The sequence below is a fragment of the Gopherus flavomarginatus genome, chromosome 10 (assembly GCF_025201925.1).
Source record: "Gopherus flavomarginatus isolate rGopFla2 chromosome 10, rGopFla2.mat.asm, whole genome shotgun sequence".
NCBI lineage: Eukaryota > Metazoa > Chordata > Testudines > Testudinidae > Gopherus > Gopherus flavomarginatus.
The window spans coordinates 24,420,617-24,492,705 of NC_066626.1; positions in this window are offsets into that span (position 1 = coordinate 24,420,617).

Sequence of the window (72,089 nt, forward strand, 5' to 3'; positions counted from 1 at the left end):
GGGTCTTTGGGGTCCCCAGGGAAGGTTTTTGGGGGGACCAGAGTGCCCCAAAACACTCTAATTTTTTGAGTGGTGGCAGCTTTACCAGGTCCAAGCTGGTAACTAAGCTTGGAGGTTTTCATGCTAACCCCCATATTTTGGACGCTAAGGTCCAAATCTGGAAATAGGTTATGACAATCATGGATAATACTGTTTTCGAATACCTTATATCTCTCCCTGTTTTTTTATAGTGAACTCCGCATTGGGCCAAATTCTACTATTTCATCTGTGCAATTCTCTTGATTTAGCTGGGATTTCAGAAGTATAGATGAGATTAGAAGTTAGCTCAAGGGGTGTCCAGGATACCAGAAAAATATAAAGTACCATGAAATCTACTGCAAGGAAGGGAGGAAAATCACAGCCAATACGTTCAGTTTAATACATGGAGTAAATGTTGAACCAAGGATCTTGGGTGGGATCCACAAAGGGTCTTAGGCCTTTCAGCGCTCAGTGTCACGGCACTTGTGAAACTCCAGGCACGCTGCAATGCACAAAGCTGAGCTTTGTTTTCTGGGTCCCCTGTGCAGTGAATACAGAGATGGACACCTTCCAGGATGATTCACAAAGGCAGCAAGCTAGGCAGGGAGTCACTTAAACTAGCAAATGGGAGATGCTGCCAAGAGGGGTGTGAACTAATCCCCACTCAGGGAGAGAAGCGCCTCAGTCAAGGCTGCTGTTAGGTGCCTTTCTCTGCTTAGTGAGCTATGAAAGGGAGCCCACCACCTGGAGTCAGATGGCTTAGGTGCCTCAGGCCTTTCTTGGGGGGAGTGAGTTAGGCACCTGCCTTGCTCCACACCAAAGAGCTGGAGGAGGAGGCACCACCCACCTTATGACATTTAGCCCAGTGGTTAGAGCATTTACCTGGGGTGTGGGAGACTCGGGTTCAATTCCTGCCTCAGTGGGAGAAAGGCTATGAAGAGGGGTCTCCCATCTCTCAGGAGTTTGCTGGTACTAGTGAGCTAGGAGATACGCTAATGTGGGGGCTCCGTCAGTCTCTCCTGTTGAAGCTGTTCCACTGTGGATAAATAATGAAAAAGTGATTGGAGCAGGGGGACTACAGTATGGATCTACTGCCTCTTACTGGACATCAGAGACATTTCCTGTCTCTCTGTGGGCCAATGACTGTTCCACTGTGGTTAATCATTGCACCTGCCAGAGAGAGAATAACTTTGTAATCCAATGGTGAGAGCACCCACCCGAGAGGTAGGAGAGCCTGGGGCCACTCCCCTGCTCCCGTTGTGCTTTTGTTACAACAGCTCCAAAAGGAGAGATGGAGGGAGGCTCCCATCAGACTAGCTCAGTGGTTAGAGCACTCTCCTGAGAAGTGGGAGACCCCCATTCTACTCCTCCTTACTGTCTAGTGGGTGGAGGGGATTTGAACTTGAGTCTCCTATGTTCCAGGTGAGTGCTCTAACCACTGGGCTAAAAGTTGTAAGGTAGATGGTGGTGCCATCTCCTCCTCCAGGAGCCAGATTTTGAGTAGGATCCAGTCCAGTAGGTGGCCTCTCAGCAGGCTCAGTCCCTGCATTCAACTTTGGTGGACACAAACCGCTGTCTTCCTCTGGTTCGTGAATCGCTCTGGGGCTCAGGCAAGAGATAGGACACACACGGTATTGCCAGGCTCTAGATGCCTAAGGCAGAAACATAAACACTAAGTGCAGACACTGCAGGTTTCAGTCAGAAATTTATGGATCTCAGTAGCACCTAGAACTGGGGCTTAGGAACCTAAATCTGGGGTGAAAGCACCCAAGTACCTATGTGGATCCCACCTCTTGCACCTAAGTGTACAGTGCAACAGAATAGATCTGTGTTTTTGGACATTGTCTTCCATCTTTGGAGCATCTCCTACAAATTTAGAAAGCAATGAGTTAAATGCTGGCAAAGCTGCAGCTGTGCAGCAACCATGGAGCTCACTATATATATTCAGCTGTATCTGGTACACAGCAAGGGCCAGCTCCAGGCACCAGCCGAGCACGCTGGTGCTTGGGGCGGCAGATTCCAAGGGGCGGCATTTCGCCCAAACCTTTTTTTTTTTGCACTTTGCCGCTTCCGCCGCCCCTGCAGGATTTTTCCTTTTGGTTTGCTGCTCCTGCTGCCCTGTAGGGGGCGGCAGCACGGAGGAGGGGAGCTGCTGGGAGCGGTGCCAGTTCTGCAAGCCCAGCACTGCAGCCCGTGTAGTTCCCTGCCTGCCCCCCAGAGCGGCGCAGAGCCCTCCCAGCAGGTGACGCGGCAGGAGGGGCCGCATGGTGAGCGCCTCGCTTAAGGAAGCCCTGGCCGCCCCCTTCTCTCTTTCCCCCTCACCCCCGCTAGCTGGGGTGTGCACTCCGCTGCCCGGGGTCTGCAGGGCTGGGAGTCCCCCTGCACCCGCTCTCCCGTCGCCCCGCAGGTATTTTCTTTTCTTTTTGGTTTTTTGTTTTTTCTTCCCTTTGCCGCTCCGGCCGGCCGGGCAGTTTGTTTCACGCTCCAATCCCTTCATTGCTCCGACCGGCTGGCAGGTTTCCTGGAATTCCTGCCCCCCACCCCATTTGCTGCTCCAGCCGGCAGGTAGGTTGATTTCCCGCCCCATCGCCCCCCCCCCCTCCCGCTTTGCTGCTCCAGCTGGGCGGTAGGTTGGTTTCCCGCCCCCTTTGCTGTTCTGGCCACCGCGCAAGTTTTTTTTTTTTTCACTTGGGGCAGCAAAAAAGCTAGAGCCGGCCCTGTACACAGCCTTGGACATTAGAGCCTGTTTCAAGGAGAGAGAATGTAGGCCAGGACACTGCGGTTATCTGCTACGAGCTCTCAGTGTGTTCCTTGGGATTGCTAACTTGCAATTTGGACAGACAGAAGGACTTGGTTGCAACATCTCCTCCAAACAAGTGTGTATGGTAAGGAGGTAGAGAGACTCCTGAGATTGTGTCTGGCTTTATGAAACTGAACAAAGCCAAACAAATCTTTGAATTTAAAGACACTAGTTGTTAATTTAAAGGAAGCACATAACAGAAATGCCTTCCTTTTGCTTTGCAGGGATTCCCCCCGCCCTCAAACCTTTACACTAAGCTGAGATACTCTTCCCAAGTTGTCCTTGGTGTAACACCTTTGACACCAGGGATGAATTTGAGCCATTGTTCTAATCTACACAGGGATAAAGACTAGAATTATTAACATACTCAGGGTTAGCGTACAATAATATGCAGTCCAAATCTGCATGGTTTTAAAAGTATATTCCAAGTTGGAATCCCCAGTTGTGTAGAATGCTTACTAACGAATACCAGTGTGGTGATTATTCATAATCCAGAAATTATTTGTTTGGCAGTAGCACTTAAAAACCTCAGTTAGAGATGGGGCGCACTTGTGCAAGGTACTGAACATACAGATAGCTCCTCTTGTGTTAATTTTGTTCAAAATATGTCTTCACACATTCTGGAATTCTTGCGCCCCAGTCGTGCAAACATCTAGTCACATGCATAATTATAAGCACATGAGTAGCTCCATTACAGTCAATGGGATTACCCGAGTGTTTTAAAGTTATGCATATGCATAAATCTCTGCAGGATCAGGAGCATTGTAATAGGCAGGAATTTTGCCCAAATTTTTCATTGTTCAGTCATCAACTCAGAACAAACAAGTCACATTCAGTTACTGTCTGGTCTTTATTTTAAAAGGGGATTTCTTACACATATTATTTTTATAATGGTGGGTTTCTTTTAGTTGACCAGATTGTTGCCGAATAATGTTAGGATGTGATACACAATGTTCCATTAATCTTTCATAAAAGATTGCGGCATTTGGATTCTTCTGTACTGAGCTAAAAGCCCAGACAGCTCGTTATGACAGATCACAAATATTAAGTCCTAGTGGCCACTAATGGATCAGTTTTAATCTGTTGATTTATGATACTTTGTGTATAATCAGGGTAAGTGTATCTGAAACTATTTTATTGTGTGCTATAGGGGTTAGTAACATTCAGATTTGACTAAACAAAAGTGCATTCAAAGGAGGTTCCAGATGATGAGTGGATTTTTTAATGCAGCTGATAGGGTCTATAGAACAGAATAGAACAGCCCAAAAGCTAATAACTTGTGTTCATTGCAAAACCTTAAAAGAATCTACTGGCTAGTTAATCAGAACTTGTTCCAATTTTTTTCTAAGAATTGCAGATATGATGGTATAGCTGGAATTAATTACACCTTTACATTTCTTTTTTAAATTAATGACTTAGAACAAACTTTAATAAAAATGGAAAAGCTTGATCTTGTAGCTCTGTCTCAGGGTATGTCTACAGTATGAAATCAGGTCGATTTTATAGAAGTCGATTTTTAGAAATCTATTTTATACAGTTGATTGCATATGTCCACACTAAGTGCATTAAGTTGACGGAGTGCTTCCTCACTACTGTGGCTCGCATCGACTTATGGAGCAGTGCACTGTGGGTAGTATGGCGGGGTGATCACCCCGCTCCAGCTCTGAAAGGGTAAAAGGAGTCCTGGAGAGGGCTGCAGCAGGGTAAGAGGGATTAAGAAAGGCTGGGGAAGCTGAGTGGGTAGCTGACCATAGCTGTGGTTGGCTTAATGAGGACTCAGCTGGCCCTTATAAGAGGTCTGGGGCCAGAAGCCAAGAAACAGTCTCTCTCTGGTTGTTGAGTGGGATGGGCCTGGCTGCTGGGAGCTGAGCAGGGTACTTAAAGTGGAGCAGGGATGGGGAAAGGCCAGAGGAGCTGGGGAGCTCTGGCCTGGAAAAACCCCAGGCTGCAGGCCTTGCTAAAGACCGGAGAAGGTACTGGGGTTGTAGAGGGGCAGCCCAAGGGTAGGTAGAGGCAGCAGGTCCAAACCCTCCTTGCCGATGATGAGTGGCAATTATACTGCAGTCCGCCCCAGTTTGCAGGGGCTAGATGGTGACTGGCAGTAACCAAAGACTGAGGCGAGGTGGGGATAGGGGGTTTGGGGGTTCCCCAGGGAGAGGAGAGCCAGCAAGACTGTGGGGTACTACAGGGGGCACTACCCCTAGAGAAGGTGCACTGGGGTCCAGGAGGGACACACGGGCCAGTGGCAAGGCAAGACACCGGCCCACAGAGGGTGCTCTGGAGGATGGCGAGCTAATTCCCTGGATGACCAGCAGGAGGCGCTGTAATGTGAGTCGTTGCATCGCTACAGTAGCTATCCCACAGTTCCCGCAGTCTCCACCACCCACTGTAATTCTGGGTTAAGCTCCTAATGCCTGATAGGGCAAAAACATTGTCTCAGGTGGTTTTGGGTACATGTTGTCACTCTCCCCTCCCTCTCACTCTCCCTCCGTGAAAGCAATGGCAGACAATCATTTCGCGCCAGACACCAGGCGATAAGAAGAGCACAGCATGGCGCGCTGCATGTCAGAGAGGCTTTGAAAACCAGTTTCATGACTGGCCAGGCTTCTGTGTGACAGTTGTGTGTGTTCCTCCTTGATGCAAACCTGCCCCCTTTGTTGATTTTAATTCTCTGTAAACCAACCACCCTGCCCCCTTCAAAATAAAGTAACTATTGTTTTGAAACTGTGCATTCTTTCTTTATTAATTAAAAAAAAAAGAGATAACAGACAAGGTAGCCTGGGTGGGGTGGGGGAGGAAGGAAGGACAAGGCCACATTCCTTATTGTAGCCATACTACTAATCAAAACTGTTTGAATGACAGTCTTCTGTTACTTGGGCCATCCTCTGCAGTGGAGTGGCTGGGTGCCCGGAGCCTCCTACCCTGCGTTCTTGGGCATCTGGGTGAGGAAGCTATGGAACATGGGGAGGAGGGTAGGTGGTTATACAGTGGATGCAGCGGGGGTCTGTGCTCTTGTTGACTTTCCTGCAACTCCAACAGATGCTTCATCATGTCTGTTTGCTCCCCTATTAGCCTCAGCATCGCATCCTGCCTTCGCTCTTCATGCTCACTTAATTCTTTCCTGGCCTCTGCCACTGAATGCCTCCATGCATTCAGCTACGCCCTGTCAGTGCAGGAGGACTGAATGGGCTCTGAAAACATGTCATTGTGAGTGCATTTTTTTTTGCCTTCTAATCTGCAATAACCTCAGGGATGGAGATGATAGGGGCAGCGTAGAAACATTCTACGCTCTATGATTATGGCGGGACTGCATGGTCACCTGTGCTGCTGAGTTCACCACGCTGACCAAACAGGAAATGAAATTCAAAAGTTCCCAGGGCTTTTCCTGTGTACCTGGCTAGTGCATCAGAGTTCAAAGTCCTGTCTAGAGCGGTCACAATGGAGCACTCTGGGATAGCTCCCAGAGGCCAATACCGTAGATTTGTGTTCGCACTACCCCAAATTTGACCCAGCAAAGTCGATTTTAGCGCTACTCTCCTCGCTGGGGAGGAGTACAGAAGTCGATTTTAAGAGCCCTTTAGGTCGACGGAATGGGGTTGGTTGTGTGGACGCATTCATTTTTAAATCGACTTAACGCAGCTAAATTCAACCTAACCCCATAGTGTAGACCAGGCCTTAGTAAGGGAAAGTATGTTAAGCCCTGAATGAGTTTATTTAGACATCAAAACAGAAAATGTCTATGCTCAGACATACATATCTAGGGCCTAGATCATGGCTGGTTTGTACACAGCCATGCAGGAGTGGCGGGAAGCACCAGGGTTGCTGCCAAATTGCTCCACAGAAGTGAGTAGGGAGGGGCAGAGAGTAGGCAAGAGGTCTCCACTCTGTGATCTGGCTAGATGATCTGGCTGGGTAGGCAGGGGAAGGAGTATGCTGCACCCTTTAAAGTCCGTTGCAAATTGTGCACTTTCCTTGCCCCAACTCCAGAGCCACTGAGGAGCTCCCAGTGCTCTTCTGGACCAGTTCCTTGCAATGGGCTATGCCTACCAAGCAACAGGTAGCCCTGTTTAGGGGCAGATCCTCAACTGGCACATTGAAGTCACTCCACTGAATATCTATTTTTATTTGTGTATTTACTTGAACCCCAGAATGGGAGTCATGTTGAAGAAAAGAGGCAAAGTGTAATGTTTAACAGTGCAGCTTCCCTCTTTTCTAACCCTAAACCTACATGTTAAATAGTATATTAGCACCAAATAGAAGTAGGAGAGCATCTGGCATGAACTATAAAACAGAATCTGAATGGCCTTCTTTTACAATGAACATGTTAGATTGTCAGCATTAGGTATAGACCCACTGTAGGAGTAAATTCTTGCCTGTACAAAGCCTGACTACCTAGGCTTGCCACAGAATAGCTCAGCAGCTCAACAGCTATGCCTACAGTTACGTTTCATAGCCTGTAGCAGCCTCTGTGGGTGCAGCCACTGTATGGAGAATTGAGAGGGAAGTGAACCGGTCATGTCTCACTATCCCCTCTGTGGGCATGCTTCGGAGGTTGCCACAGAGCTGTGTTCCCCAGTCCACAAAGGATAAGGATGGAAAGGGTTGGTTCTCTTCTCCTATGCATCAAAATCCACTGCATTTTGGGCTTTTGAGGCCTGCTTTGGGTCTGAGGATTTGGCTCATGGAGAGTATCAAAACCAGTCTTATAGCAAGGAGTGAAAACCTTGATGTAACCGTTCTCTTGCCTCGGCAATGGCATACTGTACGCGATGGACACCGGCACCTGCTTTGTTCTTCTGGGGGAGTGATGGGAAAGAGAAAGAGGAGGGAGAAGGAAAGAAGTGGAAAAATTGGAAGGAAAAGGGAACTTATGTGCCCGTTTGGTATTATACAAATAGTGGCACTTGTCATACAGTGCCAGTCATCAAGGGGGATGCTGTTTCACTCTTCCAGGAAAATACCAGTCTGTTTCCATTTGTAGATGCATTAATAGCAAAATTCATATACACAGTAACTAAGGGCCTGACCCATAGCACAGGGGAGCTGAGGGAAAGACTCCCCCTTTTTTCCCCCAAAGGACTTTCAACCTAGTCCAAAAAGGCCCAGTCAAAAGAATGTAAGCTCAATGGGTCCTGTAAGTATAAAATTAAAGGAAGACAGACACTTCACAGGTAGGGCCTCCATGTTCTGACATTGTGTGGAAGAAGTTTGAATCAGAAAGGATGTTCACTATTTTATTCTTATTTTATGGCACTCACAAATATGCTAGGTGTTTCCAGAACACAAGCAGAAGATGGGTCCTAGCCTCAAATAGCTTAAAATGGAAGGCCCAGATCCTGCAGTTGCCTCTGCCCAGGAGCACCCCTGCACCTATGCAGAGCCCCATTGAAGTCAGTGGGGTTCCAGGTGCATTTGCCAGGGGTTGCCCAGGATGAGGCAATTCTAGGATCATGGGTCTAAAAGGTGACCTTGGGAGACAAGTGAGCCTAGAACATATCTAGAAAGGGGGTGGGTGTGAGGAGTATCTGGTTATACAACCATGGTCATGTGGATGCTCACATAACATGCACCATGGACACTGAAACATTTTTATTTTTATTTTTTAACAAAAAGCATAAAATGTTCTATTTTTTTGCAGGCAATGCCACAGAAATAAGAACTATTTAGGAGGGATTTTATTATGGTAAGGGTAGCTGATGCAGATTGCAGGTAACAGGCTTCCTCCAGTGTTTCCGAACACTACCGATGGCTGTAAGGACAACAAATTGTTTTCAGGAGGGAGCTAGTTATAACTGGATTACCCACAAAGTTTGGCCCAGTAATAAAATGTAACAGTAGCTGCTGTGCCCTTCTCAGAAGGCAGCATCTCTGATTGTCATGAAACATTCTCCCACAGTCACAGAAAGGCACACTATTTGGAGGACACTGTGTTTAATAAACCACATGGCACATTGAAATAAACATGGTTTTGATTTTTTGTTTAATTTGCAAAAACACATAAAAGCTGAAGTGTTGGAAGGGTTCTATAGGCATCAGGAGTCCGTGTTTTTAATTTGAAAATGGCTTGTCACCCTGCGTTGGGTGTAGAAGGTAAATAAACGCTGTGTGGGTACAGGCCTAATACGAGATGGGTGTGCCTGTACATACTCAGAGGCTTAGAATGTGGTCATCATGTTGCACTCATCCTAACCCAGCTTTGGCACAAGTGCCGGGTATATGTAGCATTTTGTGTTGAAGTTGTGCCTCATTGTTTGAAACAGGCCCAAAAGTTCTTGACGTTATTACAAGAGAAGCAGAAAGCAGGAGATTGTTGGCTGTTTTGTAGCTATTTTGCTGTGCGACTGAATACTGACACTGCCAGCAACATCACTCAAATTCCTTTATTAACGATGAAAGCTGAGTCGGTCGTCTTAGTGTCGCTATTTTCTGACAACAGTTTAAGGCTACGCGGGGTCATATGGTATCGCTTAACAATAAACTTGTCTGGTTTTCAAGAATATGTTCTTTCTTACTTTTAAGGATTAGGCAAGCCTAATTATCTCTCCGTACCTCTGGGCCTTTGAAAGTGCAAGCGTTGAGTCATTTTTCTCCACATGGTAGGATGAGACTGTCTTGACCGTCTCTTTATCCATTTTTGATATTTTATGGACTCCACAGTGGCTTAATGTTCTAGTTCATAAACCCAGATTAAAAATACAGTATGGACTTGGTGATCGAAAGATGCTCTCTAGTTAGATTTTTGGAAATAGTCTCGAAACCAGTTTTTTCACCTTTTTGTAATCCTCCCTGCTTCCCTCCCTAGAGATAACCAGGGTTCATGGTCTAGAGTTTGTTAATATTAATTTCCCAAGTACCTACACCTAAATGATAGTAGAGGCAGCAATGTAGTAGAGGGAAATGTGTGAATAGGGGAGTCAAAATGCCCCCAAATCTGAGAAGGGAGGATTGGGCTCTCTCTCTCCCCTCCCCTCAGCCTCCTGGTATCATGAAAGTCCCTCTGCATGAGATCCACATGATTTGAACTCCATGAGTCTGGAGAGCAAATTAAAAGGGGCAGGGAAAAAGAGATGGGTAAGGCTCATTAAAGTCAGGAGAGCCCAAAGATTTGGTGGGAAATCTGTGCAGATCTGGGTCTATCTTTGTAGAAGGCCACAGCTTCCTCTGGTCTGCACTTAAACCACCATTTTTGAGAGGAGTTACTGCTATTTATGCTGGCCATGCTCCTTGTTCCCCAGCAATGTGACTTTCATTCAGCTTGCTCTAACTCATGGAGTTCGACTTGGATATCTTATCCTTCTGTTGATTTATCAACAGTGGGGTAGCAAGATGGCCCAATCTCTTCTTTGATCCATATTCTCAGCTGGTATAAACTGAGGCAGCTCTTTCGGTCAATGGAGCTGCAGAGATCTGGCCCAGCGCCCTTTGTTAATTTTTGACTATAGAAAAGACTGACTCCTCGTCTTAACTCCCTCTGATTTTTCTTTCATGTACTGTTGGTTTCATGGTATTTAGTAACCTTGTTTTAAGAAACGGTGGGCTCTATTTATATCCTTTTCACTAGGACACATCAATTTTATCTTTGTTTCAATTTTTCCACCTCCCTTCTAAGAAAAATATTAAAATGAAAGCCTTTTCATTCCACTAGTTCCTTATATCTAGTAAAACACACTGTAAACCATAGTTCCTTCTGATCATTTCCGGAATGTTGACTGTTTCCTTTTTGAAAAAAAAAAGAAGATTGGAAAATATTCCCCTTTTATTTAAATCACCAATGTCGGGCATAACTGGAAGCTGCATCTTATTTCCTTTGATGAAATGGTAAACTAGGGCTGTAGCCAGCACCTATAAAAGTGACATTAGTAGAGTTGTAAGAGTCTAATGGTTGGGAGTTTAAACTCCATGTGTAACATAGTAAATTTTACAATCCAGATTTTCAATGTAAAAATGGAAATGAGATACAATGAGCAGCTCCCCCGGGGTAGCAATATAAAATCTACAGTAAATTCTTGCTACATAAAAAAAGACATAGCTAGTTTCTAGCTACTGTAATAAGGAAGTTTCCTAGCTACCTTATTCTGGATCGTCTGTATATATGAGACATGATAGTTTTGGCACCCATAGTTGATAGTTAAATATTGCTTCACTGTTTCTCCATACAAATGTGGAGTCCACAAATTTTGCTGCTAAATAAGAGCCAGATTCTCCTATTTCACACCAAAAAGGGGGAGAGATGCTCCAATAATAGTAAATTCCATATTGGACCCTATCAACCAATCAAATCCATGTGAATCTGCAATTTAAGCAGAGAACCAGGATGTCCCATATAAGGAAGAGGCAATGTTGACCAGAGTGCTGTAAGCTCCACCTTTTACAGCCCTAGGAGACTCCACAAACAGCAGATTGTCTCTAACCTCTCCCATTGGAGAGATCCATGTTGTGCTAAGCACATAAGTAAAGTGAGGTTCTATGGTTTAGCAGATTATAATGGGAAACAGGCCTTGATTGGAAACTGGTATACTGGCTTTACTAGTTATACTGGAAAGCTGTATACTAGTTGCAACCTGGTGGTATTGGCTATACTTGGAATCTGGTGTACTAGTTGTGCTTAGGAAAATGAGTGAAGCTGGTGCATTGGGTTTACTGGTTATATTAGAAATCCAGTTCTACTTTGTTTCTCCTTCATTGAAAGAGCTGGTTTTGCCTGGTGTATCATTTTCCCTTTGGAACCAGTATGCCAGCAATGAAAGGCTATCGGTGAATTCTGTCTATCTAGGCACTTAGTTCAACCTCATGATTATAGTATATGAACACATTTGTGTTTGAATTGGTACAGAGGCAGAGGGGGAATGCTATTTAGACTTCTCCTGTTATAGGACTGCCTTAACTCATGGTGAGAGGCTGCCCTAACTTGAATCCCTGCTGCTATGACCCCAAATCATTGACCTTCCATGTAGCCTTGACATAATTCAGCCCCTGCGTGTGTGTTACATTAGCCTTGACAAGGTGCATGACAAGTGCAGGAATGAGTTGTGTGCATGCACAAATTTGCATGTGCATACGGTTGACTAAGTAGAGCCAAATGTCTTTGATTTTTCCCATTTCTACTTGAATGATTATAAAAAGTGCTATTTTTGAAGACTTAGCAGTCTATTATACATTAAACAGAAGGTTTTAGGAAATAGTCAATGTGGGATGTACTGGAAGGAAAAGAAATCAATCTGTGTATTTGCCTTTTAACTAGTTGGAGACAAATTGGCACACATTTTTGGCACATTAAGGAATTCTGCCTTTTTAATCTCTGCTATGCTCTTATAATATGAATTCATATCCTATTTGAGCACTAAAAATCAGTAAGTCACTGAGTTAAGTTTCTGGATTTAAGTTGTAATCACTTCAAGATCATAGTCAATCATTAGGAGGCTGGTTGCTTTGAAGAAGAGCAACAAAAGAACCCATAATGTGATTTGTAGCACATAACTGTAACCACACATTTGTGAAGGGAACTCTCAATGTAATAGAATATCTATACTCAGTAGTCTCTACAAACATATTTCTTCAGCCAGGAACTCCAGGATGATCTTGCAAACTGTACTGAAACACCTGTATCACTTACTACTGAAAAGGCTCCGCACACTGACGTATTTGTTCTCAGCATATTCTTGGATGGAGCTTTTTGTCCTATCACAATGAAGTTTAGCCGCTTCATTTCCATCTTTCTCCTCTTACTTGATATCTTGTTTAAACTACAAATTCACGATAATGGTTTTGTTTTATTATTGGCTTATTTTCAGATAACTAGGCTAAATCTTCCCCTTCTCCATATGTTTTCTTTCCAATAACCAGTGCCCTTCTTTCTCAGGCAGACATCAGGGATGCTATTTTATATCTGAGTACGGAAAATGTGCTCAGTACCGTGCAGGACATAGAATAAATATCACTCCTGCACCAAAGACGAAGCTTCCATTTAGGGTAATTCCTGGCTTTAATCACAAGGGACTTTTGTTCTATTGTAAAAGAAGTGGTTGGGTTTTGTTCTGACCTGAACGTGTTGGGAGAAGGAAAGGAAGAGTTACAGATGATCCCAATGCTCCAGGCATGGATAACTGGGAAGATAGTGTTGGCATGAACAGCAGTGTGGAAATGGAGAATTCAGAGAAGGGGAAATTGAATAGTTTAGATTTGACTGTTAAACTTGATTTGTTGGTGTGCCACCTGGTCTGGTAAAGGACACAGTTTGACATGTAGGACTGGACAGTAGGAGACAAGTTAGTGGTTCATTTGCGAGTTGTAGAGATAGTCAAAAATTTTCAGCCGAAAATGCTATTTTGTTGAAATTGAATTGTTTCATGGGAATGTGTAGAGTTTTCTTGGCGGGAAGCAAAGGCAGAAAAATACTTTGAATTCTCGTTTTCTTTTGATAATTCAGTGTTTAGTTCTTACCTTTATTAAAATTAATTAAAATAATTAATTTTATTATATATATTACTGCTCTGCCAATATAGAAATGAAGCATTTTAACCTTATAAAACTAATTAGACATTATAGAAATCGTTTCAATGGTCCCAAATCAATTTTTTTTAAATTTGGTTCCACGGGAATCATTCAGAATTTCCTGTGGAATGGAAATTCCAGTTTCTTACCCACTCTAGTCATAAGTATAGAGTGATATCAGAACCCGGGGAAGTGGCTATAGTTATTCGTGGCTAAGCTGTAAGTGAAAAGAGATGAGAACCAAGGGTAGAGGAGAAAGAGGAGGGAGAATTTACATCCCTCTAGGGCCAGAGGATTATATTTGCATGGGTAGCCCTACTGAAGTCAATGGAACTACTCCCATGGGTAAAGCTTAAGCACATGCTTGCAGGACTGGTGCCAAAATGACCTGATGGGTCTCATTCATCTCTAGTTGCTGTGAAATGACCTTGTCTGCAGCAGGGTGGATCAGTCTCTGGTCTTTCCTTCCTGCAGCATCGGTGCCCCACTTCAAGTGTCACGAATAAGCACTTAGTCTGCTTCATTTTATGTGAAGTCCAGCTGTCCCCATTCTTTGAAGTACCTTATCTAGCATTAACAGATGTTCAGTATCACTTTGCCACTGTGATGAGGATGTCCTTGATCCTCACTATGACACACTCTCCATTGCTCTCTGGAAAATGCCAGGTATCGAAGGTGTTCCATAAGGCATTTCATTTTACAGGGAAAAATCCTACTGAATATTCATCATGGCTAACCACATATAGTCCTCCTCCTCCTCCAATACAGAAGGAGCAGTGCTGGTCTCCCACCAAGCAGTACCTGGTGTACAGGGTGCGTGGAACCCAAGCCATGCCTTGGGACATAGCCGTTCGGGCCAGGGATACCAATCTCATTCCATAAAGAGGGCAGAATTCCCCTTTTTCATGATGGTTCCTGTGCTGAGATTGAAATTCCAGAGTGGATACTCACACTTCATCTACAGTGATGCACTGCTGATGTCACTGAGAGGTTTACACAAAGATCAAAGGACGAAAATGACTTTTATTGAGAACTTTGAGTTATTCTCATTGTTATTTACTAAGTCACATTCAGAAAAATCTTCTCAACTCTAGGGCCACTGCTATTTCTTCTCTGAGTTCCCGTCCTCCTCCTCCTCTTTTCACAGTTTTTCTCCCTTTTCTTTGTTTTTGTGTGTCTCCTTTTTTCATGCTGTAGGTCCTTCCCTACAGCACCATCCAATTTTCTCCTCCTGCCCCTCCCTCGGACAGTTTTGCTCCTGCTCCTACCCTGATTCTATTTGATAAAATGATCAATAATGAAATAGTTAATACTGATATGTAAAATGTCACCAATAGGCTTTGCAGTTGATATGCCAATTAGACCAAATTCAGAGCCATTGCTTTGAGCTCCCTGCAGGCTCAGGAAAACTACAAGGCCTTGATTAAACTTACTTTGTATTTGGAAGGTGAACATTCCATTCTTGAGGGCTAGAAACTTTTTATATTTTACAGAACCTGAATATACCATGCAGGCTACGTAAGTGTAGCAGGCAGGCTTCATCCTTCCCCTAGGCAAAATTTTAACAATTCCACTCTGGATAGCGCTGCCAGCCTTTTAATTACTGAGTTCAGGTAGTTGCATATGAGCTGGAGCACAAATGCATTGTGGCTTTTATAATGTTCTGGAGATCACAGATGCACTTAAATGTAAAGCTGAGGAACTGACTAGAACATTGGTCCTTCTGCATTAAATCACATGCCTTTCCCACTTGAACTGATGGGGAACTCCCTCACACAAGTCTGTAGTAGGTCTCTTATTCTTTCTAGAGGCCGGCCATTAGATGGCAACATGCCTCACAACAGACAAAGCCTGTATATCATAGTGGCACCATTATGCAAATTACGACATATCTCTAGTTGCATATTTATTAGAGACAGTGCATTGCACCTTGTGGAATGTCTCTTTGCATTTGGCTCCTAGATTTGTATTCTCTTAAGATTCAGAAATCAAAGTGTTTTGTGGTTTCACCTAGTCACTAGCTGACATCTGAGAGCATAAAACAACCAGTATAACTATGAAACAGCCGTGCCTGCTCAAGAGACATCCAAGTTTGGGGTTAAAGATCAGCAGGGAATTACACTGGCAGAGCTATCTGGAAAAGCCTGTGTAACTGTTCTCTGTTTGATATCCAACTCTGCACTGAATGATATCCAACTCACTCCTTTGCTTTAAGTTCTTCACTGTTCTAGTATTTAAATTAAATTTGCCCATAAATATTTTGGAGAGGATTGATATGCTTCAGGATATTGGTAGAGGTGATAGAGCTTTTCCTCGTTAGGACACCAGTTAGAATCCAGCTGAGGTCATGGGAAAAAATATCACTGTCTGGTTGAGCAATGTATCTAAAATGAGGTAATGTCATCAGTCTTTTTTTCAGCGGACAAATATCCACATTGCAGCGCTCTCTTCAAAACTTCTTCCCAGAGCCCTTTGGGGGAAAGTTAGATGTACTAATCCAGTGCCATAAGAACAATGTCTGTTCAATGGAAAGAACACTCCCATACCATGACATCTTTTTGGCAGGCTGAGCACGGGATCAAAGATTGGATGGGCCTGATAGCTTAAATGCTCTCGTCTAACCCTGGAAGTGGTCCCATCGTTAGAGTTAGAGATGTGTGCACTCTACTAACCCTCATGCTGTGTGTATGTTTTGTGGAGACAAACTTCAGACTCCAGTGTTGTCAGTTCAGTACTTGTCAGAAGCACTGTATTCAGTGAAATAGAAGAAACGCATTTGGGGTTTTATTTGGTTGTTTAATTTACCCTTTCGCTGCTGTAGAAAGTGTTGAAACTCAAGCTGCAAGCAATGATATAACTCCAACCTCCGAAAATGACATGATATTGTTTTACGGTAAGCCTGGTAACAAGAAAAAACATATGTTTGATTCACTGTAGTTTCATACCTGTTAGATTAATGTCCCACGGCTGAGGAACACTGCAAGGGTTTGTCTGACTTGTTTGGCAGGCAGGTTTTCCTGAGTTCTCCTGTTATGTTGCACTATTCTAATATGGCTAATGGCCACTCAATTTTTAAAGCTAGCTGGGGTTCTGTTTAAATCCTCTCTGTATTCCTTCCTCCCACCTGCTGTATTCTTGCTCTCTTCCCACTGTCTGTTCTGCATTTGGATTGTAAATTCTTCAAGGCAGGGTCCTGTCTTTTTCTGTGTTTTGGATGCCATGAAGCTTATGGAGACTCTGGTTGCATCTCCACAGTTGAGGCTGAGCTCTGTTTTGCACTTAACACAGAGTTTCAACATGAGTGTGATGTAGGAAAGACAGAATATTGTCTCAACTTGCAGCACTTACTCTTGGAGTACAGAATGAATTTTCTGAGAATTTACCAGTAAATGCACTAATTGTTTTGTTAAAATTAATTAAAAACTGGGTCCTTTGGAAAAAAGAAGTTAACATATGTCAGCTCCTTTTTGTCCCAAATGATCTTAATAATGGAATAGCAGAAACTTTAAACTTTCTATTGAGTTAAAATCCCATGCATGGGCTGTATCTGAAAAAGCTAGGTTGTAATTAAGCTAAGGTATCAGCGATTGTTGCATATAATTGTTGATGATGATGATATAGGCTACAGTTGGGTCAGGCAGCTCTAGTAACTCTTAAATTGGGCCAGTGTAATATCTGAGAATTCCACCAATTACCACGAGTCTTCTACAGCTAATGTGCATGCAGCAATTCTATTGGTTGTCATAAGTCTGTGGTATGATTGCTTTGCCCAGCTGTCACTCTCCATTTATGTGATGCAGCTGCATGCTACTTTGGACATCAATACTTTAAAGCTCCCATTGCATTGATGTCTCAACTCTACCCAACACAGAGAGAGCACTGCCAGGGGAATTGAGGCAGGAGCATCCAGGAAGCAGAGGACATTGGGACTCAAGGACTGAGCTCCCCTTATCCCTCCCCCACCACGCTTTACATAGTACCAGTCTCACTGACACAACCCTCTAAACCAGTAAATCAACAACTGCAAATGAAGGGGCAGATTCACCAGTGCACATCAACTGCTCTAGCAATGCAGAACAACTGTGAACACAGACTGACTGGCTAGTCCTCCATGACTGTAGTTGGTAGTGACACTGTGAAGGGCAAGGGAAGAATGGAAATAAACCTCAACCCCATGATATATTCTTAAAATTCAGCTTAATCTAAAGTGAGATCACAAACAGTAAAATGCCTTAATTCTAATCATATGGTTGTTGTCTGGCATCAATTATAGGGCAGAGTTAAGGTGGTTTGGGTGCCAAACTTTGCATTTCCACACCTTAATGTGCCTGGATTGCATTTTAGTGTAATCTTCACTCTGAATTTCTTAAATTTATGAACTCTTGATAATTGGAGATAATTACAGCAGCTGGTGAATGGCAGGATGTTGGTCGGTGTTTAAGGCCCCACTTTAACTGTGCAGGTGGGGTCATAAGTTTAGATACTAATCCTCTAATTTAAAAAAGAGTACATCATAAGAATTCAGTTCCATAACAATAACAGTGGATACTGGACATAAGCCATACTTTGTAGTTTAGATCCAAAGAATGTAATTCAGGCCCATCTCAAATGAGATGGGGATCTGATTTGGATTGCAGAAGCACCTAAGACCCCTAGTCTTAGACTAGAATCCTCTTCAGCTAGGAGGTGTACATACACAGAACAAAATGATGGTCCCTGCCCCAAAGACCTTAATGTGGTTTCAGTTGTTTAAACCTTGGTTTCAATTGTTCAATTTTTAAAAAAACAAATAACAGCTCCTACCCTTCCAAAGTCTCAGCATCCGAAATGTTATGGATTATATAAAAGTTTGTGATTTTTATCTTCTAAAGTAGAGTAAAGGTTCAGATTGGGGAAAAGTAGCCAAACTCTACCCACAGTCCCAGATTAGATGGATTTTATTGATAACATGGGCAACCATGAAATGTTAACTCTGTTGCTATTCGGACAGTCATCTTTAGGCTGTAGTGTCAGCTCCCCATTTTGATGAATGGGGGCAGCTCAGATGTCTCTGAACTACTATTTCATATTAAGACAACTGTTTGGCATCATGTCCACACTTTGGAAGGTTTCCTTCATACCCAGAAAACCCAGAAACTTCACACCAGCTGAAAATAGTCGTTTGCCTTACTTTTATTGGGGCAACTTACATCCATAAAATTTGTTCTTGTAATTGGTTTCCTCCTCCTAAATGAACTGCCAGTGCCTGGCTGTGTATTTTGCACTTCTAGCTACCTGATTTACTCCCACAATAAAGTAGCTAGAAGTGTAATTACTCGGCTTTATGCCTTCAATTCAACGGTGGGTGTAAAATTAAGGCAGAGATTTTATGGGTGGCAGTTGCTCCTGCAAAAGGGGAGGTGGCCCTTTTATAAACTTTGCGATCAACAATTGAAATGGTGAGCTGAAAATCGACAGGGGGACGGCTGATGCCACCATAGTAGGGCTGGCATCTTCTACCAGCCATTCCCACCTCACTGAGACTCCAGTTGGAATAACGAAAGAAAATGATCTTAAACCAAAAGATGACTATTTCCCAACATCACCCTACTTTCCTAATCTAATGAAAATAAGACAATGAATTTTCATGAAGTAATGAGAGAAAACACTTGTGACAAACGTCACTACCGCTGCCCCCCCCCCCCCAATAGATTCATAAACCTGCATTGGAACACCCATCCAAATTGGGTTTATTAATGGAAACATTGACAGGACATAAACTTTAGTGGTGCTGCCATACATCATTATAATAATAGCAGAACACATGAAAAGTTGGAATAAAGCCATGGGTGGGGTGCAGTAGTGGTAGGTTTTATAGGATGCCAGATGCCACGTGTATTGGAAACTTGGTAATAAAAGTCCATAAAAATTATCATCTTCAACTTATTTGAAAAAAATGAGTCAGAGTAAACAGGGAAATGATGTGAAAATATGTTTTATGCTCATTTTATTGAATAGGGGTTCGTATTTGGAACTAGGGTCATTCTTTTAATGGGAGCTTTTTTTCATGGGGAGAGAGGGAGTAGTTAAAAAAAAAAAGAAAAAGGAAAAAAAAGAGAACCCACAACCCACAATCCATTTATATACTTCCTACAATGCCTAGCGCTATGTCTGTGTTGGCAAATACCGTATTCTTTTTCATTCAGCAACTTTTTAAAAAGTTTTCTTTCCAGCCTTCAAAAGGTTCTGAGCTTTTATGCTTCATATAAATAGCAATTAAAAACCACATTTCCATCTCTTTTTAAAAGTGTGCTAAATGTGAATGCAGAAACAAAGGAAAATGAAAATGTGCTTTGATAAACTAGAAACTCTTTATAGCTCGTTGTTTGAACAGTCAGAGCCCTACTTGCAGCACCTTGCCTCTTCAGTGGGGAATGCTGCAAAAGTCTCTGGGTGGCTGGATGTTGCTGTTCCCCAAATGCAGTTGTTTACGATAGGTGATTCCACGGGTTGAACTTTGGTATGCTGGGAAAACTCAAAAGGCCGAGTTCTGTGCTTAGTTATTCCCATGCACCCCACTGTGGTCTGTGAGATTCTGGGCTGCTTTAACTTGTTCCATCTGGAATGGGCGCTTATGGGGGCTAATCCACTAGCTCAGGAGGAGCAGAACACAGCACGCTCTGACCATGCCTCCCTCCCATCCCTGGCATGCACCTGGAATACCCACTGCGTTACAGTGGGGGCAGGAGCAGATGGGGTGCTACAGAACCATCCCCTCTGCCTTAGGTCTCCCAGTGATTCAGGTACTCGAGAGAAATTCCTAGCTGCCTTGTTGTGACAGGTTCCATTCCTCTTATGGAGGGGCTGAGGATCTGGCCCTATGGCTTTATGTTGTTCTTATTTCTGTATTTTTCTTTTTTCATTTTAACTGTTTTCTCCCCCCTGCTCCCATAGGGAAAAAAGGGTTACATCCTTGCTTAAAGGGAATAGGTGCAAGACATTAATCTTTTTCTATGGATTAAAAGTAATTTGGTCCCCTGCAGGGCTTTATGGATGTCTGATGTTCCATATGCCATTCCTGGACTTTGTGGCACTACAGGTGTAAAAAGTCCATTCAGGTTTACCACAACAGAATGACAATAACTTGCCCCTAATGACACACAGCATGCCACCCGTTAGGTTACAGAGTGCAGATGATTCTGTGCCTATACAAAAATCATCTCAGTGTGTACTGGGTTGTCTCTTTTACATACAATGGGCCATATTCTGGTCTCAGTTAAGATGGTGCAAATCAAGAGTAACTCAGCTGACATACACACACCTATTTAGACCAGATTTTTGTCTCAGTTATGCCAGTGTAAGTTATGAACTGTGCGTGTATACAAATGCACAGCTATATATATCCCTAGTATCTTCCAAGAAATGGGGAGGTACCAGGTGCATTGGAGGGAAATGTTGAACAAAGGGCTAGGAGTGGCACACCAAGGGTGAGGAAAGTATCTCGGAGTGCTTGTAAAGAGTTAAAAAAAGAGAGGTTTCAATATTTGTGCATTCTTTCTTCTTACATCTACAATATTATGTCCTAAATACAACGCCATGGAAGAAATAAGAGCCGTGCTAAGTTCTTTTTTAAAATAAAAGTGATGAAAACTTAAACCAATGAAATGTAAAGCATGCTGGTGGCAATGACCACAACCTACTTTGCCTTGACCAAAAGAAATATAACGTTCCTTCAAGGCAATTAGCACTATGACCTCTGTTACTGAATCTTCAGATCCCTTCCTACCAAACACCTCCAACTCTGGCAAACTGCCAGTCTTCTAATGCATACATGTAAATAATATTAAGGTGATATGTACATACTGCTATAGTTATGACTAGCACCAGTAATGAGTGCAGAGCACCAAAATACGGAAGTGTCTACAGATTCTATAAATGCTGTCAACAAAGTTCCCTCGTATAAGATGAAATTCAGCAAAGCACTTAAGCACATGCACAAGTTGCATTGATTTCAATAGGGTTTACACACGCACTGAAGGATTTGAACTCCCACTCTGGAACAGACTTAGAATGGACTTTTTCAATTCACCAAACAGTCTGAAAAATTTCAGATTTGGTCTGACTTGAGGGTTTTTTATTTTCTGAACTGTCACAGAAGAATCAGTTATTCACCCAGCTCAAGGATCCTATCAGAGTACTCTCTTTTGCAAAGTACTTCTGTCATAGGGGAGGTTTGCAGAGTTTCATTCAGATGAATGAAATGTCTAGACCTGAGCCATTGTCACACCACATTAGGAGTGAAGATACTTCCCTGACCTGTTGGCAAGCTCTTTGCAGTCCAAAGCCTTGTCTCTCTCACTAACAGAAGTTGATCCAATAAAAGCTATTACCTCACCCACCTTGTCTCTCTGATATCCTGGGATCAAAACAGCTACAACAACCTACATACTTTGGTGTCATTAAATATTTAAGAGTTAAATACACCTATGGGAAAGGACTGAAGTCACTCTAGAATGATATGTTTTCCAGTTGTCTGGTTGGGCTACACAGATAGTTGTTCTGTCCCCTGCTATGGTGGCCGTCTAAATATAATAAAAACAAGCAAAAAAAAAAAAAAGGTTAAAGTGAGGACTGGCTGTTGCAGAACTCTTATTATATCTATAAACTGGCAAAGCACTAACAGAGATCTGAGATAAAGATTTGCTGTATTATAGGCAGTTAATTGTAACAAAGGTCTTCAAAATGAGGGTTTTTTCACTCATAAGTAAATAAGGTGATAAGTCAAATGCTCACTTTCCTAAATGTTCAAATTCACAACTTGTATTCAGCTCAAAATAATATTCCAAAGGCATAATATACTATCTACAATGCACACAGCATCTTTATCCTCCAAGCACTGGTCTGATGGAATTTATATTTTCAAAAGTTTCTTTTGAAGCATATCTGTATTTTTAAAAATATAAGCTGAGAGCATATAATGAAAGGTGTCGTTTGGCAGCCCTAGAGTGTACAGCCAAGGCTTTCAAGGATACAGGTACTTAGGCCAAGATTTTCTACAAGTGACAGACAAAAGTCCTTATTTAGGTGCCTAAGAGGCCTGAATTTTCAAAGGTGCTGAACTCCCACGGTTAGACCTTGGGTCAATAGATTTGGGTTTGTGGGGCTTTGGCTGAAGGGCTAAAAAAAGCCGCGTAGACATTCGGGCTCAGCCTGAAACCTCGGTTCTGAGACCCACCCCTCTCGTGTGGTTTCAGTGCCAGTTTGGGCTCCAACCCAAGCCCAAATGAATACACTGCAATTTTTAGTTCCGCAGCCTGAGCCTGTGTCACATGACTTGGGCCAGGTCTTTTATCGCAGTGTAGACGTACCTTAAAGGGGTTTGAAGCATTTTAGTGGAGGAGAAAAGGCTCTTTTTCTAAATGTGCCATTTAATAGGGCTGTCTTTTTAGAGGGAGAAGAAAAGTTATTCGAAATTTTAAAACCATTTCGCTTTTCCAGTGTGTGTTGTTAAACACCTCTTGTTCTCCCTCCTACTGCCTGGGTTTATTTCTAGGGCCTCACAGTGTGAAACAGTCTGTAGCACTGGCTAGACGAACTGGCATCATTCATGTTGTAAATGAGAATCATAGACAGAGAAGACTCGGGGGGGGGGGGGCAGAGTGAGGGCAGCCAGCTTCAGCAGTGTTACTGAGCATGCTCAGTACAAGCCAAGCAGCAAATCTGTGGGGGAAGTGACCCCGCATGTCCATTCCCCTCTCCCCCCGCATCACCTCTGATTCATAGATCTTAATTCTATGCTCCTGGAAGAGAAACCATAGTACTAATTAATAATAAGCATTTATAGGTAAACTATTAATTAAAAATAATACACATTTATTAATAATGCTTTGCCAGTAAAGTTGATGCATGCTTGTTATCCAGCAATATTCTTCCATTTTTTACCAAAAGGGCTGGCTGGAAATTGGAAGGTTGAAAGTGGCTTCAGAGCCCATGCTTCAGCCTGAGTTGTAACTTCAAAGTGCTGTCTACACAGCTATTTTTAGAGCACTTATATGAGTCTTTTGACCCAGGCTAGGAGGCTTGCTTCCATGGGCTGTGTACACATACCCTTGGTGGACCCAGTTTTGCAAACAACTTTGTGAAGTCAATGGAGCCCTGAAGGTATAGGGGTCTATGTGTGTGGAACAGCTTGCAAAATTAGGATCTGTGTGTTTCTGTGAACAGTATCACCCTAGCATTTTGAGTGTTCTTTCTGGTCTTGGATTTCATTTCTCTACATAATCTGCTAGCACTGTATTGTCCTCATAGCAATCCGATGCCATTTGTTATCGTTGACTCAGAGTTCTCGCCTCCGTAGCCCCTGCCATGTGCTATTAAACTGTAACCAAGCTTCATTTCAGATATAATGATGAAAAAGGGACAATCAGAAAAGACCAAGTTGGACATGTGTAGCCCATTCTCACAAACTCAGGTGTGCACACTCTGTCTTTAGGCTGCTGCCTGGGAAAATGAAGCCTCCTGACAAATAGCATGGAACAACAGTTTTTTGGAAATTGATTGTTGTATTGGATAACAGAGATCCCACTGTCCACTGTACTTTCTACTTCTTCCTCCTTTTCATTCCCCAGGCAAACAGTTAAAGAGGACAAGACACTGTCAAAATAATGAGACTAACTTGCAGCAAATGTAACTTTTAGTGACACGTAATCTTGCAATATCTACATCTAGTTCTATGACAATCTCTTTCCTTTAAAGGAGTGTGTCAAGTCAAATGGAGCTGTGGAATTAAACTAAAGAGGGAGGTAAGGAGAAAACCCAGGCAACACACTTATGGGTAATGGTTCGGTAATAGTGCCTGCTCAGGAAACAAGAACCATTAGGTTAGTGAAATATGCTAAAAACTTCTCTCCGAGTCATCGATGGGCCTGATCCATCCCTGCTGCAACTGCTGACCAGAACAGGGCAAATGTGACCCATTGTCTTGGCCAAACCACAGATCCAAAATGTGCCAAACTGAAGTGAGAATCCATTTTTATTTTTTATTAAGAGCTGGCTGGAGATTTTCCTTCAAAATGGAATTTTGGTGAACGGTGGGAGCAGAGAGGTAAATAATTTTTTTCTTCTTTTGCCACCAGCTCCATTTGTTAACCATGGCGGTGCTATCGTGAACCTTTTTTCTCACTTAGAGTAAAAGATTATAAAACAGTAAATTTAGAGCTTGTGGATGTTGGCAGGTTTAGAGCCGTAGACTCTGAAGTCCTTTATCAGCAGAACAGGTGGATGAAGGGAAGCAGCTATGCAAACTTCTTCACACAGTTTCTCCAGTGTGCCACCACTGTCCCAGAAGGGCTGTTCCTAGGGGTGACTGGGTAGTCAGGCATCATACCCATTCGGTATTTGGTTTCTCTGAGACTGCCGACACGTTTACAAATTAAGACCAGTCGTCTTGGTTGGTTTTGGTGATGTGGACTCTTTAGGGTGACCGTCATCAAATGTGAAAAATCAGGACAGGCGGTGGGGGGTAATAGGAGCCTATCTAAGAAAAAGACCTGAAAATTGGGACTGTCCCTATAAATTCAGGACATCTGGTCACCCTAGGACCCTTATACCCTGGATTGGAACGGGAGTGAGACATCAAGTCGTTTCATATAAGACACAGTACAGCCATCAGATATTTACCATTTGGGGGAATACACACCTGGACTGAATTTGATCCAGGGAGATTTTAAAAGGCCTTATATCCCAATACCCATCTTTTTGGACTATTCAGTCTTCAAAACAAAATCATGCCAATTATTGTATCTTGTTAGGTAACGACTTGAGCTACTTCATCAGTTTCAAACAAATTACCCCATCTGCAATCTGTTCATGCTATGGAGACTCTCTCCGCTGTATATTTTCCTGCAGAGTAACAAAAGGATTAGTCAAATGCAGGAAAATCTCTAATCAAATCATAACTTTAGAGTACTATTGTCAATTAATCTTTCCTCCAACAATAGTATCCTACACAATGTTAAGCAGCCATTGGTTGCATCACAAAAATAGCAATATCTGAATATTCTGTGCATTAACATTCCATTATAAAATATGTGTTCTGGAATGCAGTCTGAGGCAATGTATATTCTGATCCATTAGCCTTGTAGGCATAATTGAAAAAATATATCAACACCAATCTTCTCAGCCTAACCACATGAAAGTGACACCTCATGTTTCACAACTGCATTAAATATAGTAGAGCAATTGTCCTTGACTGTAGGTACAGGTACAAGTTCCTATGTGACAGTGCATTCTTTACAATTATTTCATCATAAAGGTGTTTACTAACACTCTTTTACTTGCACTGATTTTTAATAGCATTCTCTGGGGAGCAATTTCAAGTGAGAGTCTAAGAAATTGCTTTTCTTCTTGTGTGTATATTGACACTTGTGTTTGTGAGCATTTTACTATGACTTTGTATGTGATATTACTGTGGTCTAGTAGGTTATAAGAAAATTAAGAGAATAAGTGCTCGTCTCTAGAAGCTGGTAGAAAACTGAAAATCTGTTTTCATGAAAAACTTCACAAATTTGAAGCAGTTTTCATTTTAAAGTTTTAGAACTTAAACTGTTTTCCCCACTTTTTGTGTTTTTTAAAATTATATATGTTTCAAAACTATTGTAAAAATGGCCATCAGAATTTTTTGTTTGCTGAAAACATGTTTTTGGGTTTTGTTGGTAAACAAAAAATTTTAACTACCATTTCAATCCCATTATGAATAACATTTTTTTATTTTAACAAATGAAAAAGGAATGACATTTTTCATGAAAAACAAAAAATTTGGACAACACTGTCAATGTTTTGTGGGAGAACATTGCTTTTGAAAAAAGAACATTTTTCAATGAGAACTTTTCATTCAAAAAATTGTTGAGCAGGTCTGTGGTCTCCTTGAGGATACTTGCTAGAGTGTCAGCTGCTTAGTCTTTAAAAGCAACCTTTTGCTTTTTACTCTTGGAAGGGCAGCATGGTCAAGTGGGGGTACGGCACTGGCTGGAAAGCCAGGAGACATAGCTCTGTCATTGACTTGCTGTGTGAACTTAGGGAAGTCATTTAGGGAAACCAAGGCACAGAGAAACGATCTAAGGTTCATTTAAAATTAGAGATGTACGTGAGTTGCAAAGTTTGGCTACATATCCCCCAAATTCCTAGATATTTCCAAAGTTCAGACCTTGGGGATTTATTCAGCATGTTATAGAAATAGAGACAAGATGCAAAATTGGGAACCTGATCCAAACTTTCCCAACATTGGAGAGGAGTTTTGATTAATCTCTAATTAAAATATTTGCTGTTACTTAAGGAATACAACTTTTGCCATTTCCAGGGATGTGGAATATTTAGACTTACATTGTTTTGATTCAAGGGATGCTGTCTAGCTCATAAATAAAAACAAATTAACAGAATTGCACAATTAAGAGATTGAAATAACCTATTCAATTATTTTTGCAGAGCTTTTCCCTACAGTACATTTTCTAGTATCTTTCCTTCTGTTGCTCAGATTAATAATTTCAGGCCTGATTCAGAAAAGTAAAACCTTTTTATTTTTCCATTTTAACATACATTGGTTACTTGTTGCTTTTATTTTTAGGAGAAAAATGCAGGGATTTTCATAATTGGTTTTAGGGGAAAAGTCCACATGGAGAATTCTAGGGTTTTGGAAAAACAGTTACAATGTTTAATAGATAATCAAATACTTGCCCTAAAGCCTTGTGTCTCTTTAAATACCAACTCCCAGCAAGGGGAGGACAGCAATGCAGCGGCTAAATCCATTGCAGCTGGGGTTGTACTAAAAAGTGCAAAGCAAGTCTCATGCCATTCTGCAGCCTGCAGGGTGGCATTCCATAGCCAGCCTAGCTGAGCTTTCCCCGTGAAGCCCATTTTCCGAGGTTTGGCACAAAGACTAAGATTTATCTTGAGTCCATGGCCTCCATAATTAACCCCACTCTGTATGCAACTTCGTTTTTTGCACTGACTAGGGTTGCCAACTCATGCCTGAACTCAGCTCTTCCAGGTGAAATATAGTACAAGAGCTCTCAGTTTTGGGAGGACAAACTAAAAGCCATCATTGGCCCTGGAAAAAGATGTTAGCTTCTTGAAGGGCTAAAGAGAAACGTATCATGGGCCATTAGTGTTTACCAAAATCATCTTTCACAAACTGCAACATCCATGGTTCATATCTTCATCATATAAGAACTAATCATAAACTGTTGCTTAAGTATCAAGCAGAAGGACAAACACTCGAGCATTTGGGTTTCACTGTAGAATGTAGCTTGCGTGTAGCTGTCAATTACTATTAAAAATGGAAAGTTCATCTCCCCCTCCCCCTTTAAACCATCTTCATACATTCAGATTAAGTTAAATGTTATGTAAAAATTGTCACCAGAAAACAGTTACTCCAGGCACAAAGCCAGTGGTCTCAAGGTTTAAAAATACAACAAAAATACTACAAGTGGGTACAAATATTTTGTAGTAAGGCACAAAAAGCCACACTAAAGATCAATTATTAATTACTAAAGTTTCAGCTTATTATTTATTTAGTCAGTTTACATAGGGGTTGAAAAGAGAACAAAAATTAAAGATTTTTCTTTCTGATTCTCAGTGCTTTCCTTGCTGTAAAACAAAGCCCTTGGGGCCGTTAACTGAGGAAGCAGGGAGAGGGGACTAAATTCTGTCCTTGTTTACACCTGCCAAACCTCACTCAAGTCAATGGATTTGCACAGGCATAACAAGGGCAGAATTTTGACCTTTTTGTTTTACATTGCTGAGAATATATTTGGGAATCATACTGATGGAGATTGTTTCAAGTGATCATTGAGATCTGGATCCAGATTTAGGCCAAAATTCTCAAAAGTTGGAGACTAATGTTAGGCCTGTAAACCCATATGTAGCTGCCTAAATCAATGGCCTGATTTTCAAAAGTCCTGAGCATATAGCAACTCCAAGTTCAGCAGAAGTTGCTGAGCGCTCAGTGCCTTGAATAATTCGGTCTCAATTTAGGTGCTTGGCTGTAAGTCTTCAAAGTTTGGGGACAGAGTTTTGGTTTGGTCCATTATAAAAGTTAGGACTGTTTGCAAAATTTGGATGTGGATCCCAGGTCAGATTCCAAATGCCCTCCAAAATGTAGGTATGCTTTATATCAGGCTTATTGTTCTGAAGACAACTTTATTTATTGCTATAAAATTATTTAATTCTGAGATAAATCTTGCCTTGGGATGCATGTTGAAGTTAATGGGAATAGCCTATGCACATCCAAAGACCGAATTTGGCCCAGCACTTGGAATTACAGGTCCTTGATGGATCATCTCAATCATGGAAGTAGTGCCAGATGTTTCTGAGGCTGGAATTCAAAAAGCATGAGCAGCACAGCAGTTATGAAATGTAATGAAAAACATTTCTTCTCCCTTTCCAAAAATGTTAATTCCTTTTCTTGTAATGTACGAACTAATGTGATGGTTCAGTGCATTTGTGGACCAGTTAACAAGAGGATCCCACATTCTACCACTCATTTCTACATCTGAAGCTGTAATGCAGGCTGGGGAGCCAGAGAAAGGTGCAATCCCAATAGCTTTGCTAAATGTTCAATTTCACTGTCCATTATATCAGATAATGGATGAAACCCTAGAATGCAGAAAAATTCCAGAGCTCTCCCACTCCCATACTTTCCCCAGTATTACTCGTATTGGCATGAGTAAGGTTCTAGGATGGATCTTGGTAGTACAGCCAGGGCCGGTGCAACCATTTAGGCGACCTAGGTGGTCGCCTAGGGCACTGGCATTTGGGGGGGCACCATTTTCTTCTGCAGCCACCGCGGCAGCTGGATCTTCGGCCACCACTGTCGCCACAGGCATTTAGGTGGAGGGAGCTGGGCAGGGAAGCGCGGGGAGGGCCGCCTGCAGCAAGTAAGGGGGGGGTGGCACAAAGGGGAACTCCCCACCCTAGTTCACCTCTGCCTCGCCTCCTCCCCGAAGCACGCTGTGGCTGCTTCACTTCTCCTGCCTCCCAGGCTTGCGGCACCTAAGCTGATTGGCGCCGCAAGCCTGGGAGGTGGGAGAAGTGAAGTGGCCATGGCATGCTCAGGGTGGAGGCGGAGCAGGGGTGAGCTGGGATGGGGTGGAGTGCCTCAGGGTGGAGGGTAGGGGGTGGGGAGCTGCCGCAAGGGGGGTGCCTCAGGGCAGAGCAGGGGAGCTGCTGCGGGGGGGGGGTGCCTCAGGGCAGGAGCGCGGGGGGGAGGGGAGGATGCAAGGTGGAAGTTTCACCTAGGGAGCGAAACATCCTTGCACCGGCCCTGAGTACAGCACATCTCATAAACTCAATACTTATCCCAGATACAAATCTCACTTGGAAATTGCTGCTTGCCTGACTCTGCTCCAAGTGAAGTCCATAGGGCCGGTGATTTAGCAAAAGCAAAATTAAGACAACCCTGAGCACTTTTGATAATCCCACTTTACAAGATCAAAGTATGATACAAATATTCATCCTCTCAACAGCGCTGCAAGTAACCAAGCATTTTTAACCCCAAGTGGAGAGATGGAGATGGGAAGTGACGAGACTCACCCAAGGCCACACACTGAGTCTGTAGATGACCCAAATGAGAATTTGGGATTGTTGGAGTCCCATGCTCAGACCTCTATACCATGCGGTCACCCAGGAAAAGTGATGTTTCCTCCTCACGGAAAGAGGGCTGTAGGATAAGCAGCAACATGTGCTATGCTAGAAGGCATCATGGTAAAAAAGCTGCCTGACAGAGTTAATGGACTTAGTTGAACTGCCTGACATGTATTATTTACTGCATTCTGGCACAATAAAATGTCAGCAGCTTGCACACAATGAACAGGAAAAAGGTTCTGTGTCTGATTTATTCCATGAACACTAAGAAGGTTTTGTATCTGATATATTAACAGAGAGTGAAATTAATTCTGCTGAACTTTGATAGGCATTGATTAAACAGGTCACATCTAGAATACCTTGCATATGCCATTCTGAACATACTGTCGCGTATACAATATACTATAGATTTTTCTACTGAAAACATCAGTCATTTGGAAACAACTAAAGTAATTAATAAAATGTAAATGGCTACACAATATAATTCTATGAAGGTCCATGCTAGGATGAAACAATACCCTATATTGGTCTTGAGCCACAGTGAATAATACAATTATTTTTATTTTGCAAGAGGTCACAACAGAAATGTTTGAGATTTAAGCTGCCATAACTATAAATTTAGCAGAAAATAGGCATTTAATGATAGATTTCATTGCTGTGGTTTAGGTTTTATTTTGAATAGGTTTGTTTTGTCTTAAAAACACTAATGCTGAAATGTTGTCTCAAATCTTTATTTTCAAATTACTTATTATATTGCCATAAATTATAGGGTGCAGTAAAAGCCAGATTTAAAAGGAGGCATATTTTACTTTCTCATCTTTCTATAAATAGCACAACACTTTTATGAAACAAGAATAATAAAAAAAGTTCTTTTTATATGACTAAAGTTGCAAGTGCAGAATTAATGGCTTTCCTCCAAGTGGCGCAATGGACTGGTCCAAATTTAGGAGCATAATGGTAGAGGTTAACTTTAGGAAGTCCATGTAAAACTGTAATCTAAAATTCCACCACAATTACAATGTTTCTACTCAAATAATAGTTAAATCCCTGGGGCGAGTGCTAGCAAATACCTTGTAAAGATGTTTTTATGGCTTTCATTGTTTTGATGCTTTTGCATTTTCAGCATATGTTATTAGAAACGGCAAAAGACCTGAGCCGTGACCCATGACTGTGGGCTACAATCAAACATGAGCACTTGGACAAAAATAAAGGGTGGAGCACTTTGTTGATAGTGGAGAATAAGATGTGCCACGTTTACAAAATGACAAGTAAACAAAGTTCATGGGAGACTTGTTGAGCGCAATGTAGCCAAAACTGAAGCTACCAGGGTATTTTTTTAAGGGCTGCAGCTGAGCATACTCACTTGGGTGACTGACAAGAAGTCCAGGGCACTGGTAGGTGTTTTGAAATCATAAATATGCATGCACAGTCTCTTCTTTCTGATCCACTCATCCGTTCTTTTCTGATGATCAGGCAGGGTTTGGGAATGTACAAGAGTGCTTTCCCCATGTGTAGGATTCCTGTAAACTTCAATATCCCTCTAGTTCATCACAATAATAGAGCAGAAGGGAGTGAGGGGAGACAGTGTGACCTACACACATCCATCCTTCAACCAACCGAGATCTGCATGGGTAGGTTTTTTAGGCTTACCAGCCTTTGGTGATATTCCCATGAATGGTCAGAGAAGAATGTACACATTACAGCCAAAAAGGCTGTCGATTGTTACTTTAACTCATCTTCTAGAGGGACTGTTAGTGAGTGCCATTTTAGGATGTGTAACATTTTCCATTGTAAAAGGCCTTGTCTGAGTGGCATCCCTAACAGTTGCATTGTAGACCTAGCTGGAAATGTTGTCTCTGCAGAAAATTTTGACTTTTCAGTGAAAAATTGAAAACTCTTAGTGAAAAAGTTCTGAAGCTGACTCTATTTCCTATATAATGAAGGCCCAGTTAATGCTGCCAAGGTAATGCTTTTATGAGCCCATATTCCACAGTACCCAACCATCCTACACATATTATTACTGGAGGGGCAGGAATAATCTGCCCCAATAAGATGTAGGATGTACACATCAGGCCCTGCCCTGGAGTGCCCATTCTGTGGCTCTAGCTACAGAGAATCTGCAGGGCATTAACTGGATGGGTTCTGAGAGAGGTAGAAGGGAGGACCACCCCACCTTTTCACAGTTGCTTGCTGCTTTTTTCCTCGCTTATGCACATGAGGAAGAAATGACCTGAATTTGAACCACAGACCATTTAGTCCCACAAGGAAAAAGAGAGGCTGAGACCCCCCATTTCCCTTCATGACCTTTGCACTCTCATTTGAGATGAACCAGAACTATACTGGTTACTACATTGTTGTGTGTTCATTTTGCTAGCACAGAGTAGATCTTCTCTTTTTCCACCACTCTCTGACTTCTCACGTTATAGGATTTGGATTCCAGGATGACCACACCCTGCAATGTTAAGGAGCGTAACTTGAGTGGTTCCATGTGCTGTGGCTCTACTAGCCATGCCCACACCCCTTCCTTGGTGTGCACAGTGCCCCCCAAATATTTGTCTGCACTGCCATAGTTGGAGTGCTGTGAATCACAGTTTCCTATCCCTGTATCATCTCCCTCTGCCCTGCATAGTAGAAGCACAGCAGTTCTGCTGACTCCAGCGGGTTGTGCCTCAGTGCAGGCATTTATGGGTTATGGCCTAATGGGGGTGCAGGATTTGCCCATTGGTTTCAGATGAGAATTCACCCGCATTTCTGGCAAGGAAAATATTTCTCTGCATAGTTTTTATCACCTCCTGCTGCCCAGTCAATAGAGTAGTAATTCTGTGTCCTCAAGTGTGACCTACTTTGGGGGGATTGGGTGGTGGTGGGGAACCTGTTTAGATAAAAACTCTGATCAGAACCAAAACTTTCTCAAAGTTCAAGTTAGTTCCACTCCTCCCACATCTTTTTTGCACCTTATTCTTCAATTTTACCCTCCTCTGCCAGGAGAGAAAGTACTGAGATGGCATGAGAGAAGCTGCATTGGTTACCCATCCATCTTGACCCTAAATAGGAAGCATTGAAAATCATCTTTAAAAATCTGCTCTTGTGATCTTTCCAGCCCATTGCAGCAGTCAAGAAGCTCAGGTCTTTCAGATAAGCAAGTGAATGCAGAATTCTTTAACCACTGAAAGTGTTGCTGCAGACTTCTAGTTGTACTTTGGTGGCTAGCCCGTAAGTGACTGGGATTCTAACGAGGTTATTCCCCAACTATTTCTGCTAGAAGAGGTGAATGAGCTGCATGTGCACTCAATAAATGAGAATTAATAGAAGCAATTTTCACTGACTTCACTAAAATTTTTGGCCAAAAGCACTCTAGGCGTTTGCTAATGAAAGTAGGTGGCCTGTGCCTCAGCCCATATACTGTCAGGAAGACAAAGAATCACTCAACGAGGCATCAATCTGTTTCTCTTTGCAGGGCTGTCTCTTTTCCCCCCTTTGTCAGTTAAAGGTGCCAATGTCTCTTCGTCTCCCTCCCCCCTAGTAGATTGGTGTCAGTCATTCCTGTTTTCTCTTTTTATTAATGATTTTGCATAGAGATGTCATTACTGTTCTATACATTTGTATGCAGATGGCACGACTGTGCATTTTAATGGCAAATCTGTTTCTCACATAACGACTGAACTGCAAAAAGACTTTGACAGACTGGTTCCAGGAAAACAAACTGGTTTTAAATGTAGCAAAAACTAAAACAATGCCTTTTGGCTCTCCTAATCATCTGAACTCAAATGTTGATTTTCCTTTGAAGTCAGAAATCTTCAGGAGAACTGTGGACAAACTTTTACATCTTGGTCCTGCCCTCTCCCCAAGTTTAAGATTCAAAGGATGCTGGCAAACATGATGGGCCAAATGACTCCCCGGTCCTAACTCAATGGAGTTACACCAGGATTGAATGTGGCCTGTTAATCAGACACTGGGACTAATAGATTGGGTGCGGCTGGGATGAAGCCAATGGCGTCTTAAAGCTGCTCAAGGTATCAGTTTCCTTCTTCTCGATGTTCTGTATATATTAAACTCAAAGGACTTGATCCTTCGTTCCCTAGGTACCAAAATCATATTGAATAAGGAGTAGGATTCATAGTTTTAAAAAAAATCTATCGGGGGAAAGAATTGCAGTGATGTAAAATGTTGCAAAACTGAAATATTCCACGCAAGGTCCGAGAGTCGCAACAAACAGTGTTTTCCTCATTGTTGAACATGCTGCTTTCTATGCCGGGTGCAACACTGTATAGAAATGGTGCTGATAGGAAATCCAACTGTAAATAATAAACAAGAGTAGGGAAAATGTGTGTTACCTGAGAAGCTCAAAGTCAAGTCTGGGAACTGCCATATAATCCCAAACTCCTAAAATTAGCTCAGGTCCCTCTAGAGTCGAGGTGAAATTATTGCAATCACCAGACACTAAAGATGTGTTTAGACTCTGTTGTTGACAGGACAGCAGAACACAGGTTTTCCCATTGTTCTAAATGTTCAGTAGAAGACAGCAGCTCCATTGCTGATCCCAATCTAGTTAAGTCCAATAGAGTTCAGATTCCAATCATACCTGGGGTTTTCTCCCAGTTGCAGCTTTGCAGACTGTAAACTTCTGATTTAGTAGGGCAGCACTTCAATGAAATTGCAAAACATGGGGATGGAGGGGAGGAAAACAGCACTTGTTGAAAGCATCGGCTCCCTCCCTGTCTTTCCAGTGTAACTATGAGCAAGCGTCAGACTTTAATCACGTGGTCATTGACCACAGCTGCATTTTATATCAACTTCTGCAGCCTGTGTATAGGATGATGAACATAAATCAGTAAAGAGCTGTTTCAAGAACAACAGCGTATATCATTAAAAAAGCATCATTTAGCAGCATTCTTTCATGACAAAGTGTTATGTCATTTTTGTTTCCTCATAAATAAAGGGGGTATTGGATACATTCTTGGCACAATGGAGCAGCTGCCAAACGTGAATGTGGTTTGAATTTATTAGAAGTGATTGATTATTATTTTTATTCACCATGTTAAATGGGAAGCATCCTTCTGTGGGGCAGCAGTAACTTTCCTTCTCTCTCTCTATCCCATGTCCCTGTACTAAATCAACGCACAGGTGAAAACAATTGTGCTAATATTTCACACTGCAATTTCTTTTAAGTTACTGTGGTTGTATTTTTTCTGTAAAGAAAACTGCTCTTTATTTTTTATGCTGTATTTATTTTTTTTAAATTTGAAACACACAAGTTTCAGCAAACCAGCGAGGGCATAGATGGAACACAGATATTGAAATATGTGAAATAAGGTCAAAATGGATCAGAAAGAGCTTATGTAAGTACCAAAGGAGGTGGTTATCTGTATACATTAAAAGCTGCACTAGTAATATGAGCTTAAATATTGCAGGAACCTCTGATGAGTTTACTCAGAGTGTAACTCAGAAAAACCTGATATAGCTAAGGGGCAATGTGGTATATGCCATGGTGTGCCAGCAATGCCCCTCTGCCATGTACATTGGCCAGACCGGACAGTCTCTATGTAAAAGAATAAATGTACACAAATCAGACATCAAGAATTATAACATTCAATAACCAGCTGGAGAACACTTCAACCTCCCTGGCCACTCGATTACAGACCTAAAAGTCGCAATATTACAACAAAAAAACTTCAAAACCAGACTCCAACAAGAGACTGCTGAATTGGAATTAATTTGCAAATTGGACACCATTAAATTAGGCTTGAATAAAGACTGGGAATTGATGGGTCATTACACAAAGTAAAACTATTTTCCCATGTTTATTTTACCCCATTACGGTTCCTCACACCTTCTTGTCAACTGCTGGAAATGGGCCATTTTGATTATCACTACAAAAAGTTCCCCCACTCTCCTGCTGGTAATAGCTCACCTTAACTGATCACTCTTGTTATAGTGTGTATGATAAAATACATTGTTTCATATTCTCTGTGTGTATATATATATCTTCCTAATGTATTTCTACTGCATGCATCCGACGAAGTGGGTTTTAGCCCACGAAGATATATTTGTTATATATAATATATTTGTTTGTCTCTAAGGTGCCAGAAGTACTCCTGTTCTTTTTTCATATTAGAGGGGATTGATCTGTTAAAACCTTACTTTTGTTATTCCATGAATAAGATTTAAGTTGCTTACCAGCCCAAATGAGGGCATAGCATTCCTGCTTGATGCCAGCATAGCTCTGTTCAGTGTGGGGGTCATTTTTTTACTCAAGAGGAAGTAGGATGCCTCTTGTCCTTGACCCCATCCTACATTAGTACTGTACCTAACCCTGTGTTAGAAGCACCAGTACATAGCACAGAGGGTTTACTGAAGTCGGGCTGGCTAAAACAGGCTCTGTAGACAAAGCCTCTTTTATGTCCTTGAAGTCTTTCTTGCAGGCCTGCCTCCGTACCATCTTTTGTAAGGTCTATTATGCGGGCCACAATGTCATTAAACCCCTTTACAAACCTCCAGTAGGAGCTGGCCAGTCCAATAAAGGGTTGGACCTGATTCTTGGTTTGTGGGGCAACTCTGAATAGCTTCTACATTTAGAGTACGTCCAGACTACCTGCCTTATAGGCGGGTAGCGATCGATTTCTCAGGAATCGATATATCGTGTCTCATCTAGATTCAATATATCGATCCCTGAACATGCTCCCTGTCGACTCCGGAACTCCACCAGCACGAATGGCAGTAGCGGAGTCGACGGGGAAGCTGCGGGTGTCGATCCTGCGCTGTGAGGACCCAAGGTAAATCGATCTGAGATACTTTGACTTCAGCTAGGCTATTCACGTAGCTGAAGTTGCATATCTTAGATTGATTTCCCCCCACCCTCCCAGTGTAGACCAGCCCTTAAAGGGTCAGGCGAACAAATCCAATGCCCACTATCTGTCCTAAATAACATCTCTTTTCAGCCCTCCCGCCCCCTGCAGCCGCCTTTGCACTTGGAGACCTTGACAGTGAGGTTGGCTTTCTTATGCCTCTGTAATACAATTCCCACGTGGTTGAAGTGGTCTTGCAAGGAGTCACTACAGATAGCCAAGTCATCTACACAGGCCTTGGCAAAGGACTGTCATTCCTGCAACACTTCATTGACAAGCCTTGGGAAGGTGGTACCTGTATTAATTAGTCCCAAAGGCATCATTTTAAACTCATGTAGGCCAGATTCCACTACAAAAGCTGATTTCACCTGAGCAACAGCATTTAAGGGAATGCCCTCAAGCCAAAGCCAGTGTGCTTATGAATTTTGTACCCTCCAATATCCAGAATATTGGATATCCAGATCCAATATGCCTTCTATCTAGGGTATGGGGGAAGTTGGGTGATAGCATTTAACCTCCTAAAGTCCACACAAAATCTCATGGTTTTATCCCTTTTAGGTACCATCATAATAGGAGATGCCCAGCAGCTTTTTGATTGAGTAATCACCCCCTTATCCAGCATGCTTCCCAATTCCTCCTGATTTTGGTTTTGCATTTCTCCTTTAGCACAATATGCTTTGCTATGAGCAGGGCAGGGATACCTTGTCACATCAGTGGTATTTACAATCTTGTCAGTTAAACTTGGCCAGTTGGAAAATACCTGACTATGGTGTTCCAAAATGTGTCTCATCTCCTGCTTTGGGGTGGGGTTCAAGCCCTCCCACATCTCATTGCTCTCCAGAGACATTTCTTCCTCAGTCTCCCTGAATAAATCAAGTAAGGGGGCAGTAAACGTTCCCCCATCAGCAGAACAAATCATATTCACTGCCCTGTCCCTTTCATGGGAAGCCTTCAATCTATCCACTGCCTTATATCATAAATGACCTGTTCACTCTTTCTATCCCCTCAAAAGGACCTTCCCTTGCATTTTGTTCTTCCACACGGGAATCAACACTAACACCAAATCACCTTTGTCAAAAGATCTTTCTTTAGCATGCCTGCTATACCAATCTTTTTGAAGTATCAGACTCCTTTCAAGATTTCGCTGGACTAAATCCATCAAAGCCTTTAAATTCTCTTTACAATGAGTGACATACTCCCCTACAGGCTATCCTGTCTTCTCTGTACTACCTTCCCAAGAGCCTCAAACCAAATCTAGGGGTCCTCTCACATATCTCCCAAAAAGTAGATCAGAGGGAGAAAAGCCAGTAGATTCTTCGAGGACACTTTTATGTGCAAATAATAAATAAGGGAATAACATATCTTAGGGCAGGTCTACACTAGATGCACTACTGCATCACAGTAGCGCGTCTGGTGAAGATGCTCTATGTCGATAGGAAAGCACTCTCCCATTGGCACAATATCTCCACCTCTGTGAGAGGCAGAAGCTATAGTGGTGGGAGAGTGTCTCCCACTGACATAGCACCAGTGTAGACAGCGCTTAGGTCACTGCAACTTGTGTCACTCAGGGGAGTGTTTTCACTCCCCTGAGCGGTGTAAATTAGATCGACTTTAGCGGTAATGTAGACCTGTCCCAGTCGTTGTCATGCCTGGTAACATGCATCTTCAGCATAGCTTTCACTGTCCCATTAAATCTCCACTTTACTCCCTCCCATAACTTTTTGAAAACTACAGACCATGCACCATGGTCTGACAAGATTTCCCGGGGAAAACCTACTCTGCTCAAAATGATGAATAGGGCTGTAGCCACAGTCTCAGCTTCTATATTAGATAGAGCTGTGCCTTCAGGGTACCTAGTGGCAGAGTTCACTCTTAGCAGCGAGTTTGTCTTCTTCCCTTAGCAAACTTTCATTGAGCAAAGTGACGTGGGATGCGGTGTCTCTCCGGCCCTTACAATTGATGCCATTTACCTTAGTACCCTTAATAAATTCTTCACTGCCTTCCCAAAACTCAGTCCTAACATAATTCACGGGGTCCTGCTCCTTCTGTTCTGCTGCCTTTTGGACCATGATGGCAGCACGCAAATTGGAGGTTGTGGGTGTGGATTGTGGGGTTATCTTAAATTTTGGGCAATTTGATTTGACGTGGCCAGGAGCCCCATGGTGGTTGCAGACTATCTGCCTTCCCTTAAAATAGGGGTTTTAAAGCCTGGGATCCCTTGGTTTTTGTTTTTTTAAAATCAAAGTTGGGGTTAGGTTTATTCCAGACCCTTCCTCCCTCTTACCGGGGGAGAGGGGGACAATTTCCCTTCCCCTGTGATTTGCACCCACCACGATCCCTTAATTCAACATATTCATCAGCAATTTCTGGCCCCTCCAAAAATGTGGAATGTGGGTTTTTTTGGTCACAGATGGCTGTCTTTACCTCATCTATAATTATCCATAACAATTGTTCCTGGGCTATCAGAGTAAATAGTTTTAAATAATCACCTTCAGTCCCCGCCCCCATTATCCATTTTCTCATAAAATTACACATTTTATGCACATATTCAACACGAGTGATATTGTCAAATATTTTAAGATTTCTATACTTCATTTGATAGGACTCAGTGGTAATCTTAAACCATTTCAGTATGTTTTCTTTAAATTTCTTGCACACCATAGCATCACCTTCCTCCAAATCATTAAAAAACTTGTATGGTTTTCCCAGTAAATCTGGTCTGGAGCATTGGCATCCACAGACTTCAGTTGTCCCACAAGCCATAGATAGCTAATTTTTAATGTCAGGCTCTAGCCAGATGGAACACAGATGTAAATGTCCAGTCTAAAATATAATATTTTATGGGTAAAACTTTCAAAAGCACTTCAGTGACTTAGAAGCCTACATTCCATTTTCAAGAGCACCTAAATCCCATAGAAGGCCAATATTTCTATTGAAAGTCAATGGGACTTAGGTTCCTAACTCCCTTAATTTTGAAAATTTCCCCCTTAGCTACAGCTTATACCTGTCACTATTGTGTATGTGTACACACACTCACTCTCGACCCTCCCTTGCAGAGAATTAAGTGGAAAACAGCCATTTAAGTTAGTAACACAGTGAGAGGCTCACAGATAATGGTCAGTTGATTCATTAGGGACACTTTCTAAACAGAAAAACCTGGTGCTGGAACAGCTCAACTTAGGAATCTGGAGGAATGTGTGGATTTCAAAATAAATTTTTGGTTCTCCAGTCACTACCAATGAGGATGATTAGATACCTTATCCCATCCACTTGACCTGCAAGCCAGGGACAATAATTTATTCATCGAGTGCATTTCTCTTCTTGTTTGTGGAATATTCCTGAGCACATAATTATTTATCCAAAGTTAGTGTTTGATTAATTTTTCACACACTTTCTTTTTCCTCTGTGGCTTGGTATTCAATTCTCAGCCAAAATCTGAGTTCCCTTGCTTTGCTGTGATTAGTCACAGATCGCATGATCTTATTTCTGTTCTCTAATTGATGCGAAACTTAGCTCTATTACAAGGTTTCTGGTGCAAATGGTCATGGACAATAAATCTTAAATTAATTTGCTGTAGTATAGAAGCTTAAACTTCACTTTTGGTGCTTTCTTCCTTCTGCTCTAATAATGGGAAAAACGCAACTCTAGGTGGCAGTTGTCCATGCTTGTGGCTTCCTTTTCCCCCTTACCTGCATGTAGATGGTCATGAAAGAAAGCTGAATATTTCTGGTCACCTCCCTCTTGATCTAGCAAAGGGCCTGTATACCCTGGTCGAGGCCATTTGACATCAGGTATTGGCTACTGCTGAAGGCAGGATGGCAAACTTGAATGACCAATGGTTTGGTTGGTGTGGCAATTCCTATATTCTTATAGCTGAATGACTTTCTTCTTGTTTATTGAACAAAGTCAGTCTGATCCTATCACAAAATGTCAGAAGAACAGGATTTAAATAGAATGCTACTACTGTTTGCAGTTTCATGTGCTGCATGAATCGGGCTGAGATCATAGCTTGCAATGCAATGTATTTTCTTTGGAAGAACATCCATATTTATAAATTCTACAGTATAGTAAAATCCTGTCTTTTTTATATATATATATATGTGTGTGTATGTATATGTATAGGTTCATCCATATTTCTGCTTAGCTGAGCAATCTGATGGCTATCATCCAGGAGACTGTGACTCAATGGAATATTTTCCTGTCAGACAGTTTAATTAAACTGAGGTACACGTAGGTGGATGATGTGACGGCGCTGAGTTCTGGGGAACAGTAATTCAAAGTTCATGTTCGATCCGAAGGAAGGGGCATCAGGATGTGTGGTAAGGAAAAACTGGCAATCCTAGGGGAGGGAGGGGGTGTGTGTGTGTATGTATGTGTGTGTTTGGGAGGAAAAACATAATGAAGGCACAACACAGGACTGGAGCTTATGATGAGTACTGGGATGACAGTGGGGTTACTGCAGAAAGAAGGAAAATTCAGGAACAAGTATGGAAGTTCTGACTGTAGAAGCAGATGGGGAAGAAAGAGGCAAGGGTGGAAACTCTAGTGCCCTTGAGATCAATGGCAAAATTCCCACCAAGTTCAGTGGGGCCAGCATTTCACTCATGGATCCCAGGAAGCAAGGCAGTTGGGTGGCAGGTGAGGGTAAGGAAACACAGATGGTAGAAATAACAGCCCTAGACCCCGCTATTTGATGAGTGAATATTTGGGTGAGAGGCTTGCATGGCTAGTGCAGATTCTTTCTATCAGTAAAGGTCTTCTGTTTCCTCACTCTTGCTCTGGCATCATTCACCAGCATTAAATTCACTTCTGCAAATGGCCAAGAACGTCAAATAACTTCCACCAAAAGCTTCTTCACACCCTTCCATTTCAGTTACAACAACAACAAAAGCAAAATGTTTTCCACATTAACCCACAGGCTAAATGTTTTTCTACCTCAGTTAAATATCGGTAGTTTATGTGCTCTAGTAGTTGCATCCATACAATTCATTGGAAGGATATGAACTCATTATTTCAAAATAATTGTTGGAGAGCTCGGGAAATCTTTCCGCTTTGCTCCTTGCAGAAGTACAAACATCTTGGGTCAGGAGAACTGTGGATTCCAGAGAGAATAAACTGCATTAAAATTGTAACAATTTTGTGACCCTAATGCTTGCATGTTTGCTATTATTTACAGAAGCTCCCTGGGATGATAAACATGATATAAAAAATTTAACCACCAAAAAAAAAAAAGTTAAAGAAACATTATGGCACTGACTAATCCCAGTGAAGCAAGGAAATTCAGGACTCAGCAAGCTCCATCTGTAGTGCTGCAGATGCTGTTCTTCAGGGGGATGCAGAATATCAGGTGATATAACACACCATTCATTTTCTATTATGCAGAAGCAGAACCTAATTCTTTGTTCACATTAGTTCGTTGAACTCTCAATATTTGTTCTCTGTAGCATGTTGTCTTTCATATTGTAAATCCCGTAGTACTTGGATAGGGGGAAGAGGGAGGAAAGAATCACACAAGCCCTTTGTCACTTGGTCAGTGGCAACCCAGAATCCATGGGTGGCTTAGACCTGCCACGTGTTGCTCGTGCTCCTGATGTCACTCTCTGACTCATGAGAGCTGAAATGTCATCCAGATGCAGGGCTACCGGCAGGGAGCAAGGCTTCCCCTTCAGGTCCTTCTCTTGGACAGTAGAAGCTGCTTCAGGTAGGCTTAGAATGCTGTCAAGACTTCCTTCTTCTCACTGCTGTCCTTGCTGGCCCCCTCACTTCCAACAGACACTCATTGTGGCCCAGTGGGTCAGGAAGTGGACAGGAACTGGTATCCAGCACTGTTGCCTCCTGGTCCTGAGCAGCAGCACGTCCAACCCACAGGGGTCAGCCATGATGTGAGGCCGATGGGGTAAAAAAGAAATTCAGCATCAGGAAGGACTGAGACAGAGGCTGGGCCACTGTGGGAAGAGGGCCAGTGAAAAAGTAAAGGGGGAAGAAAGGACAAGGGGATAAATAAAGAGAAACAGTGGTGAAGACAAGAAGAAATGGGAGAGAGATTGTGACCAGAAGAAGGAAGAAAAGAAGTGCTGCAGGGCCAAATAGGGAAAAGATGGTCTTGTGGCTAATGCACAGGACTAGGAGCTAGGAATCCTGGGTTCCCAGCTCTGCCAGTCACTTATTTTGGGAAGGGCAGACCACTTTCTGTGCTTCTGTTAGCCTTCTTTAAAATGGGCAGAGTAATGGTGAAAACACCTTAAGATCCCAAGATGGGAGCGGTGCTACACCATTATTAAGGGGGAGGAAGAATGATCGATCACTTCATGTGCTCACATTTGCAAACGTATTGCTCAAGGAGCTACTTAGGCCTTCTAGGGCCCTGTAATTTGCCTTAGCTGCATGTGTGCTCATTAAAAGCACTCTGAAATTGCCCCTCTGTGCCCTGCTGTGGCTGCCAGGGAATGTTTATACTCTCCCCCATTGGAATGTGCATTGTTCAGCATAGCAGGCCATTACACTAACAGCTGTGAAAGGCACATGGAACAGGGATGAGGATCCACTCACCTCACTTCGTGTCCCTCTCATCTTTCTGGGCCAGGCAATTCCCCAGCTGCCCAAAACACAGAACCTACACTGCATTGACACAATGCACTGTGCATTTCTGATCCTGCAGATGGCCCAGAGCATAAGAGTTTTATATACAACAGCTGATCCAGCAGAAGCTAAAAAAATCACACAGATCTTCACCATGGATTTCCTACACAGGGAATTTGGGCTGAGAAGATTTGGTGAGATTGGGCAAAACAGGCCTTAGTCTGGGTACCAAGTAAGCTATCTGCACTGATGTGAACCTTAAAGGTTTTTGGTTCCATTCATTTCAGTCTTAGGGCTGGTTTTCATGCTAGTTCCTCTTCTAGCTGTAAGCCAGTTTTAACAAGGAAGTTGGCAGGAGGCTTTTTAGCTGTTGTTTAGGTGTCAAATATGGTTCCCACAAAACACCCCATTTTATTTTAATAATTATTACTGAATGCAGCTGAAATTACTACAGAAAAAATTGTAAAATGTCATGCAATCTCTGGAGAAAATATTAAAGGAGACACGTTTGACCAGTTTCGTTGCAAACAGAAGCATGGAGGATGCTAATGAACAAATTCAGTCAATATTCATACAAATGAAAAACCTTCTATTTTATGCATAAATGTTCTTTGCACAATACATCTATACTCCAGCCAATTTTTTTTATCCTACAGGGTAGTTATTATATTTTAGACTGGACATTTACAGCTCATATAGGTTTCTAATTAAAGTAATACTGGATGATACTTGATGATAATGGGCCAAATTCAGAGAAGATGTGCACGATTTTGTATGTTCCAGTGGTAAGTGGTATAATAATGATGGTTTAGTCTGTGGGACTTTATGTTGGTGTTGGGATACAGAGGGGCCAGAAGAACTTGTAAGATGATGCAAGATAAACTATATGGGAGGACACTTTATCTTGTACTCTCTTCTTAATTGCTTTACTTGCTATCTCTTTTCTGGCTTCTTGACAGTTAAGTTACATGCAGTGTTGTTGGAACCAACATGGCTACAGAGAGACAAGGTGGGGGAGTTGATATCTATTACTGGACCAACTTCTGTTGGTGAGAGAGACAAGGTTTTGAGCTTACACAGAGCTCTTCTTCAGATCTGGGCAAATAACTCCAAGTGTCATTGCTAAATACAAGATTTGAACAGATTGTTTCACATACCTAGTTAACACAGAGTTCAAGAGGCCATTCCACAGAGTTCAAGAGGCCATTCAAGGTGACGTATGCCCATTAACAGCCCTTCAGCCATGGGGAGGAAGGAAGGGGGGGGAGAAAAGCCACTGGTGGGGGTGAGGTGGGGTTGTTAGTGGGTTATATAGATTGTTGCAATAAACCTTAAATCAGGTGTGTCTGTTCAGTCCATGATTTTTAGTGTCTAGCAAAGTTATGAATTTAAGCTCCCAGGCTTGTCTTTTGAAAGTTTAGTGCAGGTTTCCTTTGAGGATGAGGACTGATCAGTCTGATATAGAGTGATGGCTTTGTGAAAAGTGTTTACCCACAGGTGATAGGGTGCTTTTTGTCTTGTATCATTTTCCTGTGTGAGGTTTCAGAGTAGCAGCAGTAGTATCCGCAAAAAGAACAGGAGTACTTGTGGCACATTTATTTGAGCATAAGCTTTCGTGGGTGACAGCCCATTTCATCGGATGCATGTAGTGTAAAATACAGTAGGAAGATATATATATATATATATTCACAAAGAACATGAAACAATGAGTGTTACCCTACACCCTGCAAGGAGAGTGATCAGTTAAGGTGAGCTAATATCAGCAGGAGAGGAAAAGAACTGTTTGTAGTGGTAATGAAAATGACCCATTTCCAGCAACTGACATGGAGATGTGTGAGTTCATTCAAGAGCTCAGGGATTGTCTGGTTTCACCCACACAGTAGCTATTGGGGCACTTAGTGCGCTGGATGAGATATACCACATGTTGTGATAGACATGTGCAGGACCCGTGGATCTTGAAAGATGTGTTTAGGGTATTGATCATTGTAGAAATGGAGATATGTCTGCAGGTTTTACATCTGTTGTTCTGGCAGGGTCTCATGCTGCTTTGAGTTGGTGTGTCCTGATCTGTGGGGAGCTTGTTTGAAGACCAGAAGAAGGGATTCAGGAGAGATCTCTTTCACGATAGGATATTCACCCAGTGTGGGTTGTAGTTGTTTGTCTGAGTTCCAGTGTGGGGTGGTAGGTAACAACTAGGGGTGTGTGGTCAGAGGGGGTTTTATTTCTGTAGTGAAGCAGGTTCTCTTGGGGTATTTGGGTGGCCTGTTCCGTGATGTGATCTACTTCTCTGGTGGAATGTCCTTGTTTGGTGAAGACATTTTTGTGTGTTAAGGTGTGTATCCCGGACTTTCTCCTTGGAGCATATTCTGTAGTATTGAGTGCCTGGCTATAGATAACAGATTTCTTGATGTGTTTGGGGTGGTTACTGGCTCTATGGTGATCCAGGGATTTCTTGTATATAGTTGTCTGTAGGGTTTCATTACTGAAACTGATCGTGGTGTCTAGGAAGTTGATGCTGGTGTGGGAATGTTCCAGAAAGAGTTTTAATAGACGGGTTGTGGTTATTGAAGTTGTTGTGGAAATATATGAGGGAGATTAAATTGTCTATCCAGAGGAGGTAAGTTACAGAGATTTACACTCCATTACACCCACTTATCGATATCCAACTCTCATCTCCTAATTCATCATCTTGAAATTCGGTTCAGTTTCTGTGGCTACTTACTTCATAGAGCTGAAGTGAAACTTCTAGAAAGAACTAAATGCTGTGCTCTACAGAACCTTCCTCTGGTATTGTATTTGGTCTGCTAATCTTTGATGAGCTCCTTCAGTAGGACCATTACTGTTCTTAAACTGATGTAATTCAAAAGTGTGCCTCCCTCCTGCTGTGCCAAAAACCTCAATTGCCTCCTGGATCCCCAGAAAACTAAACCACACCTTCCCCAGTAACAGAATGCCCCAGATTTCCACTGTCTAGCTGTAACAACCTCCAGTTCCTCTCAGACACTTGCCTTTCTGCTTTGTCAATACAAAAATCTGTGGTTCTCTGAAAACTGAGTATTTGGGAGCTGCATCAAATAATGCAATGGCTGCATTGTTTATTTTTCTACCTAATTCAATAAAATCCTCTTGTATTTAATCTCCCTGTGGCTGCTGCAGAATTTCTAATTCACTAAGTACCCTGGGATCCAGGCTGTGGAATGTAGGACCTGTTTGCTGAGGCATATGTAGAACATTGCTCTAAGTAGATACAATTTGTATGTATTTTTTTTTAAAGGTGCATCTGGCTACGAACTTTTCTGCCAAGCTGCATGTGAATTTAAGCATCAGTTTCCTTTCAAAAATGGGATTCTAGTGGGAATGTTGGCAGGGCCCTCACAGCAGAAGGACTGGTGGGTGCTGCTGCTGCTACTGTACATAGCTGTTGTTGACATAATGAATTTTGTGCAATAAAAATAAAACCCTTGGTCAGAAGTGTCATGAAAGTTTGACTCTGCTCTTTAATTGCTTATCATCCTTGAAGATGCTTCTTGGCATTCAGGAACCAGTGAATCTGTTTCACATTTCTTTAGACTTTATAAATACACCCTGTTTATATTAAAATGATAGACAAATATACATAAAGCTGGAAAACATGACCACAAACTTTTTCCTTCTTGCAATGCACAAAAAAACCCCAATGACACTTTTATTGTTGCTAAACTTTTGCCCTTGGCTGGTAGAGCCTTCTTTATGTTTTAACAGATCCAGACAACCTTTTCTTGTGGTCTTTTGATGGTTTATTTTAGATCGCTTGTGGCTTTAAAAAATTAAAAATAAAAGGAAAGAGTCGGCCCTCCCGGCAACATTTTTTTGAAAGTGAGAAGTATCATGGTTTTTAAAAGGAAAAGCATTTCCTCTTATCCTGGGAAGTTGAGTCAAAGGTTATTTATAAATGAGCATCTTGCAAATAATTGTGATATACTGGGTGTGAAAACTGAATAGAAATGATAATAGGGAGGAAATACTTTTGTCAGTTTAGACTGTCGGCTCTTTGAGGCAGGGACTATTTCTTACAATGTGTTTGTCTGGGGCCTAGTGCAATATACTCCCAGTCCTGGATGAGCCTCTAGGTGCTATTGTGATATAAATAATATTACTGCCTCCTTCCATTGCACGATCTCTGTTTTTACAGGTTTTTCATTCCTCCACTGTCACAGCACACATTTCCCTGGTAGCATATGACAGGCCAAATTCTTCCCTTGGATGTGTCAGAACATGTTGCAGACTTCATACATCAGTAGGAACTCTCATGACAGAATTTAAACCCTATGTTTCTCTAGCTGGGCACAGAGACAGAGCTGTGTCTTGTTGCTCATCCCCAAAAAAGGGATTAAGGCCGATAGTTTGATTATTTACCTTCAGTCATCTCTGTAGTCTCTCTCTTCTGACTTCTTTTAGCTAGTAATTGCCTGCTCCTGGTCATTCATGGTAGATCTGCCTGGAGAATTTACACAAGCTATCTCTCACTTTTCCATGTCACGTGATATGTCTCCAAAACCACAGATATATCCAGGTGCTTTTAGTTTGTGCAAAACAGGGAAGAAGAAGGAGAAGGGATCTGTAGCCCAGGAACTGGCATGGTTTTCATTTTCATCAGGCATGTGACCGTGGTGAAATAAATCTCTTAGTAGTCAGAAAGGGAGCAAGTTCTTGACAGATTTAGAGATGGCTACAGACAACATGCTCTAGCAAGGCAGTCTTGTAGCAGAAAAGGCTTGTGGCTTAAGAAGAAGAATCTTTAGCAGGGCTCAAAAAAGAACCAGATAAATTAATGGAGAATAGGTCCATCAATGGCTATTAGTCAGGATGGGCAGGAATGGTGTCCCTAGCCTCTGTTTGCCAGAAGTTGGGAATGGGCAACAGGGGATGGATCACTTGATGATTACCTGTTCTGTTTATTCCCTCTGGGGCACCTGGCACTGGCCACTGTCAGAAGACAGGATACTTGGCTAGATGGACCTTTGGTCTGAACCTGTATGGCCATTCTTATGTTTCATTGAGAAGAACAGGGCCCCCAAATGATTTACTGACTATGTACATCAACCCCCAAACTTCATTAGGGAAAAAAGCTCAGCTAGAAAAAGTACAATTCAGATATATGAAGATGTGAGAACTGTAAAGACACCCACCTGAGAAAAGGGCTAAGGCCAACATTTTTCAGATGTATTTGCTTGACAGGCTCCATATTTAACTCTTGGCTTCACTAATGCGGTGCAAACAGACGGAAGTCCACTCACGTGGACTCAGTTGCAGGAGTGAAGATTCTGGTGGCTAAGGAGATGTCCTGATGTTTTGGAGGTGCTGAGCACTTGCAATAGAAATTATGGGTGTTCAGTGTCTCTGAACATCAGGCCACCTATTTAAGCACCTAAATGCTGGAGGTAAGTGCCTCCCTTGAGGCACACACATTTGAAGATGGAGGCCTGTTCATATGGGCAAGGTAACAAACCACAAATCCCATAGGGCTAATTTGATCTCTTTCTTCTATGTTCAAAGCTCCTGTGTGTGCATCTACAAACCTTCCAGGGAGCACCAAATTAGCTCTCACTTGGTGTTATTTAACTTGGCCATTTATACAGTTAGCCCTTTTGTTACATGGTTTTGTAAAAGAGCATATCATTGTCTGCCGGCACTGCTCGTTTGCTAGCTCAGAGTATTGTTTGCATGCAAATTGTTTTGGGTCAGGTATTTGCTTTTTGAAAGATGATAGCAATTAACAGTAATATAATTGAATTAAGGTAAGAAAGAGTTAATGGAAGTGAGGAGGAGTTGAAACAAAAGCCTGTTCCCTATCTTCTGCCAAGCCCCATATTCCATAGATATTTTTCCGAACTTTGTTAAGAGTGTGTGTGTTATATGCACGCGAGCACCGGAAAGAACTCCTGACTAATGATTTTGCCTGGGTACAGGGCACAGAAGCCCCTGACTGCAATGTAGCAGGTCAGATGATGGTGAGAACTTATGGGCCCAGCATGATAGGGCATCATGCTCACTCTGTGGTATGGAGGTGAGGAGTCACTTGGTGGGGTGGCACAGGGACTTTAAGAATCCTAGTCTGCCTCACTCACCGCACAGGTCTCCTGAAGCTCCAGGGATGCAATAACACCTTTGGGGGGGCATGTGAAGGGAAAAGTGCAAAGCAGAGTTCCAAAAATGAAATACTCATTTCATATATGGATCTATATATGAGTTTTCATTTGAAGTACAGTTCTTCTAGGGTCTGTAGGTGAGTCCTCAACCTCTTCTGATCAAATGGTAACTGAAGGCAGCTGACAGATCCAATAATAGTACAGCTAGGCAGGGAGAAGAGCCTTTAGCTGGTGCAAACTCGTGTGGCTCTACTGAAGCCCCTGGCGGGCTGGTTTGCACCAGATGACAATTGACCTTTGATCTTTATTCATCACTGGGAGCAGAGGCATCTCTAGCTATAGATTAACTAGGTAGCTGCCAAGGATGGCAGATTTGGCCTGGATGCCCCTCCATCATGATGGAGGGGTGGCCAAGCCAAATCTGCCACTCTAGCTCTATAAGAAGGTGGGGGGGGCACACTGAAGTTTTGTCTGGAGCTACTTCTGACTAGAGGAGATCACTGACCAACACAACCATTGCCACTTCCATGCCAAACCTAAGTCTATACCTCCACAGATGATCAGAGGCATCTGAGTAATGTGTGGGTGGGGGGGCGAGTCTCACCACAACCTTGCACTGCATGGGTGCATCCTCAGTGTCATACATTGATGCCTGGGGTGCCACAGACTGCAGCTCTGCACAAAGGGTAATGGTAAAATGATTTTACAGTACTGTGGGTGGGCTGCCTCAGTGAAGCTTCCCTGCTTGGGATCAGTAAGAACATGGGTGGACATGGAGCTCCTCAGGTCTATGCAGCTTCAACGGCACAGCCAGAAGTTGTTGACAGGACATCTATTAAAATAGGGGGCTTGTATGTGATGTTACAGTGCTTCGGTCTGTGACATACAGAGTCAAAGTTCAGTGCTTTTTATTGGCGTGATGCTCCCAAATATGATCCTGGTCACATAGTAATGGTGCTGTTCATTTATTTAACTCAGCTCAGTTTACTACTCTTACTCTTATTTAAAAATTAACTCCCCAAAATGACATCAGCTACCTCCTAATCATGCAGTCTGGCTACTGGATTACAGGTTCGATCCTATATTGAAGGGACGTGCAGTCTTCCAGCACTTACGTTACGTTACATTAGTGATTCTTGTAATCAAAGTTGCAATAAGGTCTTGACTCCATCGCTGCGGCTCTGAGTAACAAAGGTTGGTGTTTGTTGTTTGTTTTCAAAATCAACAGGCACTTGGCACCAAGCTATTTTGGGCCTCACAAAACTTTGCATAGGCATGAAAGCCTATGTTTTTCAAATACAGAAATGAATGGCAAGGTGGTCAGGTTTTACTTGGTCCTTGCGTTTAATTAGCTATCTAAGAAAAAAATCACAGATCAGCATCCCTTTACCAGACATAAGGGATGGACACACTCAAAAGAACAGAATAGGTGTAGCCGGATATGGGTCTGACCTGTAGAGTTGTGATTTGGATCCAAACTATCCCCAAGTCTTGAGTGTTGAATCTAGGGGGTTTCATTGGGCACAGCTCTAGCTACATCCACTTTGAAACCTTCTGTTTTCAGTCAAGGTAATTTGAGAAGGCAGTGGCTATTCAGTTCCACTTGCATTCGGACACTGACATCCTAGGCAGGGACTAGCCTTCCCTTGGCATTCAGACTGCACTTACCCCTTGCCAGTAATGATCTCCTACTGATTTTAGACAGTGTTCGGCAGTCATTTGCTTATGATGGACCCCTCAACAGCTTTTGGTATGACTGGCCATGGGTTATGTTGGTACCTAAGGGATGTGACTGGTGTATGTGCCCTCCAGTAGCTCCAGTCATATTTAAAAGGCAGACGTGAAGGTGGCCAGTTGTGCTATGCTGTCCCCCAATGTTGTTCAATAGAGACTTCATAACAAGACCACTCGGCAAGGTCATTTGTAAGCCGAAGAAAGAGTATCACTAGTCTGGCTGTTGGTAGACATTAATATACTGGTATCTCAGAGGTGGGCAAACTACAGCCTGCGGGACCATTCTCCCCAGCCCCTGAGCTCCTGGCCCAGGAGGCTCGCCCTTGGCCCCTCCCCTGCTTTTCCCCCTCCCCCGCAGCCTCAGCGCGCCATGCTGCCAGTGGCACAATGCTCTGGGCGGCAGTGCATGCCTGCCTTTGGGGAGGCACAGCCTCCCCTAACCGGCTCTCCATATAATTTCTGAAACCTAATGCGGCCCTCAGGCCAAAAAGTTTGCCCGCCCCTGTGGTATCTCCTCCTCAGTGGACCTTGTAAGTTCTGTGTTCTGAAGGAATCATTGGATGATATTGCCAGATGTATATGTCAGCACAAACTTCTCTCCAGCCCTGTGAATAAAGGAGTCTTGCTGCTAGATATAGGTAATTATTTTACCAGGATGCTCTTCCTTTGTTTGTAGTGGGAAGGAATGTACAAAGAAAGAAGTAAGCCTGAGAGTCTTGGCAACATTTTTGAGTATGCCCTTTCCACGGAGAGTCATGTGTTAGATGTGGTACCAAAGGCTTTTTTGGTTGTGGAATTTGCGCAGGCTGTGGTTGTCCTTTATCATCCCATGGTGACCTCTCAACATCAGCTCATGCCTTTTTTACCGCAAGACTTGATTACTATAATTCCCTCTGAGCAGGGCTTACAGCACTGTCTCTAGAGCTTGCAGCTTGTTCAGACTGTAGCAGCTTGTTAGCTCACTCATCAGGGTGGGAACAGCCATCATTATATGATTATATTTTATGTTCCTGGCCTTATTTGAAACAGCATCCTCACTTCCCTCCTTTCTCTTTGTCTGTTTTGCTGTCTGCACACTGCTTTCTCTGATCATTGGTCTGCTTGCTAAAAAGGACACCGAGACCTATCATGAAAGATTCATAATAAATAACAGTTGAAAAGCAATAAAAAAGAGCATGAAAAATAAATATTGATAATCTAATGCCGGGATGGAAATATTTCAAGTAGACTTGGAAAGAATATGAAAGATCTCTCTATAGCCTTATAAAAGGCTTTGGCCCTGTGAGTTAACAGCTATAGATAACGTGAGCCCCAGATAAATACTGGAAAGACAACCAACCAAAGTGTTTGGATGTTAGCAGCCAACCAGACAGAGCTGTCCAGTCATCCAGCAAAACACCAGTGCAAGTTGTTTTGGCCCATAAATATTCTGGGAGGAAATGTCCTGTCAAATGAAAATCCTGGGAAAAGTGGTCATGTCACAGATGAGTCCTTGAAACATTTTATGATGTTGTGTGGCCTGGAATTTCTTGAAATTTCTATGAAAATTTTTTCACTTTTTTGGGCAGCTGTATTATTTCATCGTTGTCGGCACACTTTTGTCATTCTTTCCTTATAACAGGATAGTCGATAGGTGCACCACAGGCCAAATCCAGACCTCTGGATGTTTTTGAATGGACCCCCAAATCTTCTTATTTACTTGTTGTTATCATTATTGTTATTTTCTCTGGACTCTGGACCTTGACTTTACTTTGGCCAAGAAATTTGGACCTTGACAAAAAATAATTGACTACCCCTGCCTTATAATCTGGAGTCATGGGAGAAACTCCCTAGTTATGGCTATAACTTGCTTTTCATTATATCCAATTTTAAACCTCCTAAAAATATTCCTCTTTTCCGCTTGACGTATCTGTGCGTTGTTTGTGTCCAATGGAGACATTTTGGAGGAAAGGTCTGGGTCCTTTGATGCATTTTTGAGAAAAGGAATTTCGAATAATGAGATGTTTCAATTTTTTTTAAAAGCCTCTTCAAGACAAGTTAGCCTGGAAAGTTCATATTTGTTTTATTCTTTAAACCCTGGAGATTTCTAGGATGATATTTTGCAAAGCATCTGATATTGGCCCAACTCTGCTCCCATTGACATCAATGGGAGTTTTACCACTGACATCAATGGGAGCAGAGTGAGGTTAGTGCTGAGTGCTGCTTGCAACAATCTCATCCTTAGTTCACAAGAAATTTCGAGTTAAAGCTGGGTGCAAAATTCTGGCTTCCTTATGGGACTACAACCAATCATTCTGGTCACAATGGGCCAGCATGCACTTTTGACCCAGATGCCCATAAAGGGGGTGGTGCAGAGCTGCCCCTCCTGGATGAGGAGACAATCATGTTTCAAGTCCCTCAGAGCACAGGCCCGGCTGGTGCGAGCTGCTCTTTGCAGCGCACCTGCCACCTACAGGGGCCAGTGCAGAAGTGGACGACGGCCAGGGCTCTGCTCCTCCCCATCCCCTCTGGGACAGTTTTTACACCTGGGGAAGTGGGGGGTTGTAGTCGTCTCTATGCTCCTCTGCCCCTCCTATGGGGTGCAGGTGGAATGTGAGAGAAGGGAGGGTCCTTGAACCCTCCTACGCCCTGTACAACTAAACGAGTGGCAGGGAGAATGGACCCCTATGGGCTTTTGAAAGTTTGAGCCCACAAGATCCCAACAGACATTTTAAACATCACCGATTTCCATCCCTACCATCTTTCTCTATTACCTTCCCTCACAGCCCCCTCTGCCAATTAAAGAGACGCTCACCTCCTGCTACTTTCCATTACAACCTTCAATTCTCTGCTCCTTCCTGATTTACAGACATTCTGAGAGTTGGCCCCTTTGACAGCAAGAATATAGCTTTCAAACATACACAACTAGTTTGTTAAAAGGCAATACAGGATGCCCAAGTCAGGGAAGAAGTGCAGAAGGAGATGGAGGTGGGAGAGTAACTTCTTCATTGCCAAAATGTTGTTTAGTATAACTGATGCAGAGCAACAGCACGATCCAGCTAAGGAATAGGGGAGGAAGGATAGTCTGGTTCATAGGGTACTGGACTGGGACGCAGGAGGGCTCTGCCATAGACTTCTTGTGTGACCTTGGGCAAGTCACTTAATCTACCCTGTACTGCAATTCCCCATCTGTAAAATGGGAACAAAACTACTCTGTTGGCAATGCTATGGTCTGTTTTATGCAGTAGGGGAGACCAAATGGTCATAGTGGCCCCTTCTGCAGTATTGTCAGTTCCAGTCATTAAAGAATCATGAGGCAGACCCTCTCCCACCAGATGATGAGATTGGCTTAAAACTCATCAAATTTAAAAAATAATACATTTGGGGCTCTTATCACTTTCTGTCTGGTTCTTGAGTGTTTGTGTTTTCAAGATTTTGTCCCCGATCATGTGCTAAAACTTTTTGTTTTGTTTTATTCATTAAGTATGAATGCTGGAATGTGAGTTTTATTTACTCAGCTTTATTTTAATGCACGCTGGGATTTTCAGATTATCACATGACTCCAGCAGCTGGGGCTTGAAGAAAAACACAAATTTTTGTGAGACTTGTGATAAAAATCGCAAGGACTTGCAACACTACTTCAGGCCTTAAAATGCACATTAAAAATCTTACACTGAGACCTCACTCCAGGTATGTTGTGAGGTTAAAATCCATTACTGATTGTGATGTGTTGATATCCTGTAGCGCCATCTAGCTAATTTTCAAGTGGAGTTGGTCCAAAATGGGATAACTTTTTTGTGAAAAAGGTATCTTTTTTGTTTGAAAATTTTGAAATTCAAATGATATGCAATTTTGTCTACCACAGATGTCTTGCATCTTATCTCCTCTTCCTCTGCATTTCTCCCTCTCATCTTTCCTTCTTTTTTCTTCCTTCTCTTCTCTTTCTTGCCAAAGATGAAATGTGTATGTGTGGGACCTGTGAGCTTCTAGCCAGCTAGTAAGTGTCCAATACAATTAATTTCAAACTCAGCTTAAAATATAATTTACCTCCCCATTTTCATGGTCGGTGGGTGGGTTTGTTATAATTATTTCACAAGCATTTTGCCATTAAAAAAAAGTAATATGAAAATAAAAAACTGCAGTGCAGGAGACAAAGGTTCTCTTTTGCAATTCTTTATCATCTCAATTTTTTATTAACAATGTTAGAGGTATTTTTGAAGTGTTTATTTAATCCAGCTATTTAATAGTCTCAAGAGTCAAGGCTTCTGCCTTAGTACTGTATTGATGCTCGGTCGAGCTTTCCGCTTTATAGGTTTTGGCACAGCAGCAAAACAGAAGCCTTGATGTTTGAGACTAGTGGCCCACCCAGAGCAAATATAAATTTTGATCAGTACAATAAGCATTCGCCATTTAGAATGTCAATAGCCAGTTTTTTTTAAATCCTATTATGTTTCTCAGTGCTGTGGGGCAGGATGGTATAGGGGATGTTAATGGGATACAGTGGATTTCTCACCATTAGGTTGCTGGTTCAAACCCAATGGAGATGATTAATGTGAAAATGTCAGTGCTATCTGATGACAATTCAGAAGTTTGTATGAAATGGGTCGTTGGTCTCAGTCCACTTCCTAGTAGACAGGCATCCTTATGCCAGTTGGCAGGGTTGCTGTTAGTCTCAGCAGAGACCTGGGGCTGAATGGACCCACAGGGAAGAGTGCACGACACCTTCACCCCCAAAGTTGTCATTTGAGGTCAGGTCTGAGGATCATTGGGAAAGTTTGTACTGTGATCAATAAACAGACGCTTCCATTCTAATGCTGCCATTCGGGCGTATTTCAACAGCCAATGGGGTAAAATGAATCCTTTCTCTCTCATTGCTGTGTTTCATCTAGCTTTATCCTTTAATGTGTGACAAGGTCTCCTTTGAATCATTTTTCTGGTTACATTTGGTGCAGACAAAAGCTGCTGTTTTAACCCCATCAGGGCTCTCTGCATATGTGGGGCAAATTTTGCAGTTCATAACTCCCGTTGGTGTTGATGAGTTTGCATAAATAGTGCATCATGGACCAAATCCTGAGTGAAAAAAAGCAAATTCCAGCAGCTTGCAACTGTGTGGCATGGTTTGGAAGAGTGGTGGGTAAGGCCTGCAGTCCTGTCCTCCTCTAATGAAGGAGCTTCTACTACTCACTTTTGTCTTGTGGTGGGCGGGAAAGCTGCCATGGGCAGCTCCTCTAGGATGTGGAATCCTTGACAAGGGCTCTGCCCTCTCTAACTCGTTTTTGAAGTGCAAGCATAATGTTTCCACTGGGCAGGTGTGTGTGCACCTTCTGGATTTGACCCAGATCTTCATGTATCCCAACGAGCTGTTGCTTGCAATGCCATGGTAAACCTCGTGGCACCAGTGTGTGTGGACGGAGTGTGGCACGCAAGGAATTAAACTGGTTTTTTCCCCTCATTTACCTGAAACTCATGCAAGTGAGTGTAAAGGTTAAATATGGGCCTTGTTTTGAGAGCCAGGTGTACCAAGTAAAACATGAGATTTAGTCATTTACTCTAAAGGTTTTATTGACCTAAAGCTGCAGTTTCTCACACCAATATCACCTCATTGTGCGTGGGCTTATGTATATATGATATCTCAGTAACAGAGACTGTCTTTTTGTTCTGTGTTTGTACAATGCCTGCTTGCTATAGTGGGATCCCGATTCCTCACTGAGGCCCCTAAGCACTACTGCAACACAGATAAATTGTGTGTTTGTTTTCATATATTTTATGGGCCTTGACCCAGATATCATTTGAATCAATGGAAAAATTCTCACTGATATCTGTAGAAGCAGGCCCATAATGTATAAACCCTCTTCTAAATAGAGGGCCAGAACCTGAGCTCCATCCATGTTGCACTCAGTGCAATTCAGGAGGTGAAGGCACAGAAATGGCTTTAAGCTGCCTATTCAGCTTGCTGATCATCTGCCTCGCCTGTAGCAGAGCTATTCCCTAGTATAAGATAGAACAGCCTCAGGGATGCTCTAACTTACACCCAACTGCCCCCAGTCTCTGAGGATCACTGCCGCACAGGAATTCCTATTCCCTCAGCTATCCCGGTAAGGCTGGGGCTGGGAGAGGGTAGCAGAGGAGCTACTATGCTGGCCTTGCACCATGTGAGGATTTAACAAATGAGGGGGAAAATGGATCCACTGGGTTTCTGGCTTCTTTGCGTTGCCAGAACAGCACAAACCAGCCAGCCCAGCCTAGATGATCCAGCCCTTGTTTGTCTTCCAATGTTCATATTCTATTTGCTCAGTTTACAAGTTAAAAATTGTTCTTATTTTTTCCCTAACTGCCAGCTCTGCAAACTCAACGTGGGATCCAAGTGCCACGCAGGTCTCATGCATCATCCCTGCTCACGCATCATCACCAGATTTCACTGGCCCTTGTTGCTCTAAATTATACTTGGGTGAAAACTTGGATCAGCTGAAGTCCATGGGAGTTTTGCCATCAACTTCAGTATAGTTAGGATGGTGTCATTGTCTTTAATGGGCTGCATTAGGCAGAAATTGGTCCTATATTTAGGGCCAAATTTTAAAAAGTATTTAGGTGTCTAACTCCTGATTTCAGTGGGAATTAGGTGTCTAAATACCTTTAAAAACCTAGCCCTGTGTTAACATTTCTGTTGATGTTGCATGAGAAGGCATGAGCCAAACACCAGCTGCATAGGTTTAGGGAGAAACTTCATGTATGGGCAGATTATTCCGTAATTGCCCTCTGTAGGTCTTTGCCTCTTTTTCTAAAGCATCTGTTCCTAGTTGAGTTTGTCCGAGAAACTTAGACAACATTCTGTCAGAATATGCAGTTCCATTGAAGTCAAAATGCTTCACAAAATCAGAGACACAAGATGGGTGAGGCAATATCTTTTATAGAACCAACATCTGTTGGTGAGAGAGACAAGCCTTCCAGCTTATACAGAGCTCTTCTTCAGGCCACAGAGTGAGGTTGATTTCACCAGAATTTTGTTTCAGAAAGCGGCCTGTTTTGACATTTTCAGAATGAAATGTTTTGATTTTTCCTTTCGAAATGTCTTTTCATTTAGTATTTTTATATTATATATTATTGCATAATAACAAAAAGTCAAAAATGAAATGTTCTGATTGACTCCAAACAATTTTTTTCCAGAATTTTTCTGTGTGGAGAATTTGGAATTTTCGTTTTTCATTCTGATTTGGAATGGAGCCAAATTTCTAAATCTCAAAAGTCTTCTCAAAATAGAATTTCTGGTGTCAGTACAGATCACAGTCAGAGACAGGATACTGGGTTAGCTTTCTCCCCATGATTCTGTTGCAATTATTTCTACGGGGCTGCAGGTGCTGTTAAGCTTAGTACTGCTGGAATGCCTTTGATGTTGTTACGTTTTCAAGGAGCAGCTTCCGTGTCACCTTTCACAAGTTTCATTTTGTGAATGGATTTCAAATTTAATCTGCCCTTTCACAGAGTTAAAATGGAGTTACTTTTATTAAAGACAAACAAAATTGCAGCAAGTACCCATGGTGACTTTTGTTTACAGAAGTATTTTTTTAAAAAAGAAGAGGGTACAAATAACAAAGACAACTTTTCAGGTAAGTTTACATGAACCTATTAGAGCCAGATTGTGAAAGGATCTTGCATGATGGAGGAAGAGAGGATGTATGAGGAGTTCCACCTTCCCTCCCCCTGCCCTTCTTATGCGCATCGTGCGAAGGTCTCCCACGATTGTAGAGCCTATTCTCAGGGAAATATAAGATTGCTTTCTTCATTGCACCAAAATGGGGAGGGGTCATACCAGTTCAAGCTAATAGTACAGTACAAGGCCTGCTGATATTGTGGGTCCGATTCTGAGCTGTCTTGCATCTTGAGTGGCCTTTTACATCTGTGCAAAGGGGGTTTAAAGGGCTGCCAGACCAGAAGGCTCACCCTTTCCGCACAGGTATGACTACGCCTGGCAGTGCAGGGCAGTGAAGAGTCAGGTCCTTTGTCTTTATATGCAATTCAATAAAAGATCACAAGCCTCTCTCCTGAGAACTTTATTAGTGTACTTGACAGATGCTGTGAAATTACCAAATTGACCAGGAAGGACCTCATGCAATTTCTCTGAGGTGAAGGGCTGATTTCCTCACCAATCCAACAGAACAAATTAGACCGAGGAAGTTAAAATTCAACCAGGATGGAGAATTGCCACAGGGACTGTCTGTGAGCCTATTCTGATGCTGAAAATTCAGCCATGATCTTTTCTTGATAAATTTTTAAAAATAGTAAGATGTGAGTTTGGAGGCTTAGTTTTGTATCTAGATTTACATGAAAGGGACACTGAGAAGTTTTCTGTCTTTAATGTATCATGAGCTTTAATGATGGTCTTGTTCTTAGAGCTCTGAACTGGGATGTCAATCAACTGGGTTATGTTCCCCATTATGCTGTGCACTATGTGACCCTAGGACACCATTTATTCTCTCTGTGTCGCAGTTCCCTGCCTGTACAAAGGAGATAATATTTAGTTTCTCTCAGCAGACATCTGCCTTGTCTATAGAGGTTTTAAGTTATTCAGGGCAGAGACTGTCTCTTACTAAATGTTGGTACAGTACCTTGCACAATGCAGCCTCAAACTCAGTTGAGATCTTCTGGAACTACAGTGACAAGGAATAAATTCTAGTAATCTGGAATGCATCTTTTTCTCTTAGGTTTTTTTTAAGTGAAGAATCATGAAGCTATTCTCTGTTCTTCTTCAAATGGAAACAGGAAAAAGCCAAGAAAGCTGGTAAATTTTTATGTTTGGATTTAAATGAACTGTCCAGAATACCTCATAAATCATTCCGATGCCCACATTAATTTAAAAAATAGTCCCAAGTGTGTGCAGCCCATATAACCTGGCTGGCTTTCTGCTGCAGAAGCAGGCAGCAAATCTCAAATATTCGTAAGATATTCAAAACTTAGAATTAGAGATTCTTTTAATATTAATTATCTGAATGACAACTTGCATCTGAGCCAGCTTTGGTATAGATAGCCTTTCATTTATAGCATGGATTATCTTGCCTAAATTAGGAACCTTTAATAACATTCATAATTTATCATAAGGCTTATATGATAATGATGGAAACTGATATAAAATGGGGAATTTATAATGCTGGATTAGCCTTATGAAACAGTACCGTACCTTCATAAAGAGTCCAAAGAGCAATTATTATGTGTGTTTGACTGGCACTGTAAAGTTGTTAGTTCAATCATCATTGACCAATTACTGCTTTATTATATTTTCTTTTTATTTTTATGGTCCGAGAATGGCATTTTTCCCACAACCAGTCCTTGAGCACAAAGACAATAACAATTAAAAGAAATATTTAAAACCTGGCTTTTATCTGCACAAAGGGACCCATCCATCACTATAAAGATCAGTTTTGCGTACAGTTGTATTTCAATAAGAGTGCCTCAAAACCTTTCTTTTCCCCCATAGTAAAAAAGTTTTGATTTGGTTTTATTTTTTTAAACTCTCTCAAGGAAAAATGGTGTTTTACCGACGTGTTTGAAAATCTTGTAGTTCCTAGTGACCTTACATTTGTTTAAACAGTATGTGTTTACAGAGATGTGTGCGTGATAAGGTTGCATATGACACTGATTACAATCCAGATAAGAATGATTATTGTGGTCATTAGGGACGCACTTGGGTGGTATCCAATATTAGCAGCCAAAAGAAATAGAAACGTTTAATACTGTGTGAAATGCTTATTTAACCCAGTGAAAAGCTGCCCCATAAATATGATCTCTTGGTGGATTTAAGCCTCAGGTCCTACTTTCAGTAGCTTGGCAATTATATGTGCTATGAATCAAAGGCCTGATCCAAAGCCACTGAATTAACTGAGTGTTGACAGCCAAGGGACAGAATTAGCTCCTCAGCTTAATGAGTAACATTGACTTCAGTGGAGTTATGTGCAAGTCTACACTCCAGGGCTATACCGATGCAGCTGCACTGCTGTAGCGCATGCATCTGGTGAAGATGTACTATGCATAATTACTCCACCTCTGGTGTGACAGCACAAAACTGGTATCGCTCGGGGGCTTTTTCACACCCCTGAGCAACATAAGTGATACCGATTTAGGCCGTAGTGCAGACTTGCCCTGTGTTGATTTTCCCCAGCTAAGGAGCTGGCTCTAGGTATTTTACAGAGCTGTTCGTGCTGCTTGAAAATACATTTCTAAAATACAGCACTTATGGCATGTGTCGCTTTAAATGGGAAAGTTCCTTGAGTTACCACCTGCTTCTCTCTCTCAGGTATGTGGCTCAGTATGTCTTTGTGGAGCCGGGGCGGGGAGCAGCACAAGCTAAACCTTGCCTTTGGGTGGCGGAATGCCTCCAGGGGCACTGGAGCAGTGGGAGCTGCACAGCAAGTGCAGCTCTAGCTCCCCAGGCTGCTCTGCTGCCGGCACGCCATGGGGAAGTTCTCCATTTGTCAACCGGGCGAGCTGCCATTTCCTTTGTCTGGCTTGTCTGTGTAGATTGGAAGCCTTTTGGGGGCAGGGACCATCTGTCGCTCCGTATGTACAGTGCTTAGCACACTGGAGCCCTGATCTTGGGTGGAACCTCTAAGCCCTCCTGGGATACCAGTTACAACAACCTCACCCTGGCCAATCTTACATATATCATCTCTGCAGCTACTAGCACTGCACCTAGTGCTAGCTAGGACTCTCCCGCTCACACTCCCTAAGGCAGCCTGCCAAATTTTGCCTGCCCCAGTGGTGTGTAGGAAGGAAGGGTACGCTTTCCGCTCTCCCCTTCCACACCTATGCAAGGAGGGGTGTGAGTGCGTATGCAGGGGGGAAGGGAGGAGAATTGACTCATTAACCCAGTCTTTAAGGATCTAGTTTGTGCTGGGTAGTTTCTGTGATGTCTCAAGCAGGTATTACAGTCACCCTGCAGGTTTTTGGAAAGTCTTGAGGCTTTTTCCTGTTCATGTAAGGGGGACAAAATCTGGGCATGAGAACAAGCCCTGGGGAAAAATCCTTTTGCTGCCATGTGCTTGGAGAATCTAGGTTTGCAGTGGTAATCAAGCTGCAGGTACATGAGAATGTACATGTGGCATGGTACATTATATCGCTCCCTTTTGGAGCCTTGTTGGACGTGATCCGGGTAGGGAGTGAAGTAACTTTGTACATACGCAATGGCTGGCTCACAGTTCTCCTGGCTTTCTAGCATGTGGACTGATTAAGGCTTAGCCTTGACATACTCCATCTCCACACCTCATACACTGTATGGGCAGTAGAAGACGGAGGTCTGCAAGGAGTGAGCTGCCCCAGTATAGCAAGTACTGTAGTCACTGTCACACGTGGTAGCCCACTGAACTGGAAGTGGCACAGATGTGGCTTGTGACAGGGGATTTGCAATAGCCATGTGGGGTTGTAGCCAGAGACCTTATCTGGCTGCTCAAATAAACAGACCACAATTAATCAAGTGCGAGTAGGGACAGTTGAACTCATTTTGCCCTACCAGCGTTGAATCCATTTGAATATTCTGTTTGGCATTGCTGGGGTTTCTGCTTTGGAGAGCCTGTGAAAAGAGGAGCAGAGAAGGAGGTTGGAGGGAAAGAGAAAAGTGCCAAATGGAGCAGAGTGTACCAAATGAAGAAACAAGTGGAAAGGCACTGGAGGGTTGGAGTGGGGGAGGGATGGTGGGAAAAGGAGCAGTGAATGGACTAGTTAGCATTGCTAAAGAAGAGTAATATGTGACATAGAGGTAGCTGCTTGTTCCAGCCTAGCTTTGGGAGTAATCCCTTTGCCCCTCATGCTATACTTAACATGGCATGAACTTCCATTTCGCAAGAAAAATCTGTTCGTAAAGGAATTATCCTTTGGGGAAAAGAATATTTTAAATCGCAGTCGGTGCAGGGGGAAGATGAAATGAACTGAAGAGGCCTGCAAATCCCACAGCTCCTGGAAATTTTTGCTTCCCTTATTTTGAGAGCTGTAACAACAAGCTGGGACATCCTACAAAGTCTGTGTGTAAACTGCCTCTGTAAAAACCCTGATTCTCTGTTCCCATGCACTAGTTCTAAGGCCATTTGAGTCGACTGGATGCATAGCTGGGATTGCAGAGCAGAGAACTAGGCCCTGTAAGTCTAAAGAACTCCCAACAGGTGGCATCATTTGTGCCCATCTCATTTCTACCAAAACAAGTTCCCTCTCCAGAATTTCATATTGTAGAGAGGGTTAAGGAATGCAGTGGTGATAAACTGTCTCCTGTGCAGCCAGCTCACTGATCATGGAAGAAAGTAAAGAAGAGGTATGAGAGATGCTAGTGCCAGTAGACGCAGAACGTGCTCCCTCTGTCTGTATATCTCTCCTTCCCTGTCCGTGCTGAACTTGGTGCTTTAATGATGTGGGGGCATGATCCTCTTGTGGTTAAGACACCGGCCTGGGACTCAGGCAACATAGGTTCAATTCCCAGCTCTCTTACAGAAGTCCTGTATGCCTCTGAAGAAGTCATGTTGTCTTTCTGTGCCTCAGTTTCCCTCTGTAAAAATTGGAATGATCCAACTTCTCTACCTCCCAGGATATTGCAATCGAACATATTAAAATTGTAGGGCACACTCAGATGCAAGGTCACAAGAGCCATGTGAGTATCTCAGTAATTAGACATTAATATTAAAAGCTTGTGTGCCTAATCAGTAGAGAAGGCTGTGTGTGTCCTGCCATTGTTCGTCTGCAGAACACACCATATCCTCACGGTTGCTTAGGGGAGGAGAGAAAGAAATATATTTCCACTTGATTTACATTTTTTCAGTGACTTTAATTCTGCTTCTCCTAAATTTCAGAGTCTGACAAACTAAAATAATTTCCTCCCTCCCTTCTCAGTGATTTTATGCACCAGGGTGGTTTTACTGAGCCCTCCCCCGGCTCTATTTTTTTAAGTGACTTAATCAAAGGTAATTTGAGTACTCATTTCTCTATCAATGGTTGTATTTAAAGAGGGCTTATCTGATTTCCCTCATCAATTACAGGCGCTCATTTCTTGTTTCTGTCCATCTTGAATCTGACAAGGTCCTTGCTTGATTTGGATAGAAAGCCAGGTCTTCTTATAACACTAAGAAGACTGTGACACACATTTCTGGTGTAAAATTATATCCCAGAAAAGCCTATTTCTGGTATGAAATGGGGGTAGGGGGCAGAATAGGGTGGTCACTGCACTTCTCTTGGAAAATAAATTATAACGCTGAGATAGCAAATATTTCCCTGAGCCAACACGGTGGGAGGGAAATTATACTATTCAGGAATATTGCCATTAAGGAGGGTTGAAGTCAGAGGTTAATGTAACAGGAGTTGGTCTAGCCAGAAAGGTCAGGAAAGGTTGGCCTCATAAGTACAAAGCTATTTGGTGACTTTTAACTATTTTTGTTAAGAAAAACATCTGTGCATCTGTCTTTGGGAGACAAGGGACAAAGGCCAAGACTGATGGCCACATTACTGAAGTAAGGAAAGAACTTGACCCAATGTCATTAAAAGTCCGTCCTATTTAACTCAGCTGCTGGTTGGGTATTTTACTAGGCTTGGTTATTTGGTCATGGTAGGTGTGGGCAGAAGTAAATCCATATTAAATAATTAATTTACCTAAATCAAAGTCTCCATTGCTTGCACTAAAGCGTTGAATTAATTTTGGAACAAGGTACAATCTTCAGCACATCCTTGAAAACACTGGAAAGTGAAAAGAATTCCTCTTAGTGTCAGAGGGATTAGAAGAGGAATCTGCACATCACATTTCCAGTGTCACTAAGGGTATGTCTACACTACCCGACGGATCAGCAGGCAGTGAGCGATCTGTTGGGGATTGATTTATCACGTCTAGTGTTGACACGATAAAATTGATCCCTGATTGCTCTGCCATTGACTACGGAACTCTACTGCGCGACGGGGGAGTGGCAGCAGTCAACTTGCCCACCATCATCATGGCCAGATAAATCGACCTAAGATACACCTACTTCAGCTGCGCTATTCACCTAGCTGAAGTTGCGTATCTTAGGTCAACTCCCCCACCTCAGTGTAGACCTAGCCTTAGATGTTGATTTCCTCTTTCACTGCCCCAGCTGCTGTTTGTAATAATCTGATCCTAGGCTGCCTTCCTCCGTACAGTGTGGAGAGGAGCGAAGCAGTCAAAATATGAGCAGAGTGCAAGCTTCACTCACAACAAAGGGGTAAAACCTATCTGCCATGTTCCCTTTGCTCTCCCCAGGAAACCACCAAAGTCCCTCGCGTGTAAACTGTGCAGTTGAGGCTTTGTTGGTTTGGGGGTCATGTGTGGCTCTGGGAGCAGCAACTGTATTCCGTGCAAACATGCTTATAAATGTTTACACTGCTCCTTGCAGCATTTAGTGTCTTTGTGTGACTTCTCCTGCAGAGAGGGGCATGTTGAATGGCCACGACGCGGGAGCCAATTGCAACATTTTTTTCAAGTTGCATTTACTATGGGGGTAGCATGGAGGGGAGCACTCTCTGGGCAGATGTCCCAAGATACAAGATGAAACCAGACCTCCCTAAAGATCTTGAGACATCTACAGGATTAGAGGCCATGACCCCTGTTACTTCCAGGGAGGCCCTCATCTCTGCAAGAAAAAATCAGTTGAACTCTGTGCACAATCAACCCATTGCACAGACCAGAGCGTCTCAGACTTTTTCATGGTGTGGACACGTCTAATCAGAGAGAATGTCTTCTGGACCACTTCCCTCTTGTTCATAATCACATCACATCACTAGGGTAATTACACAGGAAAGGTTCTACATCTGAGACAACAAAGAGCTGAAAAGTCTCTTTATTTAGACAGATACCTTATCTATTGTTCCTTAAATTTGTTCAGTGAAATCTGTATTAAATTATACTGGGACAAATTTTCAAATTTCTGCACAACTGAGCTGGGCCAAAGCAAGTGAGGGTTAAGAAGAATATTAATGACGATGTGTTTCAGAGGCAAGTACCTCTGAAAATTGGTGACATAGAGGTTACAACACTCTTGTTAATTCTCCTCTGGGGTAATGTCATGCTTGTTTCTAAGAGGGCATCAACCCAGATGTACTTTTAATTGTTCTGATTGTTGTAAAATGTGGAAGAGCAGCTGCGGTAGACCAGCACACCTTTATTTTGATGTAAATGGCTTACAGACCTCACACAAGCTCCATATTAATCACAATAACAGATGGCAAACTTTTACCTTGTTCTAAAAGAAGAACCACAATGGAACTCTTCAGTTCTTCATTGTGTTATTGATTGCTTATACGTAGTGATACATGGTTTCCCAATGCACAGACCACTTCACACATAACATGGGGTTATGTTTCATGTTTTTCTTACACTTTCCTAGTTTAGTTTCTCACTTCCTGTGTGTTGCACATTCTACTTGGTATATTACCCATACTATAGGAAATTCAACACATATTTTAAATAGGATGTGTGAAAGGTTTGTTAAGTGGTTGCTGAAGGCATCTTTCTTTTCCCATGATAGGATCTGGATCTAGTCCTAGGCTTTATGATTTGGGGTCTGCACACCCCACAGCAGGACCTTAGGAGAGATATTGGACACGTGCCTTGTTATACCAAGACATTAAACTTGGTACAGTGAGCTTGATTAAGTTTTTCCATGCGGGGTCCCCATAAAACAAACTACTGGCAGAAAGGAGCCCTACAGAAATAGCTTCAGAAGCTTTAACTTCCGTGCTTTGAGTAATTACACTGGTCTGGACTTAATGCAGAAAATCTCTTTAGTGCAAACATTAGAAAACAAGTGAAATTCTTTATGATCTGAGATGAAATTATTTCATCCAGGATAAAATTTGAAACGAGCAAAATCCTAATGCTTGATTGCTCTGGGGGTAGTATTTCAAGACTCGAATCATTCTGTTTTAAAATACCTCAAGTTTACAATGACAAATCTATGAAGCACTAAAAATCCTGCTCAATCAACTCTGGTTCTTGAAATGGCATCTGCCTTTGAGCTATAAAAATAACAGATGATTTTTGATAGCTTATCAGTTAACAGACTGCTTAGTTAGGAGAGCACATTTTTATGCTAATCTTAGGGCTGGGAGGAAAAAGAGAGAAAGAAAACACAAAGTATTATGTTGTATCTACTTTAAGTTCAGCCTAGCTTTTGAAAAAGATCTGTCCTCTTCTAGGAACTGCAAGACACACAAGCTTTTTAACACTTAACTGAACGCAGACTGAATTAATTTAAGGTGTAAAGTAGTAATGTATTTAGTTTTAACCATATCTCTTCTGAATAATGCAGCAGATACCTAACGCAAAATGTGCACAAAGTGCTGTCTGTTATGGCTGGTATATCTCCTCTGAAAGGCCAATGCAATGCAGGCAGATAGCACTGTTGCCCCATGAATGTTGCAATAGCTGTTTGCCATCATGATTGCAGGTAAAAAGGTACTGGACAAGAATGCCAGATTGAATTAAACCTATTAGCATTGTTTTGCTATAATTGTCTGCCATGCTGTTTGTTCCTTTGATTGTAATTTAGTAGAGCCAGAAATATACAAGACGTCTAATTTGGGAAGAGCATGGGGAGCAAGCTGGAAGAGTAGAGAAGATGCCCAATGGAAAAGCACTAATATACATCACACAGAAGTGGTGTATATAGTTTGGTTGCCCTGGAAAAAAGGCTGGAATTTATCAGCATAGCAGCTTTCATTTTGGCAAGCTGTTTTTCTCCAAGATCAGAAGGTAGTTTAGAAAATTGGATTGTAACTGATCCGTGGCTAGCTGGGCACTTTTGAGATTGTCACTATGCTGCACATTATGGCCTCTCAGAATTTCACAGCCACAGCAGGGACAGAATGCAAGTCATCCTCCCACTTGATGTAAATGAGAATCCTCACATATAACACACAGCTAAGCAACTGTGATCCCCTCCAGCGGTAGGCACCAGTACATGTACACAAGGCCAGCTGAAGTCTTAGCATGTATGATGTGATATAAAAACCCCACACCAGTGATGAAGGGGTAAAAGAGCTGCGGCAGGCAAGCCTGGCCCCACACGTTTTGCCCCTATCAATCACATCAAGGGCTTTAATAACAGGAAGTTCCCGAAAGTTGCTGGGCAGCTCCCGGGGAGATCAGACAGCAGCTTTACAGCTCCCAAAGGAGACCCCTGAAAGCTTTCGGGGGACCTGTCCCCAGGAAGGCTAGATACCAGCCCTCCCTGTGCTTACAAGGCAACTATGACTCTGGTTTACAGTCTGGGTAAGACAAGTTCAGCAAGCCCCATGGCAAGCTGATTGGGCAGTTGGTGCTGCTACTTCTGCCCCTCTCAGGGTTAGAGAATCTAAGGACTCTTCAGTGCCCATTCAGCAGGAGGTGCCCATCAGCAGCTTGAGAATGGTGACAAATGGAGAAAAATGGGCATTAGGTTTCCTCTGACATAAGGGGAGCTGGGATAAAAAAGAAAAGACAGTTACTTATAGCAGCCTACCATCTAAGAAAGATGAACTCGGACAGGCCTCTGAAATGATGGTCAGAAAACCAACGGCTATGAGCCCCCTGCAGCAGCAACAACAGCTGCTACAACAATTAGCTACATAGCAGCAGCAACAGATGGTGCAGCAACAACGACGTCTACTAAGGGAAATAATAGCAACAGTTAGTCCAACAAATATCTGTCTTCAAATTGACCCAGGGTGGCTGGGGGCCCCCAACAAATCTGACCCCCCAGCCCCACCCATAATGATAAAGTTAGCAAAAATGGGTCCAGATCATGACACCAAGTCCTTCCTTATAGCATTGGAAAGGGAGGCTTGGGCAACCAAGTGGCTGCAGAAACATTGGGCCACCCTGCTTGGCCTCTTTCCTCACCGACCCGCCTGGGCAGCGAACTGAGAAATGGACTCAATGGATGCACAGGACTACCCAGAAGTCAAAACAGCTATTCTCAACTAGTTAGCTATTATGGAAGAGATCCACCCTGGCACTTCCAAGAAGAGAAGTGCCCCTCAGGAGCATGACCCTGAGTGGTGCCCAGGGCTTGAGTGGACACTACTGGTGCTGGTTGAAGTCAGAATCCCAGACAGAGGTACAAGTAGCTGAACGTGTGTTGGTGGAACAGTTCACACACAGATACACTACCTGTTGAGGGAAGGGATTGGTTGTTAAAACATTGCTCGGAGATGTTGGCGGAGGCCATCCATTTTGTTGAAAATTGTATTGCTTCAGATAGCACTAGGAAACCATGTACAGAGAACAAGAGGACTTGACCAAACAGAGCCCAGGACCAGTCGAGGGGAAGGACCACCTTGGAGTGGGCCCCCAGAAACAGACTTGGAGCAGCAGGGAATGCCAGGGAGTCGGAACGTGTCCCAGGATACCTGGAACACAATGGTCATCCAGAAAGGGATTTCCTTGTGTGAAAACAGAGAATATTAAATGTACTGGAAACACCAAATAGGGGTTCCCAAATGACTCCTCCATTGAGAACTGCAAACCCCTAAAACAGAGCCCAATGCTCCCACAGCCTGATGGGTATGCTGCTCATGATGGGACAGACCCATATGGATTGTAATTATGGGTAAGTATGGTCAGCTAAGACTTGATCTTGGAAGAATGGACCAGCCAAACTAGTGGTGTCCATACAAATCAATGAGAAAAGGGTCAACTGACTGTAGACTACAGCTTTGAACAGACCCTGGTATGGGAACAATTAGTCAGACAAGAAGGTTCTAGTGTATACATGATGATGCGAAGCCTTACCCACTATGAAACATACAACTGACATTGGAGAGCTGTACAGACAACCTTCTTGCCAGGTTAGCCCCTATTTAGCATACCTGCTTATACTAGGCAGAGACTGGCAGTACTTACAAGAAGTGCTAGCAGACTGTGGGAGACAGTCCTATAAAAGTATCAGAGGGGTAGCCGTGTTAGTCTGGATCTGTAAAAGCAGAAAAGAGTCCTGTGGCACCTTATAGACTAACAGATGTTTTGGAGCATGAGCTTTTGTGGGTGAATACGCACGCATGCATCCAACGAAGTGAGTATTCACCCACGAAAGCTCATGCTCCAATATGTCTTTAAGTCTATAAGGTGCCAGAGGACTCATTGCTGCTTTTACAGTCTTATAAAAGACCATCCCCTTTTGGCAGTCAGAGACAAGGGGTAGATGAACAACCTGACCATAAGGAAGGGCCCTTAGGGTGCGGGAATCCACTGCCTCAGGTCTTGATGATGACAGAGACCGATGACCCTAGCACCAACATTCTTGCCTGGAATACTGATTTATACGAGAATAGTGAACTTCGCTGAGCCTGTGACAAGTGGTGAACCACTGAAACCCGAACTGCTGAGTCAGGGCCTCGTTTTGGACTCTGGGGTGAGTGGATATACCATGCTGAGCGAGATAAGCAGATGAACTAAGTCAGAGCCCAATTTCTGGTTCCCCACCATTTATAAGAGTAAGGTGATGAGGCCGATCCATGAGATACCACATGCAGAGCACCCAGGGAATGAAAAAACTCTCAATCAAATTGACACCCATTTTTATTGGCCTGGTATCCATAAAGATGTGAGTGTCTATTGTAGTTCCTGACCAGGGCATCAGTTGACAGCCCTCAGGGAATCCCCATGGCACCATTCATGCCACTTCTTGTCATGGATATACTTTCTTAAAGGAGAGGGATAGACTTGGTGGTGGCTGGATCCAGCACGTTTTAGTCATCCCAGATGATGCCACACGGTAATTCCAGGCCATTCTACTAGGATCAACTAACGCAGCCACCATAGCAAATGAACTGCTGAAACTGTGTTCTCAGTTGGGAATCCCTAAAGAAATCCTGATGGATCAAGGCTCTAATTTCATATGCCAGTTGGTGAAGGAACAATATAACCTACTGAAAGCTAAAACACGGTGAACATTGGTTTACCATCCACAAATGGATGGCCTGGTAAAACTTTTAAATAAAACTTTAAGAGAAATGTTGAGAAATTTTGTGAATGCGGACTCCCAACATTGGGAACAACTATTCACCCCTCTGCTATTCACCAACAGGAAAGACCTTCAGTCCTCCATGGGCTTTTCACCTTTCAAGCTCTGGTATGGAAGACAACCTAATGCGAGTATCCTGGGAAATACAGGACCCTTGGTGGTCATTCATGATCTCGTACATTCTCCAGTTATGGAGACAACTTAAAGAACTGGGAGCGTTTGCCAGAGAAGACCTTTTGCAGGCTCAACACAAACATAAGAGTACAAGAATGGCCATACTGGGTCAGACCAATGATCCATCTAGCCCAGTGTCCTTTTTTCTGACAGTAGCCCATGCCAGATGCTTCAGAGAGAATGAACAAAACAGGGCAAATTATTGAGTGATTCATCCCCTGTTGTCCAGTCCCAGCTTCTAGCACTCAGAGGTTTAGGGACATCCAGAGAAAAGGGGTTGTGTCCCTGATCACCTTGGCTAATAGCCTTTGGTGGACCTATCCTCCATGAACTTACCTAATTATTTTTTTAACACAATTATATTTTTTGGCGTTCACAATATCCCCTGGCAATGAGTTCCACAGGTTGACTGTGTGTTGTGTGATTATTTATTACATGTATCTAACAAAATTAGAATCTATGCCTTGCCTTTTTAACGGCAAAACCAAAGAAACAAACCAAAGTCTTGAAACACGAGTATGTACAAGATGGGAAAAGAGATTAAATTTATTTTAGTTTGCCCAACAGAGTTAGGACTTTCTCAGTATCAAGGTTTTCCAGCCCACGGGCATCTCCCACTTTCTCCTTGAGCTCATCACTCTGGTTCCTTTTGAAGGAGACTGAGCAAAGTCACTGATCTCCCACAGCTGACCCTGCCTTAGGAGATTGCAGGTCCCTGCAACAAGGGCAAGGAGCTGATGTCTTCTTGTAG